The following is a 60,948-nucleotide window of genomic DNA, read 5'->3' as shown; positions in this document are numbered from 1 at the left end:
TGAAAAAATAAAAAATTCTAAGACTTGAGAATTCTGCTACATTATAGGTCAGTGAATCTTTACGACAATAAAAACATTACTTTTGACCATTATCAACACGTTTGCATCAAGGGATTCTGAAAAATAGTTAAGTTTTGCAGTAAAAGAATATGTGCAATAGGAATAACGGAAGTACAGAGTTATTATATATTACGTAACGTTTCTTTGAATACTTAGGCGTAATTTTTACAAAAATGATGTTACACAAAGGGCCGAGACTAAAGCACTTAAGTATAAGATGTCGTATGTCAAACAGCTCTAGCAAAAGTTGCTCTAAAATTATTTTGGTGCTTGCTTGCTTTCGGTCCAAAAGTTAGTAACCGCATAAAAACGCAAAAATTGTAAATACATAGCTATACTTGAGTTTTCCTGCTCTGTATTTGCGTCCCTTTATTTCTGGATGACGTCAACTTCACTGAATACGGAGGGCTAATTCCGCTGTTTCAAAAATTGAAGTTCATCCCTTTTGTTCCAGCCACAAAGCATAGACATGGTCATTACAAAAAAAAACGCCTTTTTTGTTCGAGGAGGATTGTCAAGATGTCCTGAGCTGTGTCGTGAGCACTGGCCTTACGGGATCTGCTGTACTTGGTGGAGTTGTCAGCGCACTGGCCTTTGCCATTATGTAGTAGCGGCTGAAAATACCATGTGAACTTCGAAGTGGATGGACTAGGCTTATAAATCCTAACGATGAGTGAGTGACCATACTACCAACATGCTGCCTGTGTGGTTGCCAGCTTTTGGAATTTTAATTGTTCCTGTTGCAAGGGGAGAATCTTCTTCAGGGGTGTTGCCTTACTTCCCCTTGGTAGACCTGCGGCAGGTTGGAACGAAACAAGTGTTTTCTATACTAGAATTTGGCATATCTAACCATGGGTTGAGAAGAGTTAGTCCTTGTGCGCAACGTGTGGCATTTGGGCAAAAATGCCCTACCAGATTTCAATGTGCAATGTCCATAAATATTAGAAGTATAGGTGGCGCACAGCGTTCAAAGGTGGCGCACAGCGTTCAGAAAAACGTCTTCGCAGAGCTCAGTGCTAGCATTGTTGTGATAGTAGTACAGTTTTTCTTGAGTATTCAGGAACAGCTGCTGTTTTTTTTGCTACGACTGTTCTTTTTATACGGATTTTAAGGAAAAGAAACTTAATTCGGATTGCGCTGGGAATGCCAAACAAAGTTAACTCTCAGCATTTAGCCACGGAACCTCGTATGAACGGGTATATTGACATGCCTAATTGTTTAAACTGTTTCCTTTCTTCCGAAAAAAAGAAAAAGATGTTCAGGTAGCCTATAGCACCCTGATTGATGAATATTTGTTTTGTTGCAGAAATAGGAACATTTCAAATTTTCTTGAAACGTCTATGTTCCCTTGAACTACCTGTATGCAGACACTAAACTATTTGTCAAACGCCGTTTCTTGGTGCTTTTTTATGACATTAAGAATGTTTGCTACGCTCTCTTATAAGGTACCCATGCTTCTTGATATTTTTGTTTTAATTTGATCAGTAATTCGGACGCTTGTGCCATCTCCGCATGGTCAGAAAAAGCATGTTAAACGGTTGCAGGAGAAGAAAGAAAAGGTCCTGGCTGGTTTGAGGAATACTGGATAAATTAGAGCTTTGGCGCCACTCTGCAAGCGAAACATTGTTTGGGGAGATAATACGCGTGTTCCTCTGGCTAGGGTCGGAATGAGCATCTGTGCGGTAAAGATTCATGGGTAAGCTAAAATGACGTAATTCCTAAATATTTGTGGGTCTTTGCAGTATTTTCTTATTTTCTTGTTCGAACTCTGTAAAGATGAGTTAAAAAACAAAACAAAAACATAATGAGTGAACCGAGAGAACCGTTTTAAACCTGAAACGTTATGGGTCACAACAATGACAAATGCACAATTTTTCGGATAATATATTGTGAACATTTTTCAGCGCTTTCAAAAAAAAAAAAGCGTACCACAATAACCCCCACCCCCCGCCCCTGCTGCCCATGTTATGTCCTGCGTCGGTTAGCAGGTTGTCAGGTTGTCGCATAGTGATACATCGTGCTATGCTGTATCCTCACGTTTCTGCAGTGAAAAATGCTTACTATTTTTGGGACAGATCTCGGAAATCACCTATCTCATACTGAGGATTTATTGACCGCCACTTAAGTATTCTTGACAGCAGTGGACTTGAAAAAGACTCTTCATTCTTGAAAAAAGTCGTTCCTTGACACTCATTATTTTTGACACTCCTTCTTTTTGAACTCACTCTCTTTAACAAAATAATGAGTTGAAGCGCGTTGAGGGTAAAGTGTTTGTTACTGAATGAATATTCGGAGTCGGCAAAGTAAAGTCTATACATATGCACACTGTCGTAAAAAATTGTTCCGGCTGCGCATAAAAAAAATCTTGGGCTAGATCGAAACCAGTTGGCTGAACTACAACACGAGACAAGGTTGTTTCTGAACTGGATAAGTCATAACGATATGCTCAAAATCATCGGGAGGCTGCTTAAGAATCTCAAGTAGAGGGGCTTTTTGGAAAAAATAAACGTGCAAACATGTGAGTGAGAAGAACTAACTCACTACAAGTGTCTAATTTGGACTGTACATTCATAAAAAAATTGTGCAGGTACTCCCGAGGCTGAAAAGAGCTCAAAGGGTCTTGAGAACAGGTGCTTCCAAAACTAGCGGCAGATGCACAAACAAAACTTATTTTGTAAACTTGCAATAATACATCCGCATATTTGGATAGAAAACTACCAGTGATACAGTGCGAAATATTTAAGGTGTCCAGGAACAAAATAATTCAGAAAAAAATAACAACAGGAACAAAATCCAGGAACAAATAACAAAGCAGCGCGGTGGGGCGTGGAAGGGCGCGCGCTGCTTGCACATGCGCGCTCTCCCCCCGTACTGCTCTTCCTCTACTGCGCGCGCTGCAAATATAGCGGCTAGCGGTCGCTCGTGTTTCAGTCACTGCGTTGCTCCTTCCTTCCTTGGTTGACGCTCGTGCCCACGTTTACTCGTGTCTGCTACTCCAGCATTACGGACGAAGCGATGGAAGCAACACTGCCTTCAATCAGTATTGAGGCCCCAATGCTCTGCATTTACTCGTGTTCCCCTCGCGGGAAGGCGCGGGAATTTCTTTAATTATTTGTTTACACCATGAGATTATACGTCGTAAAATAAGTCGCTATGTTCGCAGTAATTAACACGTTGTCTTTGTATAACCCATCAGTTTTACAACACGAGCCGGTACATTTGGACAATATCAACGACACTGCAGAATGTTTTCTGCAAGGTTGACAACCCGATGTACGAGACGCACAAAGAAGTTTACTTCTTAAGAAATACCACGGACACCGGGTAGGCGCTATCATTTTTCGTGGTGATGTGCGCACTGAATGCCTTTAAGTAACAGCAATTTTTGCCTTTAAGGTTGAACCAGAAACCAAGTGAGCCGCTTAGAGGATCTTTTTACGACTTAAACCCTTGGTTTGGGCCTACCATGATGCAAGTTAGTAATGAAGGTAAATCGACTTTTTTCCCATTTATATTTTGTTGCTTTGTGGGTGTGCTATGCACAGTTTTGGTTGCTCGTGAAAATGTCACACACCATTAAAATTTTCAACTCACATTCTAACTCAACTGATTATATAGCAAGCTGCGTGTTTGTTGCGTTTTGAAAAAAATTAGGATCTAGCTTCTTGTGAGGTATTTATGAGGTACACTGCTTTCATATTTGTGTTGAGTTTATGTGCTGTATTTTTAAACACGCCATCAGGCGGCAATTGACGATTGTCGCAATTCGCTTTTTCTTAGAATCGGGGTGACGGTACACCCATCTTGCCTGAGTAATTTTCGCATCTACAATCGCTTATCTTTTGTAACTCCTGCATATATTGCACCTGAGATAAAGACCTGACGTTAAATATGGTTCTGATGGCCCTCCATCTGCCTCTTTCCTACTTTTTCAACCAATTTCGTGATCGCTTTCTTCAGTGAATATTGTTCACTGCCTTTGATCACTGTGACGTGTTGTTGTTGATAGTGTTGCTCTATCAGTGTTAAAATGTTAGTGATAATGTGACAATGATGATGACAGTAAGGAATATGCTGTTGATGTCGTTGGCAATGTGCTATCATTTGAAATGATTCCATGAATCTGTTCACTGCCTTATATAATAACTGCAAACCAGTTATTACTTCCCTCATCGGTAAAAGCCAGTGCTGCAAGAGGAAATACACTTTCCTTGTGAATAAATTCTCACGCATTCTCTTACTATCTAGACAATGGTTTCCGTACATTTTGCACAGGTTACACGCGCCTCATTGTGGGGCCTTTGTGTTCAAGAAGGCAGCTAAGACCAAAATAAGCAACGAACCACCTTTAGAGTTATCAGAAAAATAATCCTTTGTTTACCGGCTTTGTGGGCTCCTAATGACTTTCTTTTACATACTTTCAGCCCCCATAACCGGATCCGCTTCCTTCCCCATTTTCTTACCGGCCCTTGCTTGGTTGTTAGTTTGCCCCGTTGAGTTTTTACTTTCGGTTTTCTTCTCATTCTAAAGTGAAGCAATGTCGAAGAGGAGAATCAAAATGGCGCGCCAAGCTTTTTTTTGGCGCTACTTCGGTGACATAACATGAAACCCTTCGTCGTACGGGGACACCCGGCATATAAACTTCTCGTGTATATAGAGGTCCCACACTCAGACCAGACATTTAAAACAGGATACAGGCTTAAGGAACCCTAAAAAATGCGCATATTTTCAATAAGAATTAAAAATCCTGGAAAAGCTTTGTGGAATATACCTAATATCGTTGCGGAGTAAATATAAGCGGATATAGAAGAATAGAATAGAAGAGCCTAATATTATGGCAAGATGCGTCGTAGTATTCCAGAGTAGTTTACCTCATGAAAAGGGTTTGCCAACCGTCGTATCAATTCTTTACAGATTTCGTAATGAAAATAGTAGCGCAAAACCGACAAAATTACTTCCTGTGCGCGGTGTGCGTGCGTGTGTGCGTGTCCGTGTGCGTGTGTGTGTGTGTGCGTGTGTGTGTGGGTGTGTGTGTGTGGGTGGGTGTGTGTGTGTGTGTGTGTGTGTGTGTGTGTGTGTGTGTGTGTGTGGGTGTGTGTGGGAATTGTGGGTGTTGCGTTAGAATTCCAACTCGCACATACGTTTCTATTCTATTTGATTCTTTGCAAAAGGCTTTGTAGTTCGAACTCTTTGGTGTGGAAATAGTAATGTTCGAAGTTGAGTAAAGCGAAAATCTGTTGACTCTTGGCGACCCGAAACCATCGAGTAACTGACAACTCCCTCCCCACCCATAAACGCACACCTACCCATACGCACGGCCACACGCGCGCGCTAACACTCTGTCTCTGTATCACACGCACACACATTCACAAACACACAAGCAGACACACGTATGCACAGTTTAATATAATGAAGGTAAGCGTAGCTATTAGGGCGCGGCCCTCTGGCATCCGTTACCTGGGTTTCGCTGCGTTGGCGTTTATGTCCGCGTAACCAAGTGAGCGAGTGCAGTAGCGACGGCAGAAAGAAAACGAAGTGGAGCGTCTGGCGAAGGGGGAAAAAGGAAGGGGTGACATGCGCGGCTATGGCGTCATCTCTCACTGCCTCCCCTGCACTCTTGTTTCATGCATGTCTCGCCGTCAAGGAGCGCGCTCCCTTTCCTGCTTTCCCAGACGCTGTTGCGTTCGCCGCTAATTCAAACCACGTGACATTTGCGCGGGAGGTTCAAACGCGATTTACAACAACACTTTGGAGGGCGCAGGCGACGCTATGCGAGATAACAGTAAAGTAGCGCGCGCCGCCCTGCGTTGAATGATCACGCGATGACTTCCTGACATCCAGCAGATATGGGCCGTATCCGAGAAGGCTGCAGCTCGCGCTGCGCCCAAATTTTTCATTAGGGAGTAATCTTCTGGGCATTTTTCTCATACCCTCATTTTTCAAGGGGTGACGCGTCAGTGCTTTTTTTACGGAGTACTGTCACTGATCGGGGTGTTTAGGTGGTCCAGGTCCATTCAGTGGCACTGCTTCCAGGCGGTGAGAAAGTAGAGTCGAGGAAATTATTCTTGGTGTGTTGTGGGCATTTGGTCTGGAGCTAACAAAATAACTTTATTATGTTTTCTTTTACAGTAAAAAGTGACTATACGGAGCAATTGGTGTACAGAGATAAGAGGAACATGTGTGGGGTTTTTCTGACGCTTCAAATCACCCCAATAGATGATCAACATTTCCGAAGTAAGAGCAATTTTTAAAGTCTCTTTAGTTAGAAAGTATAAAAGCACCTCTAGGCATAAATGTTACTACATGAACTCTTTTGCACCCATAGAGAACTCGGCGGTGGTCATCTTTTAGCTGGAAATGTATTTCTTGACAATTACACAGTGTAGCGTAACAGGTTTCCCTTACTGGATTGTGTAAGCTTCGCTTTCATCGTAAAACCGGGACTATAAATTATGGCTGTGCAGTGCTGGAAGACCTCGTAAGCGATATCTGTAGTTTGAATATCCGTGGATCAATACTTTACGCTGGGTATTTGTCATTCCAACACTCTGGCCAACTCTATGTCGTCGTCGTCTCCTGTCGTGGTATTCTCATGTGACCACGGTACTAAAACACCGGGACACTGGTTTTTCAACTCCTGGCGGTAGAGTGTAGCACGTACTAAAAGAACACACCCGGACACTCGTTTTCGAAGGCCTCGCGCTAGAACGTTTCATATCCATGGGCAAAAGCGCGTACTAAAGAACACACCGGGACACTCCTTTTTCGTTTGCGCTTGCTTGCTTCTGTTTCGCTGCATACTCACTCTAACTTAAAATTTTGCATTTCTAAGTTCCTAATTTTAGATTGGCCTTCGAATTGGACTTCGAATTCGTCTCGAAATTGGGATGTCGCATATCAGTGCGCCCTCCCAATGTTATTCACAGCATGTTTACAAAAAGTATTCAGAAGGTTGAATTGGGAACAGGTTGGAGTAAGGGTTAATGGAGAATACCTCACTAACCTAAGATTTGCTGATGACTTTGCCTTGCTAAGTAACTCGGGGGACGAATTGCCAAGCATGCTTTCCGCACTGGGCGAACAGAGTAGAACCGTGGGCCTGAAAATTATTATGCAGAAAACTAAAGTAATGATCAATAACCTCGGGACAGCACAGCGGTAGCGGTTTGAGGTAGGTGGCGAGGCAGTGGAAGTGGTAAGCGAATATATCCACTTAGGCTAAGCTATGACCCCAGATCCCAACCATGAGGCAGCGATAATTAGAAGGATCAGAATGGGGTGGGGTGCATATGGCAGACATTATCAGATAATGAATAACAGCCTACCATTGTCGCTGAAGAAGAAAGTGTATGACAGCTGCATCTTATGGTACTGACCTACGGGGCAGAAACTTGGAGGCTCACTAAGAGGGTTCAACTTAAATTGATGACGACTCAGCAGGCAATGGAGCGGAAAATGACAGGTGTAACATTAAGGGACAAAAAGAGAGCGGAGTGAGTCAGGGAACAAACGCGTGTTAAGGACATATTAGTAGAAATTAAGAAGAAGAAATGGACGTGGGCAGGGCATGTAATGCGAAGGCGAGATAACCGTTGGTCATTAAGGGTAACAGAGTGGATCCCTAGAGAAGACAAGCGTTGCAGGGGGCGGCAGAAAGTTAGATGGGCAGAGGAGATTAAGAAGTTTGGGGGGATAAATTCGTCACACTTGGCACAGGATCGGGGTGAGTGCAGAATAATGGGAGAGGCCTTTGCCCTGCAGTGGGTGTAGATAGCCTGGGGATGAATATGATGATATCAGTGCGCGCCAAGTACAATCGTTGAATTCACTTTTACTCTGCATGCTTCGCTCCTCCTCAGGTTTCACGTTAGTGGAGATGGCCCAGTTTTGTCAAACCTTTCTTCACTACTAACCGCACACGCATTGCTGAAAGATGCATGTGAGGCGCTATATAAGCGCTATATGAGCACTCTGATAACACCCTGGGCGTATTAAAAAGCCCTCCGTAATACGCGTTGCAATCCAACAGAGATCTATACAGCGAGCCGCTTTAAAGTCGGCTTCAGTAGTATACACAATTTTTTGTCAATTTCGTCCCTGTGTCATATTAATGGTCTTGTTCTACTTTCCTCTGTCTCAGTGGCCAGTCTGTTACCTTGAAATGTTAGCGGTTTTTATTTTTTTGCAAATTTTGACCGGCCCAAGTTCATCTCTTTGTCTTTATTGGAGTTATGAGGTCCTTTATTGGAGGTTTCTCTTGATCTAAGAAGCCCGTTTTCTGCCCGTAAGCGTTAGGCCTATCATCCTTTGTCGCGTGTCATGTTAGCTTTTCTAATTTTTCTTTCCAGGTGTACAGTAACACGTGACGTTTCAGCCCCAGAACTCATCACCTGCACTAGGCATTTGCTGTGCGCTATTTTTTTTACAGTGTTCATTATTCATGTTCACTCTTCATTATTAGAGATCTCGGACAGAGTGCACCTTAGTCTATACTGATTATTGAGAGGATTTATCTCTCAAGGTTGGCACGAGCACCGGCAACGTGTATACCAGGGTTAGTCAACTTCCTCGAGGATTTTATAACATACGCTGAAAACGATGCTTTTTAGAGGGAAGGTTGTTCGACGTTACAATTTTCAAAGTCATTTATCGCGTAGCAATGACCTTCAAGGGATTTTCCAGCACTGCAGATAAACGTTTTCCCTCTTTCCTTCGCGTCTGGAAGCACTGCGAAAGCTACAATTATCGCCAACCCTGAGCGGCAGCGCGTGATTTGCTCGTCGCAGCCGATGGTGCTTCCGTTTCTGCTTTGCTTTTGTGGCATTCTTTAAAAATGGCTACCGAATGTGAATATTGCTGAAAAAAAAAGAAAGCCACGCAATAGCCGCTACACCTTTCTAATGACGTACTTTGAACCCTCGAACAACGCCTTGACAGAGAAACAGAGCATTTTTTTAGAAGACTTCTAAGTGAACTGATGCGCATATAGGAGTAATTATTTAAATTAAATATAGTTCATTTTTACTCTTCATGTTAGGCCGACTGAATGTACATTTCTTCTCTTACTACAAGGTTATTTATCTATGAAAATTCAACTAGAGTATCACCTCAGGTATTTTGATCCGCACTGAACGTTTCCCACTACATTAGTGCCTATAGTTGCTACCCATATACCCGTGCCTCAAATTCTCCCAGCGCCATCGTGTGCTGTGCTATGTAAATTCTAATTGCGGAATAAATATCCTCGTACAAACTGTCCATGGTCTTAACCTCTAAGCTACTGATTTGTTCTTACGCCTGGACTACATCCAGTACATGTTGTTTACTTTAATCAGAAGTGTTGCAAGTTTTTCAAATACTGAAAAATCTCTTCAAATTATCTGCTGTCTCTCTTTGCACCAAGAACAGAATCCCACACTTTCTCTTTTCTTGATGTTCTCGACACCACAGAACGTTCCCGTGGTACAACTCTTTGAAGACTTTTTCTGCTCTTTCAACCTGAGAGATTCACGCCTAAGAGATCGTTTAACTCCTCCCCATTGCTTTTCGCAATAAACACGTTTACTCTCTCTCTCTCTCTCTCTCTTAACTGTACACATATGCTGCTCTCGCCAGACAAGCATTTCCGCTGGCTGTTAAACATAGTAAAACATACCAGCATGCGTCACTATTGTGGGGGCGCACCGTATATTTATTGCTGCTTCAGGCAGAACCATCAGGGGGAGGGTATTAGACGAAAATTCTGTAACTTCACATAGCTGAGCTTTCCGTGCGTCTCGAATTGTGAGCGGCAGAAGTTACTGTGTGATAAAGAATGTCGAGCCATTGCCATTGTGTGGACAAAAATTAGGGCGTTTGCTTTGTAGAAAACCCAAGATATTACCTGCGTTGTGCTGCTGAGCACGAGGTCACGGGTTCAATTCCCGGCCGCGGCGGCTGCTTTTCTGATGGAGGCGAAAAGCAAAAAGACCCGTGTGTACGAGATTTCGGCGCACGTTAAAGGTTCCCCGGTGGTCAAAATTAATCCGGAGCCCTCCACTACGGCGCCCCTCATCGCCAGCGTTGCGTCGGCGCGTGAAACCCTACAATCAATCATCAAGATATTACCAGAGTACCTAATAGACTTTATGCGATCTTTTGTATTGTTACTATTAACTTGGCCTCAGTTTTTGTAAGTTCCATTTTGTGTAGCTTTACCTTCAACAGATGACTTAAATTTCTTTATCAGTCTCATTTGTTTCGTTACGCAAACTCCAATGTGCTTTTTGAAGAGCAGTTTGTATATTATCATCAGTAAACTTTCCAATGTTAGCTTTTGCGACAACAGCCTGCTAAATGCGGGAAGGTTCCTGCTGTCCATCTGCTCTTCTTTTAATTTCCCAGTGGTGTTGTAGGGTGGAATCAGTGGGCGCGGAAATTCCCATGTTTTCTATGTTGACGGGGCTGTTTGTTAATTCCCGAAGTTTTGCGTTATCCTCAAGATCTTTTCAGCATGTCTTATTCCCTCATCTGTTTAGTTAAGTGCAAATGGCCTAAAAGAAAGTAACTTAATAAAAAAATACGCGAATATCCATGCCAAATTTTGCAGCAAATGCTATACATAAGAAAGTTTCGACAGTGAATAATAATCACGCGCTTTTAGGTTGCACATAACAGGGCTAATTATTGGTATGGACTGACGCACTGTCTGTTAAAGTCCATTGCGGTTCACAATAATTTATTGCAGGGTTTAACGCGCCGACGTAACGCAGGCGATGAGGCGCGCCGTAGTGGAGGGCTCCGGATTAATTTTAACCACCTGGGGATCTTTAAACTTGCGCCGAAATCTTGTACACACGGGCGTTTTTTGCTTTTCGCCTCCATCAGAAAAGCGGCTGCCGCTGCCGGGAATCGAACCCGCGACCTCATGCTTAGAAGCGCAACGCCTTAGCCACTGAGCTACAGCAGTGGGTACGGTTCATAATAAGCTAATTAGGAGGCACCACATCCAGTAACGTATGCGCATGGGTCACCTAGATTAAAGGCACCAGATTATGGACGGCCTTTTGATTCTGCCGTCATATGCACTGTAGTATTTCTTCAGTGGCATTTGGGCTTCTCTCGATGGCCACTTAGCATTTAATTATGAAATATTCATTGCCTGCGTCATCAGTGGATGTCTCACAATTGATAGTGACAATGGTGCTTTAAAACCGCACGCCTTGAAGATGCTTTTGCCGTCTTCTCAACAGTAAGCTACCACGGACACTTACTCAAGGAAAAAGATTGCATTATCCCTAAGGTTATGGCCGCGTTATTAGCTTTTTCAGCGAAACGAAAAAGGTGTGCCATGATCATTCTTCCCAAAGCCGCACAACAGAAGAGAAGAGTTTGTTTTCTGTGCCCTGTTTATATTTAGCGTAAGGTTGATGCATTCATAGATTAGGGTAAAGCAGGAAAAGATTCTGTACTCATGTTTTGCTTTTGGTATTCTTCCTCAATTGTGGTGTATACGTGTATTGTTTTTTTTCTTGCAGGAAATGATTCTGTACTCGTACCAAAGATTCGCGTTTTCTTCTCCCCACGACCACTCTGTATCCTGGTAGAGTATTCGAGATCGCACTGTACCGTCGTCAAAACTGTTAACAACAACAAAGAAGCAGGTACCAGTCAACGCACAGAGTGGAAGCTTATGATAGCCACCGGCACATCTTTTGCGGCTGATACTCGGTGCTGACGAGGCTGATCTTCACTCGGCTGCTCTAGCACATGCGGAGAACCTCTGGGGCTAGACAAGCGCTATCGTAAGCTGCCACTTTCTGCATAGGCTCACACCTCATTCTTTATTGTAGGTAACATTTTTCAGGAGTGTCCGTTTCTCGACAATATCAGGGCTTGAAGGAATTATCGTCCGCCAAAACGCTGCGTCATTTTACTGGCCGACTTTATAAGGACATCAGCCAATTGTCCTGTTTCCTCGCCTCCTTTTTGTGTGTTTCGGAGCGAAATTATACTTTCAGAAACGTGGCTTAGCTTTAGAGGCTCACATGAACGATTGTAAAAACAAAGAAAACTAACGAAAGTAGCCTTTTTGTTCCAGTTAGCTCTCCCGTTGTGGCACTCTTCAGTCATAGTCGTCCGAGGGGCAAGGGTAGAGCCATTCACTATGCATTTCGTCGTAGACTAACAGCGAACATTTTGGTTAGGTTTCCTATCCTCTTTCTTCATAATCAAAAATGCCATAATTTCTATTTTTTTTTTCGTTTCAGACACCTACTACAGCTACTATTCATGCGAGCTCCGCGTGAAAGGTACAATATGCGGTCCTAAGAACACCACAACTGCCTGCGACGCAGCGTTTCAAGATCTTTGTGGACGCAATAACAACACGTATACAGCCTACAACAGCTCCTGTTTAATTAAAAAAAGCTAGAAAGTCATCAGATTTGATCTATCATGGAATTAAACGGGGAGTGATTCCGGTGTACAAAATGAATGTGAATAAACCTAGTAAATTTATGCAAGTTGAGTATTCTTGTACACAATAAAATTTTACACTGGCACCCACTAAACTGTCAAAAACGCGCTAAGATTGCAAGTATATGTCGTGTTCTGCCAAGATAGCGCATGCGCGAGGCTCGGTCCAGATGCTGACCGATGAACCCGGCCGGAAGCACGTTTATTTCAAAGGTTGTGAACGCGATGCCGCATGGCGCTGCAGCAGATTTCATAGGCCGATGAAAACGTAACAGTTTTGTCAATGCCCTATGAGCATAAACCTTGGAACTGTTAGAAGAGGTCAGGGGAATAAGGCCAACCAGAACACTTACAAACGACTGGCCAAATGCCTATTTTGTTCCTTGCGCTCCTATCACCCCAATGTAATAAATAAGTATGGATTAGAGGTGAAGAAGTGCTTTTATGGTGTTTTTATAGTACCTAGAAGTCTGTTTTGGAGTTCGTGCCCAAATTCCTGTGTATGTCTATAAATGCGTAATACAACAGTCTGCGCCTATATGAACACTATTTAGCCTGACGTTTTGCTTTCGAGGCAAGTTTGAGACCGTTATTCATTCAGTATTCATGGTTATAATCTCTATGAGGTTCTAGTTTAACCAAATACCGGCAAACAATCCCTAGCAGCAGTGAAGTTGGAGCCGCGCCGGCCAGAATACGCCGCCGTGCTGACAAGGCGCTAGCAGTTGGGGAACGCAAAACGGTGAAGCCGTGGAGAGCCGACAGGAGAAAGGAGTGAAGAGTAAAATAAAGAAAAATGTCATGTACCAGTGTACACCAGATTTCATTTCATTTCAGTGTACATGGCTTTCATTTTTGTGATTTACTTATTATGGTGTTCACCACCAGGCCAGAAATCGGCTCTACGCGATTCGACCTGGCCAATAGTCGTGCTTTTTAACAGCCTATCTGTTTAGGCGTGAGCTTAATCCGATGGCGTCCCCCAAGAAATACCGACACAAAATTGAACTAGAACTGCCACTAGCGTTCCGACTAGACAGAGAAAATTAAGCGCTTTTAAGTTACGTCCCAATAGAACTGATAAAGGTATATTGGCCCTGCTTGTAGAAAAAAAAAGTCTGACGATTACAATACTCCGTAATACGAAATGTTAGCGCAGCGAGAAGTGCAGGATTCTCGGTCACATCGTATAGCTGCTGCGTCTCTGAAAGCGATCGCGTGATCAGCGAACGCCCAACGGCGTTATCTCCTAGCGTTACCTCCGAGCGCGTCGCCGCCACCGAGCTATGCTGTTGTAAATCATGCTTGCGCCTCCCGTGGAAATGTCAGGTGGTTTGGATGAGCCACGGAACAAAGAGGATGACAAAGGACCGATGCACGCGCAGCAGGCAGCGCGTGCAGGCAGCGCGTGCTGGACACTACCTGAGGATTAAAATGTTGGATGTTCACCAATCTGTGGTTAGTTATATGCATATTTATTTTAGAGGACAGTAATTACATTGTAACTCACCCTCATTGAGTCAAGTTGCCCACATCGGACATGCCATTACATCGTATGACCAAACTAGGGAAAGCAAAAAAGAAGTTTTGAGTTGCATTTCTTCTAAAAATGCTTTTATTTTGACCGGAAAACCTACGAGTATTAGCAAGGCATGGATTCGCCAGAATAAACATAGCTTTGCTTCAACTCAAATAGGCTTTGCAGCTATTCCTTTTTATGTAACCATCTAAATTTCCACAGCTTGCATGAGTAAGCCCAGAAAATGTCCATGTTTGCGTTCATTTCATTTCATTCATTTCATTTGTTATACCTTCAAGGCCTGAAGGCGTTACAGAAGGGAGTGGAGGGAATACATAATACAAATACAAGAAAGGGATACCGGAAACAGGAAAATAGAAAAAAAACAAGAACGGGGATTAACGAAAGTGTTTTCTGTAGCATTTCTAAATGAAGAAAAATCGGTTATGCTTGTGATTGAGCGGGGAGGTGGTTTCATTCATTGGTGATTTTTGGAATAAAAGAGTAAAAAACAAATTTGAGCGGCACTGTGGAGCGACAACTTTATGGCGGTGATCAGTGTGATACGATATGCATGAAGGTGCAGAGAAAAGCTGACTTCCTAATTCCGAATTGTGATAGTAAATTTTGTGCAGTAGTACTAATCGCTCTAGTTTCGGTCTAATTTCGTGCTAGGTTCGTGATAATCGTGCTATTTTGATATAAAATTCTTTGAAACAGTGACTGAAGCCTGCAGTAGTATAGGTTTACCCTTGTAATAACGATATTTCTGAAGAGAAGCCATAATCTTTATGCTTCCTGCATTTAAACTGAAGTTATGAATATATTCTGCACTCGTAAGCACCAATGCTTTTTTTCTCATAGCTGGAAAAGGGCCTGTTACTGCAACACCATTTCTGAGTAGGGGTATCTAAAGTTTGCGGCTTTCACTGCGCACATATTCATGAGCGCATGATTATCCGTGTAATGCAAAGCACATTTGGACAGTAATCTTGCAGAAAGTGCGTATATGGGCTATTACTCCATTCAAGAATTTCTTGTTGGTCTGGACAACTTGCCCATAACTTCAATTTGTAAATTAATTTGTTCCAAAGCTTCAACAGGAAGCCCCCAAGTTTGCATGGTTGGTAGGGTGACTGTCTTAAATAACAGATGGTTTCGTGTTCGATCTCTGAAGGAGAAATAATGTTTTGACAACTGGAATAATTTTTTTAGGAATCTGAATAGCTCTTGGCTGCATTTAAGTTGCATGATAACTTTTTGTTATGGTAAAAAGGGGCAGAGAAACTTATTATATAGCAAACACGAGATGTATCAGATTTACTGCGGAATTCTTGTTCACAGTAGATTGTGAAGAAGGCCGCTGTTGAGCATCCGTAGTGGCTCTTGTTTGCTTCAGAATACAAAGCTTTTGAAGTTTCAGTTATTCGGTGCCTCTTCTTTGCATTGAAATGTTTTATACCCACCACACGGGCTTCGTGAAACCCTCGATTTCACCTGATTTTCGTCTGCACAATCTCACTTTGTTTGACGACTTTGCATAAACTGCTCTTGTGAGCTCAACCTTGTGCGTCCTGCTTTCTACGCACCGCTATTGGAAAATTTCTACACTTTTATGCGGTGGCTGCTGAAGTTCGAGAAGTGTCGGCAACGCGTGGTTCACAGACGCGTGATCACCTCGAGAGGCATTGTGTGCATACGTAAATTGGGTATTTGACGTGGTATTAAAAATAAAACGTGCACTTTTTAGTGTTTGCGTTTGAAAAAAAACCGACTATGCCTTGTATGACGTGATTACTTTACTCACCATTTTTAGTTCCACCGCCCAGTACGTTGATGTCGGGGTTGGCACGAAAAAAAAACTATTGGCCTCATACATGCATAATACCTGTCCTGCCGTAAGGCCTTGCCAAATTGCGCCGAATACCTTCTTCGTGCTAAAATGCTGTCAGGTATTACCGATGTCTTAACTCCGAAGATGCAATTGGGGGCTTTGGTCATATATATTAAATATAGTTTCTGGGCACTGTTTTATGGATTCTGTTGCAGTATCCGGCAACTAGTTTGTCCCACTGAGAAAAAATCAAAGTTTTTTTTACAAACAAGGGTGTTTATTCCGGCGGAAAAAGTTGCGAGCTCTATTGTAGTCATCCTTGAAGAGTGTGCAGCGCTAAGGCAGCATATTGACGTCAGTGATGAAGACTTCGTTGAAGCGAATGGCAATCTCTCCTGAAGCGGCGCTGCGACTGCCGCGCCAATTTTTCGGGCAGTGGGCCCTGGCTCTAATCATGTTGAAGAAAGGCTCAGATATTAAGTCATCACGTGTTACAGTTCACCATCGCTTTTAATCAGCACTGATAATGTCCAATTTCCTGGCTGCTGACCAATTTTGAAAAGTCAAAATGTGCCACTGTGCATTTCTTCTGTTTGGTTTTTGAGTTTTGCGGCTTTCGCGAGAAAGTCCCCAAGCTCTGAATACCTCATAATGTTTTCCTTGGGATAAGCGCCTATCAAGCAGGAGTGCCTCCCAAGTGGACAAGGCTTCACAAAACATTAGACTATGTCTTGGTCAGCGCTGATGGAAAAAGCTCACGACATTCACAGGTACTTTTAAAACCCTGTGTGAAGGATCAGCCCTTGCCTGGTTGTAATGTAGTTCTGGGAAACCCAGACATTAAAAAGTGCATCTGAAAGAGTGATGTGTAATTTCTTAGTAATCTTGTATAAATAATACTTTTAGGCGGTTGATCGATGACTATATTCAGGTCACTAGTACAGGAGCTTTGTATCTTGAAAGGGAAAAAATGCGTACCTTTGATATGAGTTCCCAACATGGTCCTTTTATGCCGGTACAAATTATTGCCGAATAAGGTGATTTTTGAAAATTTAGAAAATAAGTAACTTTAAAAACGAAGGACCGAAATATCTAATCTTGGCGAAACCATATGTAGAGCTTTAAGGTGGCACAAGGTGAACGGGTTATTATTGAACCTTCATTGAGCTGTGGCATTGGGAATGCACGCCCAACAAAAAAGTTTATAGCCTGCTATCTTCATTGCTTTTAGGACGTGAACACATGCCTTGATAAATATCATAAATTATGTCACGACCACAAAGCTTGAAAAAGGCCTTGTGGCATGCAGTCGTATTGTCAGGGCCAGTTTCGCTCCCTTTTATGCGGAGCTCACACACATGATACTTTGAAAATGCACCTGAAAAATAAAGTTCAGTTTGAAATACTAGATAAAAAGTTGAACCACAGTATAAACAAATGAACAAATAACAAAGAATGTATGTTTCGTTAAAACAATTAACGACTGATTTAGTAGCGTTTTATTTGAGTGCGCGCTCTACTTTTGTGAGCATGGTTACTATGAAACTGCTGTATGCAATAAATCGCGCACAATAAAACTGTTCTATGCAATAAATCATAGCGAAAAAAGCAACCTGTCCGCCCTTTTTCTGAAGAATGAACTGTTTATTTTGTAATATTGTGACGTTGCAACGAAGGGGATGTTTTTAGAGACTGTAATTACGAAAATAGACGGTAAGGCAGCTGCGATGTCCCATGTACTGCACGCACACCAACATTCGCGAGCGTCTTCTTCTCCAGCCTATGGTTTCACTTATCCCAGAGGGCGCATACCCGCATAGCGAGGGTTGGACACTGGTTCCGTTTATAGTAAGGAGCCAAGGGACCGAGCCCGTGACAATATTGTCAGTACTAAGCAAAGTACAATAAAAATAACTACACATTTAATGAACCCACCCGGTTTCTCAAATACAAGCTTTATTGATTGATTGACTTTATTCAATGGGGAGGCTCGTATCTCAAGTGTGGGGTTAAGGTTTTTACGAAGGTAATAGTTGCGTTGCGCGTTTTAATCCCGTTTTTACATAGTGAGAGTTGCTTGGGGAGCACAAATTCGCAACGCTAAAAGTAACGCTAACTGGACTCGTTGCAAATGGCTCGAAAAGACTACAGCCGTCTACCTCCGTACCACGCAACATTCCTTCTCACTCCCCAGCCTTTCGTCCGCCTTTTAAGTGCCCTTCACGCTGGACTCCAGGCTTTATTACGCAACCTCTTCACATCCCTACTGAATCTGCTTCCCTTTTCTTTAAGTTGTAAAAGACGAAGCAATTATCTGGAATGTTGGCTTCTATGTTGGTATACTTGTTATTATCATTATCGTCAGTGTTTTACAAAATGGCTATACACATTGTGTGGTTCGCGAATGTTGGCTCAGTTTTTCATTGTTCTTCGAAAGTGCGCCCTTCCGCATTTATCCGCCGCCTAATTCTTTTCCTTCGCTCTCGCAAGACCTTCAATATTCCCTATTCTCCCCAATCTCTCTCCACTTCCTTTCTACCCCAGTACCCTCTCTCTCTCTCTCTCTTTCCCGTCCTTATAACTTCTCCGGTACCAGCCTCTTCTCTGTTACCACTACCGTTCCGTTTCCCACTTCCGTCTGTACTGCTCTCCGTGGTCCTATTTTTCCTCACGCTATACCGGTTGTGCTATCTCCCCAATCTTTCTCCCCGTCTCTGTTCCACTTCAGCTTCCTGTCCCACCCCGGGTCTCTTTATTCTTCAAGGTCATGTACAAGGTGCGGACTAATGACTGACCCTTGGGTATTGTATACTTGGTCACCACTGGTGTAGACAGTGACTCACGAATGCTGACTGAGTCAGTGACCCACTAATGAGCAGTCCCATAAGTAACATTTCTGATTCGGGAGCCCCAGGTACAAAAACTGTACATCTTAACTGGGCTAAGAAATGCTATGGTTATTCAGGAATGATATAAGTCATTTGGTGGATCTTAAAAAATGTGTCAGCACTGATGCCTTTGTCGACCGAAGTAAAGCAGGAATTGCCTTGTTATGTGCCGAGCTACCGAATATAAATTGCAAGAGAAGGGTCTTCTCGGACGCGCAGAGCGTCGAAAAAGAAGCCGAAGTCTTCGTACTGTTTGGCACCTTGTAACATTTGCTACGAATTGACGTTAATGACAATACGAAATTTCGGCTCAATCAGGACTTGCGCGCTGTTTAAAAGAGCTACGCAAAACACCCACTGCAGCAGAACGCTCGGCTGTGCTGTTGGTAGCTGCTCATCTCTGTGTGTAAAGCGCTCACAACACAGGAACGAAGAAAGAAACAGCCGAGCTTTTTGTCTTTGTTCCTTCGTGCCTTTGTTGTGAATGCTTTGAACACAAGACGAAGGCATACACTATTGTTATGACCACAAAGATCATAAACCTATTCCACGTTGTGTAAAATGCCAGTCAGAGTTTGCTAATAACCAGAGCTCGGGGAGATCGGTAAAAACAAGTCCACGAGACTGCCAGGCAGTGTTGAGCCATCCCATCTTCTCGAGCTCCAACTCCCAAACCTCCCTCAGGTCCACTGACATAGAACCTATATCGAGGGAAATTACCACATGAAAGTCGTGAATTTCTTGAAGAGACCACACCCTCAGTGAACGGGCCGGATCACAAAACATAAAGGGACACGAACTGGTCTTTATAGATAGGACTTATGCAAACGCATAGTACACACGACACGTCATAAAAAATCCGAGTACACCTAAGCCTTTCTTGCGGGTTCTGAACGTGAAGCATGAAAGTCCATCTGAACGTCTAAGGTGCCTTGATTTGCCTGGCATTATCGAAGTGTTTTTAAATCTAGCCGCTGGAGGTGTTTTGCTTTGCAATGCACCTTAAGGCCTTCGAATGGCTTCGATTTGTCTCCTACGTGTTGCGCCGCTGCTCGTACTAGCCGCCGCATAATGGAAGAGTTGACGAGGATGATGAATTACTCAGCTTGTTCTTCCCGTCTTTGCATCTGCAGCATAGTGGCAGAAATGACCACCTCTGGCCATTGCCGCATTTATGCTCTGTCTGTGGAGCTCCTAGTGAACGGAAGGGAAAAGGCTTGGGCGTGTTGGTTCATAGTCACACAGAAAACAAGCTTTGTAAAAAATCAAAGCCTTTGTCCTGTCCATGCCTCGCCGTAGGTTTGGTTTTTTACAGCGCTTGTTTTCGCTGTTCCTAGTGAACTGTCTCGCCCCAATGTGACACGTGGAAAAGCGCTGACGCGAGCCTCAGTCCTTGCGTCTATCGCGTTCCGTGCGCGTAGGGTTGATGTCGTCTTCGCCTCAGCGATTGAGGCCTTTAACGTTCTGTGTTAAATTTTTTATCTCCGGATGCACTCGCCACATCTCTCTTTATAAAGAACAGCAACTGCTTTTTAGGCTTGCGTGGTGAAATGTCTCGTGCCAAGCCTCGTGATACAAATGACATGCACGTGCCGACGGCACTGCTATTTTCGGCGTACTGCTCTCAGCTTTCTTAGCGTTGGTCGAGTTAAGAGTGAGAAAAAAGTACAAGGCCTTCCACCGTGCGCTCAGTGCACCAGCACGCCATAGAGTGACTACAGTTGAAGCAATCACGGATACGTGGGGAACGTTTTATGTTACAGACTCCGGACGGCCGTTTTATTTCTTTTAAAACTGTTTAAGGCTTTCGCGTAACACATGGTGCGATGCGTTCGCATCCTTTAAATCAGCACCAACGTGCGCCCTCAGCAGGCCGCAGAAAGATCCCGGTCTCCAGCAATTAATTAGACACTGCACAAGCTTCAGCAGGGGCAGGGCTGGCTTGCTCGATAAAGGGCGAGGTCCTGCTGACCTAAATGCCCACGTTGAACTGATCCGCAGGGAACTATGTTTGCACTGGAAAACTGACCACGATAGAACAGTCATAAGCGGGACTGACAGAACCCAAGAAGACATCCATGAGTAAGACCAGGAGGATATGTCATCCAATCATGCCCTTCCTATAATCTTTCCCCCGGTAAACTACGAGCCCCCCTTTTGAATAAGGACAATCAATAAATCTATAAGGTGATTGAAGCAACAGAAGATAAGGCCACATGTTGTACTTACGATGGCTATATTGGTTGTCCAATAGAGAACCTTTAAACGTCCAAAATACTCCGCAGGTGTTGCTAGCATCTCGATATACCAGCTTTTCAATGTGTTCTTGCCGTATACCTGCACACATAACAAATGTTAGTCAAGATCACAAAAACATTCAAACTTGAAATACATGCGTTCACAGCTAGGAACGGGTTCGGTATATGTCAACACATCTGGCAAGAATTCGATGGAACAATATCATAAGGGAACGGCCAAAGAGTAGGGTTATGTTTTGGTTTTGGTTTTGGCATTTGAATGGGTGATTTTAAACCGTTCATGCAACGAGGGCTGTACTGTATTTTCTGTCATTTATCGCCTCTTGTAGGTCTAAGATAACGTATACCCAGAAAAACGTTGCGACAAACAATGCTTTCTGCATTCATTGCGATGAACGTTTATGGTAACTGCTTGGTTCGCACTTGCCTATTACTTCAAAAACTTACCGTAATGTATCGTGGTTTTAAGGCTATTGTCTTTTTGGCTACTTATACACATAAAGTTTCACTTAGCTGTCCCTAAATTCAGCCGCCCGGCGGAAAGGTTATAAATTTCTTGAAAGAGGCGTTTATACAGGTAAAACATTTACAAACAACTATATATGGTTCCAATTGGCATACTTTTCAGCATTGTTCAGCAAAAAGAAGACATTAGACATATTTCTGGCAAAACATCAATGCATTAGTCATAATAGCACAGTTATTTTAAATAAAAATGTACGGCGGCTTGATTATTACGATTGCAAATAAAAATACGCCTTGAAAAACTGTTTTCATCCAAAAATGCAAAGAACGCTCCTGCGCGACCCCAGCCCGCCTGGTGGCATTTTAAGACGTCTAACTCTAACGAAAGGTTCGAGTAGATGGCGGGCGGGCAGTGGAACGCGGTAAAATTGAATTGAACTGAGCGAACTTCCGCCATGTTTATTGTGGGGGCAGTTCTGCCAACCCGCGAAGACACTTTTTTCCTAGCTCGGATAAAGAAATTCCCTAGATTTTCCTATATTTTTGCTGCATGAGGTTATTAGATGTTTTCGCTCAGATATTGTGTTCGTGTTGTGCGATACGACTGAAGTTTACATTTATGATATAATTATGAATTAGTTTGAAATCATTTTTGAAGTAATGGTGATGAAGCTAAAAAAAAACTGTCGGAGCACAATTTGTGAAGCTTTAAACGTTTTATTTCATCGAACCACAAATGCAATAGTGTTCATCACGTGGGGGATATGTAATAGTATATAATACACATAAAATTATCAAGCAAAGAAAAGCAATTGTCTGCGCACAAATCGATACAACATTCTAAGAAACAGCACGTGTTACAGTGCATTTCACATGAGCAGGAGACGTTAAAATATAAAAATGCCATAATCGAGAACACCGCAGTTCAATGCAAAACACAAAAATCTTTCACTAGGACACTGTGCGCTTGTAATAGCATGCAAGTATATAAAAAAGGAGAATAACAGGACCGAGCACAGACGATGCGCATTGTAAGAGATATTCGAGCGAGAAAGTTTATGAAATTCATCAATCCTGTTGTTTTGCAATGGACACCAGCTATGTCAAACGTAGGAGCGATGGCTTCGCTCGATGCACATTTATGGCGAGTAGATATCTGTGTTTCGTCGCGAAACTGAAATGCACAGGTATATAAAAAATAATGAATCCTGAACTTAACAAAGGGCACCATTACACGACTGAAGGCATAAGACCACGTGGACGCAAAAAATTCCCTAAATATTGACAAATTTCCCTCTTTCTCTAAAGACGACATAAATCCCCGAGATCTAGGGAAATTTCCGTTGGCAGCGCTGCGTGGGGGCGGGGGAGCGAGACCAGAGAGGCAGAGCGGGAGAGGTTAGTGAGAAAGAGGAGATAGGTATGTAGGGGGAGGGGCGGAAGGCGGTTATTGTCTTTGGACGACATATTTACTTGAACATATTTGCTTCGGACACCGTATTTACTTAGAAGGACGTATACAAAATAACCTATTATACCTGGACCACCGATTTGCAATGTGGTAGGGCCATACCGTTGCATTACAGGAGACCAACTCGATTCTAAGTCGCAATATGCCCCTCTCAGAAGTTGCGATTTGCTTCTGTGAAAAAAAAAGAACGGTGAAAAATTGTTAGAATACGGGAGTGAGTACACATGAGGGAGGAATCTCTTACCCGTCATTCCTGGAGTAGTTCCTTAGGAAGCAGACTTCTCCGTATGTTGCGTATATAACCTTGTCCAACTTGCAGAAATCTTTTTTCTTAGTAGACAAGACGCTCCAAACAAATTGCGTAGTATTTAGATACTGCAAAGAGCTAGGCGTCAGTGCAAGGTTCGATATATTCTGCGGCAGCATAAAGAATTTTCGTTTCGGCGATTGTGGTACCTTACATGTCATAAAACGGAAGGTTGGGAGCAAAAATTGTGGTTGTCTTTAAGTTGTAAACAACAAAATGGGTGATGTGGAATGTTTCACTGTAACCACTTTTGACTGCTCTTATTTAATGCAGATAACTTCGGGGAGAATTATTAGAATAGCAGGAGCAAACAATTTGGTGCCTGCCGCAGCTTTGAATAATGAAAAGAACTTACCTCAGAAAGCTGATACGACCCTTAACTAAATGCTTTTGTCCTTGTTTTTTTTATCTTTAGGACGCGATATAAAAGATCTGTTTATTATTGCTAATAACAGAAGATAGACGAAGTCTAACACCGTGAGTTTTCCCTAATTTGTAACCGTTATTTGAAAATACTGGAATGAGTATTCATCACTTCCAGCTTCCTCGCTAAAAGCAGGAATGCTCAGGAACCTTCTAATATTGTTGGATAAAAGTGATATTTAGCATAGAGTGAAGAGTTGACGTGAATGCAACGACTTGAAACGTACTTTGCAGAGCTCAAAACGTTTTTCTGTGATTCGTCGCCAAAAAAGTTTGTCCACAGGTTGAAAGTGAATAGTCTTCATTGCTGAATAATCTGGTAGAGCAAACTGCTAACCTTTGAGCTGCACGGAATGCAAGTTTTAACCCTCATAATTTGCGTAGCGCGAACACTTGGCATCACAACGCGTGACTCTAAACAAATCACTTCTCAAAGAACTGCGTTGAGGTGCAAAGCAGGACCAGTAAGCACGGCTGTCTTGCGGGTGGGGTTATACTTGTACATATCCGAACTCTAACTTCTGGACAGTATATCTTCACTGTTGTCAGATAGATAATAAAATACTGCGCATTACATTCACTTCAAATAATCTGTGACTCTCCTTGCTCGGAGCAAGATGCTGCCAGCACTGACGAGGCAGGCAGAACGGGGTGTTTGTGAGTACAAGGTAAAATAACAATCTCGGAACACAGTCCAAAGAAAATTTGGGACATATCGAGTTTGTACAAAACAGTTTGATCTCCAGTTTTGAATTTCAACGAAGGCGTCTGTGTGCTCTGTGATGTAGTCTGGATTACCCGAAACTTGTCATCAAAGAAATTCAGAAAAGCTTCCACTCACGCGCAAGCCTTGAATGGCGAAGCTGTTGCAGGTGATCACTGACTGACAGAAAGTTGAGTTTTAGTATCGTTGTATCAATAGAATCTGAACCTGGCAACGTTTAACGCGCGAACGTTATCTAGCGAAGCAAGTCTCGAGGTGTTGTTCGAGGAATTAGAGGGCATTAAATGGGATGTAATAGGGCTTAGCGAGGTTAGGAGGGCAGGCGAAGCCTTTACGGTGCTGAAAAATGGACACGTCCTATGTTACCGTGGTCTAGAGTACAGAAGAGAGCTGGGAGTGGGATTTCTAGTCAATAAAAGCATAGCTGGCAACATAGAAGAATACTATAGCATTAACGGAAGGGCAGCAGGTCTTGCAATTAGGCTCAATAAGAGGTACAAGCTCAAGGTGGTGCAGGGCTACGCGCCCACATCCAGCCACGACGACCAAGTAGTGGAACGCCTCCATGAAGATGTGGAATCGGCAATGGCTAAAGTAAAAACACAGTATACCGTAGTTATGGGGGACTTCAATGCTAAAGTAGGCAAGAATCAGGCTGGAGACAAGGCAGTTGGGAACCATGGTCTGGGCTGTAGAAATAGCAGGGGGGACCTATAGTTGAGTTGGCAGAACGAAATAACCTACGCATAATGAATACCTTCTTCTGTAAACGGGAGAGTCGGAAGTGGACCTGGAGGAGCTGCTTACGACACAGGAAGCCAGTGACAACCTTACACGCATTATCACGGAGTGTGCAGTAGAAGTCGTAGGCGCTATGGCTAGACAGGATACTGGTAATCTTTCACAGGAGACGAAAGATCTAATCAGGAAACGGCAAACCATAACAATCTCTACAGCAGCTGACAGAATAGAACTAGCGGCGCTCTCGAAGTTAATCAATAAGTGTAAGACAGCTCACATACGGAAGTATAATATGGAGAGGATCGAATAAGCTGTAAAGAACGGAGGTGGCCTGAAAGCAGTGAAGAGACGTCTTGGCGTGGGGATCTGTACAGTAGCCGGGACATCCAAAATAATGCCGAACGAGACAGTAGTTCAGAGGAGATAGACATCCCACCAGTAACGACCGAAGAAGTAAGGAAGGCTTTGAAAGAAATGAAAGGGGGCAAAGCACCTGGTGAGGATCAGATAACAGCAGACCTCTTGAAGGATGACGGAGAAATTGTACTTGAAAAACTGGCAAACCTGTATACGCAATGCCTAATGACCGCAATGGTACCGGAATCTTGGAAGAACGCGAATATCATCCTAATCCATAAGGAAGGTGGCATGAAGGACCTGAAAAATTACAGGCCCATCAGCTTACTGTCAGTCGTCTACAAGGTACTTACCAGGGTTATCGCTTACCGAATTTCTGCAACCTTAGATTTCAGTCAACCTAAAGAACAAGCAGGGTTCCGTAAAGGTTATTCAACAATGGACCATATTCACACGATCAATCAGGTGATAGAGAAGTGCGCTCAGTATACTGAACCCCTATATATAGCCTTCATAGATTATGAGAAGGCATTTGACTCGGTCGAAACCCTAGAAGTCATTCAGGCATTACGGAACCAGGGGGTAGATGAGCATTATGTAAGAATACTAGAGGATATCTACAATGGGTCTACAGCTACCATCATCCTCCATAGGGAGAGCAGTAAAATACCTATAAGGAAGGGTGTCAGACAAGGAGACACAATCTCTCCAATGTTACTTACAGCATGTTTACAAGAAGTATTTAGAACGTTGGATTGGGAACAGGTGGGAGTAAGGGTTAATGGAGAATACCTCAGTAACCTCAGATTTGCTGATGACGTTGCCTTGCTAAGTAACTCGGGTGACGAATTGGAATTTCAAAGCATGCTTTCCGCACTGGGCAAACAGAGTAGAACGGTGGGCCTGAAATTAATATGAAGAAAACTAAAGTAATGACCAATAACCTCGGGGCAGCACAGCGATTTGAGATAGGTGGCGAGGCAGTGCAAGTGGTAAGCGAATATATCTACTTAGGCCAAGTTGTGGCCCCAGATCCCAACCATGAGGGAGAAATAATTAGAAGGATCAGAATGGGGTGGGGTGCATATGACAGACATTCTCAGATAATGAATAGCAGCCTACCATTGTCGCTGAAGAAAAAAGCGTATGACAGCTGCATCTTACCGGTACTCACCTACGGGGCAGAAACTTGGAAGCTCACTAAGAGGGTTCAACTTAAATTGAGAACGACTCAGCGGGCAATGGAGCGGAAAATGATAGGTCTAACATTAAGGGACAAGAAGAGAGCGGAGTGGGTCAGGGAGAAAACTGGTGTTAAAGACATATTAGTAGAAATTAAGAAGAAGTAATGGACGTGGGCAGGGCATGTAATGCGAAGGCAAGATAACGGCTGGTCATTAAGGGTAACAGAGTGGATCCCTAGAGAAGGCAAGCGTTGCAGCGGGCGGCAGGAAGTTAGATGGGCAGATGAGATCAAGAAGTTTGCGGGGATAAATTCGTCACAGTTGGCACAGGACCGAGGTAATTGGAGAATAATGGGAGAGGCCTTTGCCCTGCAGTGGGCATAGATAGGCTGGTGATGATGATGATGATCGTTGTGGTGTCGTGGTTGACGTCGGCGGTAGGCCATTTCAATGACCTTATGTTGAGCAAGGCAGAGTGAGCTCGCCGTTTCGGTAGGCGTGTTGGTAGGCCACTCTGCGAGCGCGAGTTATTGTCTCTAGCGGATGCTTTGCACGCCGAGCCTCCCGAAGGGCGGCCTCTTCCGTGGCCGGGCGAATTATCCGCGGCTGGGCCATGTGGAGTGAAGGATAATGTACAGCAGCTTCGACATTCAAGTCGCGGCTCTTCTACGGTACAGAGCGCATGCACACGACGACACGAGTATGAACGAATGAAAGGCTCACGCTATGACGCGTCTTAACTTTCTCGCTTGGAGCACGTTTTGCCACAATACGGCGAACGCTGGAGTGTTTTTGCGGCCAGTGTTGGCCAATCACCCTAAGTGGGTATGCTTAGCTGGACGAACATGCGCTAGATGTACGCCTCACGAGAGCTCGGCCTTCACCCGAGTTTTCGACGCGCACGAACACCGAACTTGCGGCCAGTAACAACAACTCCTCTGTTAAAAGTTCCGAAAATCTCCGCCACTTCTGGGGGAGTATGGGAATTCAGTAATGAGTAACTGCAAGCCTAAATAGGCCCCTGAGACCCTTCATAAGCAGCCCACCGCAGTGCTTGCTGGCTCCTTGCTTGCGTTACCCTTGTGAATTTATTAAAAAGTTGAGCCACAATTTTGACACGAAAGTTGTTCTACGCCGGGGTACAGCAAGATCTCAGCTACGATATATACGTCACGGAAGTGAGAGTGCAAGAAACAGTTTCACTGACGCTGCGGCGCTAGGATTCGAGCACACGATCACTCTGACCGCCACGGGAGGTGTGAGATGCTCTGCAAACCGTGGTACGAACTCAAGCCTGCAAAGCTTTACGAACGTGCCTTATACCATTTCCTATAATATTCTCCATTCAGGTGGTGCTGCCATCTAGGAGAGGTAAATCGAAGTAGAGCGTCACGACACTAATGAGCGCTTATAATGGGCGCATCGATAGGGCTGCGTGTTTACCTGCCGCCAACGGTGCGGGTGTGATGGCGCCATGCAACTTATTCCTCCACCGTGGCACCGCGTAAAAAACTGTTGCAACGACGCCGACTGGCGACTTTTGCTCTTCTGGCGGCTTTGGTGTGACGAGAGACACGTTAGCGGGCAGCGGAACGCATTAACGCATTCGAGGCACAAGTTACGAACTCTGCCTCTCACGTTCTACAAGCTGAGATCGTCGCAACGCAAGCGTCTGCCATACACGCCATGGAACGTGACCGAAGTGCTCGCACCTTTGCCGAAGCGACCCGCCAGCAGGACATCGCAAGCAGAGCACACCCACAAGACTTCTGCCGACCCGAAAATCATGCTCCCTTCGCAGTAGCGGACCGTTACTTCACCATGAGATTCACTGACAACCCGTTCGGTTTCGTTCACACGATTTGCGAGCGCCCGCGGTTTCAATCGCATTTACGCACTACTCTGGCGCGTGTAATACAGTGTCTTATTTTGATACGCGTAACTGTTTCATACCGACCAAATACAAATAGCGTAGCGATATGCAAGTTCATATCGATGCAGAATAAACATTCAACGGCTCCTGTGCAGGCACATTTCACTTTCATGTTTTACCGATTCGTATGAAAGGGGGATAAACCGCATTTTTTATTCCTTACTACGTTCAAAACAATCCTCTTCAGACCCTGCCTATATCTGATGTCAAATTTCTCTACCGCACATCACGTTGCATTATTTATTGCAGTTGTATACCGCAATTGGATGCATTACGCTTTCCTAAAATGATTTTTGTTTGGATTTTGTATGGAGCTTATAACACCAGGCGTAAAAAAGGAATGGGAAAAATATGGCACGGAAGGAAAGAACGGCAAATGGAAGTACAATAAAAGATAGTAAGAGAAGCGGAGAGTGCTACACTAGGATGGTTGGTCTATCAGAAAGCATTTAGACAGGTTTTGAGAAGATATTGCAGGAGGAACTCCTACAGTGAACAGCCATTCTAGCATATAAAGGCGAAATGATGCTTTGCTTTTCACAAATATTGTCGCAGAAAGCGTAAAACTCATGCATTCCTATGATAGAAGAACCCACGGTGCAATTTTAATATTACTATTTCCATGAAGCGAACTCGGTATTTTTGTTTGAGCCAGACAAAAAATCTATTCATTGTGCAGTTTTATGATGTGCTAAAAATTTCCGATAAGTGATTCTGGGCTTGAATTGTTCAAGCAGTAGTACAGATATATCGACGCAGCGCTAAACAACTGTTACACACATTTTGGAATTCACTAAAATTTGGTTTTAGGGAAATTAGAAAGGCAAAAGCAATGACGACCTGCTAGTAGTTCGTGAACAAAAGACGCATAAAAAGGTATTCCAAAAATAAATTTAGTGCACAGCAAGAAATATTTTACTCCTACCTTCCTCAGGTCGATTGTAGAGAAATGCTCTTGTTGGTTCCAGAGTGATAACTCGCCAGTCACAACTTTGATACAAAGACAGAAAAGCAGGTGCACAAACATTACCTATGCGGAGGCAATCGGAAGAACGGCACTGTTATAAAGCCTCTCAAATGTATGTGCTAAGCGTAAGGCAAAAGAATATCTCGCGTGCTGTGCACGTTTTAAGGCTCTCCAAGGGGCCCGGATTTCTAATTTTGGAACATTAAAAAAAACCTGGTTTAGCAAGAAAACTGACCTTTCTCTCCTTTTTCAAAACAAACCATTAGTTATACCGTCGTTTTTTGTGTCGGTTTGAAGAAGCACAAACTCAAATCTCCGGTCTTCCTCCCCCTTCAAACACTATAAACTTTCTTAACGAAGAAAAAACAATTAACTATGCTTATATTGATGAAAAAAAAGCCTTCTGCCCGGCGAAACGACGACACAGATTAACCCTCAGCCTAGAAAATAAAGGTTCACTTTAGAGTTAGGTAATGATGTAACTAGAAATAAACCTTTTTGTAAGATGTGCTGAGTCATCGTGTCACTGGAACTGGTATTATTAGTGATTTCGGCGTGAACAACTATTACAGGCGCTGAACTACATCAAACAAGTGACATTGCCCGCATCAAGAACGAGTTTTCTGCGTCTATTGCAACCTTTACTCGGAAACGCCCCTTTCTTGCAGCGTTACCCCTCTTTCACAACAACAAGATTCGTCGATCGTTCGTACAGTGGGGCTGTATGACCACAACAGGAAGATAGCATTTGGCCAGGCAGGAAATTTTTCAGAGGCTATGAATCGCTGGTTTAAGTTTATTAAGTGTATATCCTACACAGAATTGAAACATAAGCAAATAATGGCGATTGGTACCCCATAGAGTAACTTGGACCCGACTATCACCAATAAGGGTGAGTAGGCGAGAACACGTACGGAGTGTCTACACAGACAACCAAATTGTGTTGTCAATGACGTGAGGGCAATGAACGCTAAAAAGAGAGGGAAGGCGCAGATTTTTTTTTTTGCTTTTTTATTAACGTGCAAAGCCAGCGATGGTGCGCTCACGGAGTCGTCATTCTCCTTGTTAATAGGAAACGCCTAGACGATTTCTCATTGCTGTTGCGTCCTAAACCTGCGCAGGACACGTGTTCCCTGAAAGTTAGGCGGGCAAGACCACTGCGGGCGTGATTCGCCAAATGTCCTCCCCGCCAGTGAATTTGCGGCTGCGACTTTCAGAGAACACGCGTGCTGCGCAGATGTTCGACGCAACAGCAAAGAAAAATCTTCGAAGCGTTTCGTTTTTACAATGAAAACGACGATTACATGAGCACACTCTCCCGGGCTTTGCACGCAAAATAAACAAAATTGATGCGGTTTAGCTTTGGTTAACCCTAGTTCATAGCGAAAACGTTACTGCCATGGCTAGGCCCATTTTTAAGGTGTGGTTTCGCAATGATATACATACATGTTTGCAATGAATACACTGCTTATTCATCTTTTATTGCCTCACGGCGTTGTTTGAGCCTCGCCGCTGTACTAGCGACCACAGCTGGATGCTCGTCTAGTTACATCCCAGACGGCTCTGCACCGCACGTGGCCTCCTGGCCTTCCTTCGTGGCGCGCGCTGGTCGCTTCGGCGGCGGCCTCCTCGCCTTCCTCCGCCAGGTGGCGATATGGGTCCCGTGCACGTATTTATTCCCTCCACGCCTACCACTCCACTGCTACCATCGGTACCCTGCTCCGTGCCGGGTGCTCCGCCGGGTGGCGACACGGGTCCCACGCACGTCTTCGTTCCCTCCTCGCCTATCTATCGGCAGAAGTGTTGCAAGCTGGGCTAGTTGGAAAGAAATATTCTTGGATGAAACCAGCTCGAACTTAAACAAAGACAAAATAAGAAGAACACAAGTTGTATCAACGTGCGTTTGAGAGAGCATGAAACGACAATAAACGGCACCCGGTCATCCCATCTTTCTTGATATTGTACTGAGTGCTGCGGATGTATACCTAATTTTTCTGCCACTGACATTTTATTTACGCACCCTGAACAGACGCCCCGCTAAATTATGGAAGCGTTCCACATAGCACAAAGGCGAGACAAGTGTGTCAAGCGAGCAAGCGTGGGTTTTAACCCAAATAGGTTGCATGTCATCGTGGGCCTTGACAGTATCCGGTGCCTACCTAGTGGCCTTATCACCGTGGCTTTTGTAACCATGTTTCGCGTATGCAGTGTTTTTTATTGTTTTGTGTTAAGTGTTTATATTCACTCTTCTTGATGTTAAACTTTACTTGTTAGACCAGCGCTGCCCGGGTGCTCCACTTCCTTTGTCTTTGTTTAAGTTCGCGTTTGAATCAGCCAAGAATAAGCCTATCTCTCCCCGCCATTGGGCTGCTGCCCTGTGCTGGGCACTTGTGGAAGGGGGTGTGGTTTGACCTCTAGCTGTCAAGGTCAAAACTGGTCCCCCCGCGAAGGCTGCGCGAGGTAGCGTAGTGTAGCTTTCGCTACATAAATGAAAAGCCATTTTACACCGTCACGATGGATGGCCAGCAAACACACATTGCACACAGAGAATGTACATTCATGGACAGGTGAAATACGAACCACGGAACGCACGGCCGAAGATACCGATGCCGTCATTTGGCAACGGCCGTGTAGAGGACACGGTCATGCGCAGTTGAGATGTCGGGAACGACGGTGCGTGTGTCACTGCGATATATTGCACCCTCTTCGCTTGCATGGCTGCCTTGTCACCATGCCGCAAAAGCGCTGTAAGCACTGGAAGTACTATCGATGCCGCATCTTAGGGTGTTGGTCGTGCTGAGAGCAATGCGGCGCATAATTTCTTGGAACTGCGGCCAGTGCTTGGTGGGAAGGCATGCTGTAGAGTTAATTATGATTCCTTGAGGAAAAACACCGCACTGAAATGGATGATGATGAATAAACTTTATTGCAGACCAGGTGCTGATGTTAGGGCACCCGCCCAGTGGGAGGCTTCCTTAGTCTGGGATGCCTTGGGCTATGCTGGCCATCCGTGCCCTCTCCACCAATCGTCGCTGGTGTGGAAGGTCGGAGCTGGTCAGCAGCTCCACCCACTGCTCATAGGTAGGGTTGGGGTTAGGGGTGAGGGAAGGGGATTGCTGGCACTCCCATACAATATGGTACAGGGTGCCTGGGTGGGGGCAGGATTTGCATGTGGTAGGGTATTGGGTGGGATTAATGGCATGTAGCAGGGTGTTGGGTAGGAGTTTGTCTGTAGTCGCCGGAAGGTAGTAGCTTCATCGCGAGAGAGGTTCGGGTGGGGGAATGGGTATTTGCGACGCTCGTTCCTGTAGTGGGCGAGTATTTCGGCGTATGTTTGCAGCGGGGTGGGCTTAACTGTTGCTTCCGATGGGAGTTCGTGGCCCTCGTGGGAAAAGGCCCGGTGTGAATGAGCGCGGGCAGCGGCGTGTGCCGCTTCGTTACCCCCGAGGGAATCGTGACCTGGAGTCCAAATTATTTGCAGTTCTGGGAGTAGTTTCGCTTGTTGCAGAATTTTCAAGGCCGGTTGTGATATGCGTCCTTTTAGGTAGTTCCTGCAAGCGGCTTGGCAGTCAGTAACAATGGTTAAAAAGTCTTGGCCTGTTGTGGCGGCAAGGGCAATGGCAACCTCTTCAGCTGTTTCGGTGGAGTTGGGGAAAACAGACACTGCAGCGAGCTCGGTTCCTCTGGCATTAACCGCGCTGGTGGCTTGTGCATATTTGTGGGGGTATGGCGATGCATCCGTATATCGGGTGCAGGGGAGGTGGTGGTATTGATTATAAATGGTGCGGGATCTTGCTGCTCGGCGTGCTTTGTTGTAGGTGGGGTGCATATTTCTTGGGATTGGGGGAACGCGAATGTTTTGTCGTATAGCCAGAGTGATGCAAATTTTCTGGTCGTGGTTGGGCGGTATAGAGTATTGAAGTTTCAAGAGCGTTGCCCTACCCGTTGGAGTTAGTTTAAGCCGCTTTGAAGTTAGTTTAAGCCGCTGTATTGGAGAAGTGTGGTGTGCCTCTTCGATTTCTTCCCACGTGTTGTGGACGCCAAGCTGCAAGAGTTTAGTAGTCGCTGTCTTGGGAGGGAGACCCAGGGCTGTCTTGTATGCTTGGCGGATCGCTCAGTTACGTTTAAGGATCTCGGCTGATTTGAGGGTTAGGTGTGGAACACCATATGCTATCCGGCTGATGAGGATGGCTTGTATTAGGCGAAGCGTGTCGGTTTCTTTGAGGCCGAAGCGACGATTGGAGACGCGATGTATGAGGGGCATGAGCTGTGCGAGGGTCCGCTGTAGGGGGAGGATCGTTTGGGAACCTGAGCCATCCTTTGGAATGGTTAGTCCCAATATACGGAGGTAGGGGGCGTTGGGGACTGGCTGGTTGTTGGTCTTGAGTTCCGGGTCGGGTATATCTTGCGCGTTTCTCCTGGTTGGTCTTTTGCTGAGTGTTAAAAGGGCCGATTTTTCTGGAGCACATTCAAGAACGCGGGCTTGGAGGTATTGCTGTGTCACATGTATTGAAGTTTGGAGGGCCTCTTCTTGGGCACCGATGGATCCTGTAGGGGTCCATAGGGAGAAAAAAAAGCATCCCGCCTAACATCTGATGGCACTGTGTTCTTTTTATTTCGTGGTGCATGGGCTCTAGAAGTAAACAATGAGCTGCCCACCAAGAACACGCCTTTGAGCGCAGTCAAGGTGAGTCATTTCGGGGATTCGGTGCTTGTAGGAAACGATACATATACCAGCAGCAGAGCCCGTATACAAAGATATATATTAAGGGCAAGCATCCTTGGGGCTGGGATAATTACTGGCAGAATTTTAATAATTACAAAAATTAAGAAGTTAGGCAGCTCCAACCATTTCACAGGCCAGTTGCCCTTGCCCCACAATGCTGGCGTCTCGAGTTTTGCGGTTTTTTTCGCAGGCACCTCATGGTTTTGGGCGTGACCCAGGTATCGTTATTTGCTCAAGTTGCTACACCACACATGCAAAATGCTGACAATATGACGCCGGCCCAGTCGGGGAGCGGACGCTCGTGTGCGGCGAGCATGCAGTGTCCGTAGCATTTCTTTCCTCCATGGTCCGCAGCGATTTTAGCTGACCGTTTCTGACGGTCTGCTCCTCGATAGCAAGCGGGAGCGGCATTGCGTATGCGTGCCGCGGTAGGGCGCTAGCGGCGATACCGGAGCGGGGCCCCGCTCAGCAACCCCTCGGCCGTCGCGGCAGCTTACGCTACCGCGTGGAGTTCCAGCATGGCTGCCCTCCGCGAGGTGAGCGCGCTATTGCGAACTCCGTTTCTTCAGTTGAAGCACGAGCGACGAAACCGCGAAAACGCCTTTGAATAGGCAAATGTGCCACACACCTCAACGAGCTTTAGAACGGAATGGGAAAATTGGTTGTGGCTTAACTCAGTTATGCCTGGGTGTGCGTAGCGAGATGTACGGTTAATGTTATTATTTAGCTTGGTTCGCAGTGCGGTTACATCTTTATGGTATAGCTTCTTACGTCTGAGTGTTTAGGTTTGGTGGTTACCTCTCATTAGGTTATGGTTACATTAAACACTAGACATTTTTATAACATCGAACAGTTCCGGACCTCTTTGCCGTGCGCATCGAGGGTCACTACTTGTAGATTCTCAGAGCAGGAATGAGTCGGGGAGCGAGTTCGAGTCCTCAATACCACCAAGGAGCTCGAAGAAATTCCTCCTAGGTAAGGCCACAAGCTTTGGTGTTTCGGTTGACTGATTGATTGTAGGATTTAACGTGCCGACGCAACGCAGGGGATGAGGTGCACCGTATTGGGGGGCTCCGGAATAATTTCGACCACCTGGGGATCCTTAACGTGCGCCAAAATCTCGTACACACGGGCGTTTTTGCTTTCCCCCTCCATCAGAAAAGCGGTCGCCGCGGCCGGGAATCGAAACCGCGACCTCGTGCTCAGAAGCACAACGCCTTAGCCACTGAGCCACCGCGGAGGGTACTTTGGTGTTTCTCCTGCCTTACACCACCAGTGCAAGCTCCTCCATACTTAGGGGCGAAGCCCCTTAGAGGCTCAAGCTGTCAGCGTCTCCTGTCGTTGTCGTCGTTACATATAGACACGGTACTAAAACACCTGGACAATCGTTTTCTCCCGCTTCGCGCTAGAATCTAACGCGTACTAAAGAAAAACACCGGGACACTCGTTTTCCGACGGCTCGTGCTATTGATTGATTGAAGAACTTTTATTTGCCCATATTTGTCGCTTAGCCGTCGGTCAGGAGCCCTTGGCCCCTGGCCGTGGTCGTGGCCATCTGTACGAGCCGGGTCTGGATACCTGGGTCGGAGCTGAGTAGCGCGGTCTCCTACTGGTCCTTCCAAGGTATGTTGAAGGTTTTGCGGGTCATTTCTCCGGAGAGGGCATGACCATATCATGTGATGTAGGTCAGTCGTGTCACCGCACGCCTTTCATTTATCTGAATAGAGCCCTGGGTAGCATCAGCTGTAAGCCACTGGATTGGGGAAGCAAGCAATCTGCAGCCGTCGCCACGCCACTGACTGCCATTTGCTCAGTGTCTTGTCTGGGGCTGGGAATTTTGTCTTTTCTAACCTGTTAGTACACCAGCCTGTCCTTGCCCGACCGTCGTAACGAGTGAACGTCCGAGTCAGGAGGTTCGACATTGGCTTGGTCAACGAAACTTCGAGTCTCGTCGTGCGTACACTCATTCCCGGCCATGCCAGAGTGGGCCGGTGCCCATATCAGTTATATCCTGCCGTCTCGCTCCGTAGTCAAGCCGGATTTTATAATTCAAAACGTCTCGGGTGAGATGGAGCCCCTCGCGTAGTTTAGTATGGCCGACTTGGAGTCGCTTACTATATATAACTGTGGTCTTGGGGGAGGCGACCATTGCCATGGCAACGGCCCCCTCCTCGCCAACCTCCGGTTCCGCCGTCCAGACCAAGCCGAAGGTGATGCAATTGCCCTGTCGATTCCCTACCGGTAAAACCTTAGCGTCGCGGTTAGTATATTCGGTGGCATCCAAGTACATCATGTCCTCGGATTTTGAGAACCTTTTGTGCAGAGTCCTGGCTCTGGCCTGTCGTCGCTCCTCGTTATATACCAGATGCATGTTTTTGGCGAGTGGCGGGTTATGTACGCGGGCCCGTATCGCCGCTGGTATTGAGGCTTTTGTGCCCTGCGTGCGTCTGTAATTTATTTTAATAGAATTCAAAATTTTCCTCCCTGTCCGACTCTTAGAAAGGCGTTTCTTTTGTGCTGTTTGCTGGGCTTCTGTGAACTCACTGAGGGGGTTATGAAAGCCCAGTGCTTCAAAGCGTTCGTTCGATGCTGTTATACGTATACCGGCGGCTTGTTTCTGCGCTCTTCTTATCATTGCGTTTATTTTATTCTCTTCATCCGGTTTGAGTATCAGGTAAGGAGTAACGTATGTAATCCTACTTAATACGAAAGCCTGTGCCAGTCTCACTAGGTTGTGCTCTTTCATTTCGTGGTGCCACTTCGAAATGCGCGAGTTGAGCCGAATTGTTTGATGGACGTTTTTTTTCTCAGCGCTCGTATAGTTTCTATGTTGTGCCCGTTGGCCTTTTATGCTGAGGCCCTGAACTCTAGAAATTTTCGTCTCCGCAGGAAAAACGCGTACAAAAAGAACACACCGGGACATTCGTTTCCAACGTCTCACGCTAAAACACTTCGTGCTTCAACGACACGAGGCTTGTACACCGAAGCTGTGTACTTCTACCGCCGAACGGTTCCATTTTCGGGGGAAAAGGCCTTGGCGCTGAGAATACACTGAGGCACTCCACGCTTCGCCCCTCGCTAAGTTTCTTATTAGTGGACATGGCCCACAATGTTTTCTTTTCCTTCTCTCGTGTTTGTATGCGGTGGTTTTGCAATTAACCAATCGTTGACAGTTAGCGCTTGTCCTTTCCTCGATTCGTTCTCTGTTTTTTACTTCGCTTGCTTTCTGTGTGACGTAGTGAGGTGGCCTGGGAAGGAGAGATGGAATTGCGTTTGCATCCTGTGGGCGCCCAACTCGTTGTTAGGTTTGTTTATTTTTTCTGCTTCAAACTATATCGTTGGACCCTAGCACTTGTGTAAACTCCTATCTGGCCTTTTTTTCCTGCTAGGTGTTGCGCACTGCGAGCCAACACAATTTTTTTCCTTTTGGGTGCCCATGTTATTGTGCTCCGCTACAGCTAACCCCGTGCAGCTCGGGCCTTTGGGGTAGCCCAGTAGTTCGGTTACCTCTAATACCGCATAAAGATCCTAGGTTCGATTCCCGTGACCTCTCTAACCACATTTGTTTCTTCAGTCGCGCACTTCGAAACCTCAGGTCGTGGGCTCCTTGCCTACTCGCAGTTCTGACACTTCTTGGCCTACCATTTTCCCCCTCTCCACTTTGTAGATCATAATAGTTCTCTGTTAACGCACCGCACGGACAGAGCTCAAGCCTAAACAGCTACGCCGTTCAAAATCATTTTCTCGCGCAGTTTATCAGGTACCCTTGGTAGCTTGTAAATATGCATATATTTGCGAATCAGACAGCTTTTGGCAGATTGAGACTGCATCAGAATGATGTCGAAAACGAACGAGCAGCGTCAAATGCCATCGGCGAGAAGGCGGATGCAGCGCGCTACAAGATCGACTTGGTTAACGCAAGAATTATTCTTCGAGAAAGAAACTTGAAATTTGGGCTTTTATTGTAGTCGTTAGAGATACAGATACACGTCCCACGCTAATTCGCAATGAGGGGGGTCTCCCCCGTCGTACACGCGCCGCTTACGTCACGCACTGAAGAATACATACGTTTCCATGAACTCTCCTTCACCACCTCGTGAAGAAGGCTTGAATATTTGTTGTTTTTTAGGTTTCAGCAGTTTTTTCTGGTCGGTGTCTGTCGTTTTTATTTGAACATGTTTTATGCCGACCAAACACGCTTCTTTGGAACCGTCGACTCCTTGTCAAATCTTTGCGCAGGGACTCCGAAACTGTGAAGAATCTGTAAGCTTGAAAGTTTATTCAATTCACAAAAGGTGACAGCCTTGTGGCCTTGTTGCAAAACGAGAGGACAACTAAAAATGCAACTGGAATGTTTTTGTGGTTGATGTGCGCAGAGTTACATAGACATGATGGAACACGCGCTCGCGTCTTCAGTCTTTTTAATGCTATTCGGGCTGCAGTTTTCCGCGAAGACTGTTTACCAATTCGCTCTTCTCACTATATTTTATAGAACGATAGAAGACAGAAGATTGAGATGTCCTTAATGATGATGTAGTTAACGGGCGACATGGTTGGCCGGCTTATTCATCGCTTTATCCGGAACATGCCCACCCGGAAAGCCTGCTAGCTGAGGTAGTTCGCAGATAATGCTTCACATTGAAGGTATAAGTGGTTGCCCTCTTGTCACGCATGAAAGGCTTTGGAAATAAGGTCTCCCTGCTGTTATTGCACAAGATCAACAACATAGTGGCGCATTCTTTTTGTTGATTGTTGCCTCTGTGTGCGCGGTTTGCGGTTTTCTTATCAAATTTGTTTACTAAGACGGGAGAGGAAGTGGAGAGAACCAATTTGATTGCGAAACTTCTAGATAACGTTGTCGGTCTCTGAAACAAATACGCATGATAAGGCGGTGGCATTACTTTCTGTTCTGCACCACTGCCTCCTCCCCCCTTCCGTTGTCTGTCTCCCCCTATGGTTAACAGCGTATGCTATAAGCTCTTAGTTTGGTGGTTATTAGGTGTCTTTTTTTAATAGATTTGGGTGCTGTTTGGCTTTTTTCACTCTTTGTTGCTTCTTTGTTTGCGCATGTACGCTGCTGCCTCCAACTGTAAAGGATTGTAGGACCTTGCAAGTTGCTTGATTGCAACTTTTTCCCTATTGTCGCCCTTAAACTTTTTTATAAAAATAAACATTCCTTCAGTTGGACAGTGTTTGGCCATAGTAAACTCGCTGCTGAAGCTGCCTTAAAACGGAAGATATTTTTTCAGGCTATTAAGAAATACCGGGGTTGTATCACTGAACCTCGGGAATGTTGAATGGTAATAAATATCTTAATTTGCACAGTAAAAACACAACGGACTAAATAGTACGTACACTTCTTTGCTATATATAAAGGTGGAGTTCAAATTTTTAATCTGTGTAGCTTTATATAGCACTAGTTTGTAAAATTCTTGATTCATAGTTTGCGTGTAAACCTCGGAAGAGGGAATGCCCTGTACTTTTATTACTGCATCGCTGGCTGCTGTAGTGATGTCACAATAGTTTGAAGCGTGCATTTAAACTATTTGATTTTTAAAACAGCTGTCGTTCCTGCTAATCTCGCTCGTTATTGACCTTTTGTGTGTATCGGAAAGTTTATCGAAGATACCCAAGCTTGCAATCCTATACCCTAGAAATCCTTGTTAGAAGGTGCGTCACAAAAATGTCCGAAAGAAAACACTGATTTGAGTTTCGTTTTATCGCAACAAATGCGTCAATGCCTAATGTGCTGCCTTCACAAAATTCACAAATTATTAATTAGGAAAGTAAAAATTGTAAAACAATGCGGGCCGCGCTACCCGTGAACGTGGTGGCCCGTGAGTAGAGCACGTGCACACCAGCCAAGCATAACCCTGACTCTCTGCCAGCTGTGGCGTTGGACAGCCCGTTTCCTTTCTTTCAAACCACCACCAGCACCACCAGCACCAACACCACCACAAACAACAGCAGCAACAGCAACAACGACAACGTAATTCGGGCCGTAAGACGAAGAAACGAAAGCGTAAAAACAGACGTAATCATGTTGTAGCGGAAAATAATCCGGCCGAAGTAATGCGCCAAAAGACAAAAAGAAACGAAAGTGTTGAAAGAGACGCAAACGCAATGTTGCAGTAATGTGTTTGTTAACTAGTATCGCCAGGCATTTTTATCCGAAGCACGTAGGCAGACTTGTGTGCACGAAAATTTTTTTAGCAAGTGTATGGTTAGAGTGAGACGAAATTGAGATTTCCTCCCAAACACGGTGTTAATCCCTTGGAGAAAAAGTTGAAGCTCCTGCATGGCGTTTACACTATATACGCACATTTCGCTCAACCTACGGTCGTCAGTGTCAAAGACTTTGTCGACACTGGTCGCAGGGTTCTTACTACTTTCCCCACAACTATAGTTTTATTAAAGTGTGCCGTAAAGCTATCAGCTTACTTTATCGGAGATTAGCAATGTTCTTCCAAAGAAGTATTTTTTGATGCGCTTGACCTTCGATGCGTGCAGTCAACATCATTGCGACACGATTTTGTTAATGCTGTTAAAAAGATCTTTTCATCCGGTTAATCCTTGACAGCTATTCGTAGTGTTCACCTCACTGCCACGTGATTTAGGTACCTCGTACGGCTATAAATTGTCAGTTTTATTTGGGGTTGACAACGCAACTGCTTTATTAAGGTGACAATTTTTTCACGTGTAACATGGTTTCTTAAACGTCGGTGCATTACGTTTCGAATGGAAGAATAAACGGACACAACTATTAGATCTTTGCAACATGTAACGTAAGTTTTATTACTGCGTAATACGTTATTTGGCCTTCGCTCGGCTGCTGCATTGCGAATCATAATCTAATAATAAACTTTGATCTAGCCTATTCTTTATTGTACATAAGAAGCTAACACGAGTTTCTGTAATAAAAGGTCTTATCCCTACGACAAAGTTTGTAAAAGGTCTCGTTGCATGCGGTCGTAAGGTATGGGCCGGCTTCGTTTCCTTTTATGCGGATCTCACAAGCATGGTATTTCGAGAAAGCACCTGAAAAAAATAAGTGTTGTTTTGAAACATATTTCCACAGCTTACATGCTGCACTAATAGAACAACAAAATATTGTTTTGTAAGGAACTTTTATTACTGCGCTCATTCATACTTACTGCGATGCATTCCCTAGCTTTGGGAAAGTCTCTCTGATCAGCTCGTTTTTTGCCACAAATCGTTAAACAAACCACCGACAATTACAATACTGTATTATACCAAGTTTAGGTACTTTTCTCAGTGTTCTGATTTTGCGATGTATTTACGCATACAAATTAGAGACATACGGAACATTGCGGCAGTACCTCTGTAACAGCACATCTCACAGACCTCCGCTCGTGCGGCGATGCGTTTGTAAGTATGGTGCTGGTGGCCGCGTTCACAGCTTAGCTTACCCGTGAAGTCATCCACAAAGGTACGGTGCGTTATTCTCGCTCTATCTCGTAGCGCATCGCAGCTGTGAATGGATTCTCGTCCGGTTCTTTGCTATTCACATGAAGGGAAGAATAATGATAAAAGGCCCCCAGCTTTTACAATCAATTCCTGAAAGCGTGAAGGAAGTTATGTGACGTTAACGTCCACAGACGATGTTACGTAGTTTTCAAAGAAGCTCAGTGCTCAGCGCTCTATTGCCGTGCCATCACTGGCTGTCCGAACGAAACTTTGCAGCCAGGCCGGCGACCGAAGCTGTGTGTGTTGTGGACGCGTTCGCTTCACGATGAAATGCGACGTTGTGCTTCTGCGAGCAGACTGTGCTCACCATGCTCGGTATTATCTCTCCCTAGCAAAGTACGTATCAACCTCGCATCGGGTATGCGGCACAGTTTGCGTGGTTAAGAGCCTTTTCGGCTTGCGCGCCAGAGTTAGTTGACGTGTTCGTCCACGCAAACCGCGAGAGGTGAGTGCCGAATGTACGACTGGCAGGAGGCAACCGATCGCGTGTTATTGCGTTTACGACTTGCAACGCATGTCTGGACAACGTGCAACATACGTTGCCTTCGTTCAAAACGCATCTCTGGATGGTTTTAATGCTGAATGAAATGTATGCGTGAAACCCGGGTTTTCCTTCAGGGCGTTGTGGCGATTGCAGAAAAGAAGTTCCGCGGTGCTTCAACGCTTCCTTTATGGAGCGTACCTAGGTAAAGGAACATTCTTTTGTTATTAGCGTTCTGCCTTTAATACTAACTGGCAAGCGTTTGCTTACACTGGTTTGGATAGTCGTAAGAAGTTCAGGCACCCCGGTGCTCCCCTGGCAGATCGATCGGTTGATGGGCGGGTTGTTTCGCAATCCATGCAAGAGATGGCGCCGTAAGCGTTAGACTGCTGATACGCCAAACTTTCCTCACGGCGTTGAAGTAGCGTGGCGAAAAAATTAGCGTTTAGCGTACACAAAGGTAACAAATGCAATACTAAAACAAGCGAGTTCCGACATCGCTGATTCTGCAATGGGTGCGTAAGAGCTGCACTCTCCCAATCCTGCTTACTACTTCATAATTATGCTGTTTTCCTCTTTATCGTTTTGAGGACTACGAAAGGAACCTTAAGGAAACAACGGTGTACCGTTTGTGTAAAATAACTTTCATAAATACAGGCGGCAGCGCCTTCTTGATAACGTGAGTAGCTTAGAGGCTCAGGACATTTGGCAAAGAAAAACGCTATTAATATTGTGCGAGAGTAATAAAGATGCTATACTGAGTGTCTCGTCAACGATGGGGCGCTCGAAGATGGACTAAAGCGACAAGATTTTAATGTTTTGAATACCCCCCCCCCCGAAGAAATGTTTAACGATTTCTTCGACCAAGGTTTCTTGTAAACATTCCCCTAAGAAACGGTTAGCCTGATAAGTAACAACGAGCCAGCAACAGGGGATGCCTCAGACCTGGCATTCAAGTGAAGGAGTAACCAACCGAGCTTTAAAAAGAAAGGTAAGCTCATATACAATAAGCCACATCTGGCATGTCGCAGAGTCCGACACAGGGCTTAAAGTACGTTTGTGACATAGGTAACCGGGGAATTACGGTCAAAATATATGCAGGCCTTTTATTAGGAGGACATAACTGAGTTCGAACTGTGCATAAATATTAGGGTTATTTCGCTGCAAATGGTGGAATAAAATAATACTTGAGGACGAAGGTAAACGGAATTCATATTGTCGCTTCATACGGGAAGGGAAGTATTTTTATTGGAAGTTGTGTCAATAACTATGTGTCGAAACCGACGCTGGCGCACCGAAAGGCCCGTGTAAAGAAGGACCGGGTTAATAGAACCCGCACTCAGGCTCTAGTCGACAAAAAGTGCCTCTTAATTATTAATACACAAAAAAAATGTAAAAAATGCTACTAGGCTGGCTGTCAGCGAATGTGGGAAGCGTCGTTGTAAGACTCGCGACGTTCCTTACAACGATACGGCAGGTTTTGTTGTGATGCCATCTTGCCATAGTACAACTCACGTCACCCTTGAAATATTGTCTACCACATACACAGTGAACGAAGGTTTGAACATGTCGTCTTTCTTGAAGAGCTTCGCGAAGTAGGCAACGGCTCTGGGGGTTGATGTTTTTTCAGGCCCATAACTCTCAACATAACGGCAACACAATGGAACCACACGGAACCCCCATGATGCTTCGCATCCTCATCAGGGTTCCCTACGGGAAGATGGTGTAATTTTTTTTCTTGGTGTTTTGTTCTGGTAAGGCTCGACGGCGGAAATAAAAGCTTAACCAGCTCTGCTGTTAAAAAATTGCGTTTTACAACTGCCACAATCAATAGGGGCGATTTCCCGTAAAAACCAGGTCAACTTCCCCAGCGTTGTTTTCCCGCACAAGGGCCAAGCGTCACGCCGGGGAGTCACTTGTACCTATGTTAGCGGTAGGAGCGCGTCTCCAACAGGGCAAACGAACGCACATGGTGACTTCCGCAGCCGCGGTGGACGCTGAACTCGGTTACTACTTGCGGCAGGGCATGCTGTGAGACGTCACTCTTCAGACTTCAGACAGAAAGGCTATAACATTATATCACCCAGCAAAATGTACCGGTTATTCTTATGTAGCCATGTCAGTTTTTTTATCTCCCGACAACAATGAATTACACTTACACAGCACGCCACCACTGGCTTTTCTCCAGTTCTTATCGAAGAACGCCATTGCGTCCATTGCAAAAGATTCAGCATTCAGAGCTTGATTATTCTCTAAAATTTGATAATGCATGCAGGTGAACTGTAAGTTGGATTTGTTAATGGAGTACTGACACGAAATTTCAAAGCTGAGATAACTATGTAAAACGCTTCCTTTTTATCAGGAGATATCTCACAGCAAGTTTCAACAGCAACCGTTCAGCGAAACATATTTAAAATCCATTTTAATCTTCGCCCGCACGAGAAAGCCCAGAGCGGGCCGACGTGACATCATCTGCTACGTGCCCCAAACTGCCGACGTCGGGGCTCCCGTGACGAAGCCGACGCGCTGGCTGTGGTTGGCGCGCGCTGCTCGGGAGTGTGTACACGTCATGGTTTTGGGACTGACGTCATGCTGCCCGGGCCTGTGGGGACGGCGAAAACCTCGGCCGGTCTGGGCGCGCGCGTGCGCTCGCTCGCGCGCGCTTCCAGAGAGGCAGCGATACGGCAAGAATGGTGACGTCATGTTATACATGCTGTCATGGCGGCCGCTCGGCGTTTTTCAGTCGAAACCGAAACTGGCACGAATAAACGACGCCGTAAATGAATGTTTACGCTGCGCTCGACCGTCTAATCTGTCATTCTATGATTAGTGGGCTGGTAGGCACGCATACAGCGAAAAAAACGTAACATAAAAATTTCGTGTCAGTACTCCTTTAAGAGAAATACGCCGAAAGAAATTAGCGTTTCTGCTGCAATAAGCAAGTGTGACACATAAGACGTCAGAGAATTTTTTCCGTGGTCTGCTTTGCAGTGACAAGAAGGAAGCTTGGGCTGGTATGGGCTGGTACACCGGTTAAATGCTGGATTTGCGTCAGTCAAACATATATTGATAATACTCGTATGTGTCGCTCTCAGCTAAAACGTCAATCAACCTTCATTTAGACTTACGGTGGGTATATATATTGTCCAGTGTCGCACTTTTATAAGTCCAAAATATTCCGCAGGTGTTCTTTTTATCTCTGTATACCAATTTTTCTATAAACTCTTCACTTACGGCTGCAAAATAAAATAAAATAATTTCGTGAACATTATGAATCAAAGAAACATGACGGTAACTTGAAAAGCGGGTATTTCTAGCAAGGATATACAAAAATTAGGCCCGTTTCACTGAATTAACGTTGCGAACACTCATGTAACAGCGAAGTTGCCTGGCGTACCCTAGTCTGAAGACTAAGAAGCTTCATAAAACTTTTCAATACCAGAAGACGGATTCCAATCCTCGCCAATACAAAATACGTGTTACACTGCTCGCGCCATCCATTGGAACCGTTTGCTACTTTTGAACTTGAAACATGTCCACGAGGTGTCGCTGCGAGCGCTTCTTTGTTTTTCGCGGCCTATTTTTTATTTGCTCCAGCACTGAAGCAGTGATGCATTCTTAACTGAAATTACAATTGAAATGTCACTTTTGTATGCCAAAGTCACTGCCTTACGTCAAATACGGCCAATGTGTTATTTTTTCTCAACCATTTTGAAACGCATCCACATTCCCACCAAATTTGTGAGCTTAGGCAAGCTTTGACAATATAAGCGCGTCGTTCAACCTTATAACTTGCTACATGAGTGCTTGCCGCTTGCTTTCCTCCTCACTAGACCATGCCTTCTCCACATCGCTGCACCCGCGTTACCACATTTTGTCCCATGAAAGCTTCGACCAAGAACAACTTCCTGTTACTATATGAAGAATAAGGGATAAAGTACATGTATGGGACAGGCGATGAACCGCTAGTATTTAGTAATGTCTAGCGAAGTGCGCGGTTTTTAGTGGCAAGGGTGATGGTACACGAATGAAGAAACGAAGGCTACCGTATATTTCAGGAAATGTGGTTGTCTTGACAAGTGCCAAGGCAACTCACAAGGCCACTGAAATTCCCCTTAGCATGGGATGATGGTGCTGAATGCTGAAGCAGCCATTTGGATATCTATCCATCTACGTATCTATCTATCTATCTATATATATATATATATATATATATATATAGTCGTGAAGTGGAGTCCTTAGTTGCTGCAGGAATTACGCACAAAGTAGAAGTACGCTCTTCGGAGACTTTATTTCCAACGTTTCGACCTGAGACAGGTCTTCATCAGGTCGAAACGTTGGAAATAAAGTCTCCGAAGAGCGTACTTCTACTTTGTGTATATATATATATATATATATATATATATATATATATATATATATATATATATATATATATATATATATATATATATATATATATATATATATATATATATATATGTATATATGAAATGGGGGGCTCGTTGAGGAAATACAGAAAGGTAGGTCGGCAGTCTAGAACGCCAAAGGAGGCATAGGGGTGTGGTTAGGCTCTTTTTTTTACTACGGTTAGTGAAGTTAACATTTTTTTTAAATATGCGGAAGACAGAAAAGCATGCGCCAAGAGTGTGGACCGAAGCCACGCCTTTCGATTAGAACTCGAATGCCTTACCAATTCGGCTGTCTGGGCGACTTTGTTCTCCTTCACTTTCTGGGCTATTTATATTTACTAGAAGTGTATCTGACGCTTGAGGGTGCTACCCAGCGCCACTCTGACTATACGGGGAGAAGGGGACCTTCTTTTGTTAACTTGGTTAACAATGTTAACTTCATTAACCGTAGTAAAAAAAAAGCATAACCACACCCCTATGCCTCCTTTGGCGTTGTAGACTGCCGACCTATCTTTCTGTATTTCCTCAAGGAGACACTCATTTCCTTACTATATTTTTCTGCGAAAGCCTAGCGAGGGTCTCTATTCTGGCAGCCTTGATGCCTAGGTAGCATAAGAGGGCTTCGCGCCAGTTACCCGCTCATGACAATCTGTAGACGTTCGAGTCACGCCACGGGGGTTGCAAAGAAGGTCCCCTTCTCCCCGTGTAGTCAGAGTGGCGCTGGCTACCACCCTCAAGCGTCAGATACACTTCTGGTAAAAATAAATAGCCCAGAAAGTGAAGGAGAACAGTTGCCCAGATAGCCGAATTGGTAAGGCATTCGAGATCTAATCGAAAGGCGTGGGTTCGGTCCCCACTCTGGGCGTGTGTTTCTCTTTCTTTCTTTCTTCCGCATATTTAAAAATGTTAACTTCATTAACCGTAGTAAAAAAAAGAAAGCCTAACCACACCCATATGCCTCCTTTGGCATTGTAGACGGCCGACCTATCTTTCTGTATAGTGCTTGTCTGTTGCATTACCTTGTCTGCAAGGCAATGCAACAGACAAGCACTGCTCAAAGCTCCAACTCAGAGTACTCTTTAAAAATTCGCGGGAACATGACGTGCGACACTTCCAATGTGATTTATTTGATTGAATGCAATGTGTGTCGAATGCAGTATATAGGGCAAACAGGGACCTCTTTCAGGCTCCGGTTCAATAATCACAAAGCGCACGCCAAAACGCGCCCGACCCTGCCCCTCTCCAGACACCTCAGCCTTCCAGATCATTCTTTCGATAAACTAAGCGTCACGCTCTTAGAGACGGGGTTCAAGTCAAACCGGGAACGGGAACAACGTGAATCATACCTCATATACCGATTCAATACAATCATAAAAGGTATAAATGAGGACCCAGGCACACTTGCAGCGATTAAAACATTGTCATCTACCTAACCGTATCAGTGGCGCTGTGGGTGTAGCCGGAGCCGGACTCTCGAACTCACATGCACGTGAGCGTTTGTTCAGTGGATTTTTCCCACATTGCTGATGTCTTTCCGTTTTTGTTTTCATTTTTATTCCTTCTCTCCTTTTCCGCTCTTCGCGTTAACTCCTATCCTTTTTTTTATAATATTGTGTTATTACGTGTGTTATTACTTGTGTTATTATTGTGTTATTATTGTGTTATTATTGTGTTATTACTTAATCTTACAATTAAGTCATGTTGCTTAGTGTCGGTGCTGTTTCAGCAATAACTTCTGTTTACCTTCTCCCCAAAACACGTGTTCGAAAATTGGTTGGGGGATTTACACGTTTGGATATGGCGCATAACCCGGAAGATAAGCAATACAATTCTGGGGTCTGCGTTATTACTCGAGCGCACATATCTTTGCCGCTGTTATCACTATTCGCCCCCGCGGACTGGTTACATTTTTGACTGCTTGCAAATCTATTTTTCCCTCCCTTGCACCAACAATCGTCCTCGAAGCCCGGCTACCGAACCATCGGGGTTTATTTTCTCCGTTCCCCCCCCCCCCCCCCATCTCGTTGAGCAGCTTGCGTTCTGGTTTGGCTGTTTCCCCCCCCCCCCATCCCCCACTCAGCGGAGGAGAGACACCGACGACGCACGGGTTGTCGCTGAACTGCAAAGTGGCAGCTCTTAACAAAGACCTGAAAACTCGGCCTAGCGCCCCGTTCTCGGAGGGCGTCCGTCCGGCGAGGGAACCGTGGAATGGTGGCGGACCGTTTCCTTCTGCACGACTACAAAACGTCCTTTAATTGTCTCAGCTCCGGGAACGGGCCCATAAACGGGCTGTAAAATGCCTTGTTCGCACTTTCCGAACATATGGCGGGACACTCGCTTTCAATCAACGGAAACGCGATCCGTCGGAGCGTCTGGGCGTTAGCATGGTGACGGCTAGCGGCGGAAGATATATTGCCTTCTCTCCTTTGTTCTACAACCCCACTTTCGGACGCTGTTGAGCTTTTCGCGTTTCCGCCACCACTCGAATTCCTGTTCAGTGCTCTTTCATCTCCCTTTCTGCCCTTTTTTTTTCAACTATCTTGGCGTCTCTCTTCGTTGATCATTTTTTGTTCATTCTTCCAATAAGGAAGATTCCCGCTTCGTGTTTGTGTTGTTCACGTATGTTTGTGTGTGGTATCGTTGGCCATTCGTAAGCCCGCTTTCCACTTTCGACATATATGCTCCCTTCCGAAACGACCGAAGCCATCATTCCTGTAGAAGACTTGTCTCGAAGTCGAAACGTCGAAATAAACCCTCCGCTGTTGGTGCGTGTGTGTGTTCCTGTGTGCATTGCAGCCTGCCTTGTTGAGGAATATTGCAGTTCTCGCAGCTAAATTTGAATTGAATTTGTTGATAATAATTCATCAATAAGTGTAACTATTTTTTAACACAAGCAAAAGCCTTGAAAGACGACCGAAGCCGAGGTGAGCCAATAAAGCGCCTGTGTAGTCCATGAAATCAAAACTTTATGAGGGGGTTGTGCGGTGAAAGTCACATTTTCTCAAAAAGGCGTACCCTTGTGTGTCGCGATTGTTATTACTGACATGCCTTTAATGCTTATATCTAAAAACCGTACAACTTCGCTAGATAACCCTCGGTACTGAGGCCATGGGTGCATTTTTTATTGTTAACCACTGAACTATGTGCAAAGAAGCAATCGCGTTCATTGTTACTCGTAGCAAGATAACAGATTGAGAACCCTTAAATTTTTGTGCTTGTGTGGTTTCAGAAAGAGTACGTCGTGATGTACTGTACATATACAAATTAAAGCACGATACCTGGACCACTTATTTGCATGATGGTTGGGCCGTACGGTTGCATTACCGCTGACCAAGTCGATTCCAAGTCAGAAAATGCTCCTCTCAAAAGTTCCGGATTTCTTCTGTGGAAAGACAAAAAACAGAATGAAAAAAAGCTCTCAGAGGGTTACACTTAGCATGCACAGGACAGAGAAGTCATACCTGTCTCTGTTAGAGAAAGTTCTTGCAAAAAATATTTCTCGGTACGTTTCATATATTGCCTTGTCCACCTTGCAGACACTGTCTTTATCAGTTGAAACAATAGTCCACACAAACTGCGTGGTGTTTAGATACTGCAAAGAGCGAGGCGGCAGTGTAAGCTTTGCTGTATCAGGTGGCGCTATAAGAAAATAGAGTGTTCGCGTTGTGAACATCATACGAACCGTAAGCCGGAAAGACTGACAGGCAATACGCTCGTTGATATAGGAAGTTGACCAGTTTATGATAAAAATATAGAATTAATGATCAATGAGGTGCACAGTTCGGTGGCCCATCGTCTATTGTAGCGCGAAGTTCTTTAAGCAGAATTATAGATGTAAGCAGACCCTTGCAACAATGACCACCTTTTTTTGAAATGGACGGGACGCTCAAATAAGAGACATTTTTTGATGATTGTGTAAACGGAAACGTTACACCGCCAAACCGTTTCCTTGATATTGTCAAGACTTCCTTGATATTGTTCTTTGACTTCCTTGACTTCCTTGTTCCTTGATATTGTCTTGATAATGTGTTTTTTGATGCCTGCTTTATAACATTTCATTGCTCAAATATAAGGTGTTTTATAAATAAACAAGGTGATTTAAATATAAAAGGTGGTGTTGTTATTTCTTCTTGATTGAAACATTTATTACCGAATAATGCTTGAAGATTGAAAACTTCTCCCAAAAAATATTTTCCTATTGGCTCTCCAGAATGTTCTAAGGAATGAATAAATTCTGGTTGGGTGAGTGTTCCGTAGCCGTCCTATAGTAACCGGAGCTACAAGAGTGCAAAGGAATGACAAAAGTTATTACGGTAATTTCCGCTTGTATTTGCCTGCGCCTTTTGCCTGCAGTTATTTATTGATAACTATGCAGCGAAATGTTTTGCATTCTTTTCTAGCTACTCAAACTGTGGCTGTGAAATGGTTTTATCACCGGCAATAAAGCCAGAACGCGACTTTAAAGAGGTTTAGGAGAACAGGATAGTCTTGAACTCTCCTAACGCTAAATTTGAGATATGGCGAAGGTTTTGTGTTCACCGTAGCCTTTTTTCTACTTGTACTGTACGGTATATCATCAACGCAGCCCTCGTCCCTTTTAATAGAGAAGTTTGACGAAGTGTACTACAGATAATCTGGAGCATCCTCAGCAAAGGTTATGAGAATCACTGCCGTTAAGACGACTACTGGAAGTAATACTCGAACCGCGAGTTTTCTTTCCTTTGCTTCTGCATATGTAGTATACCGCCTTCTGGAAAGTTTACTAGCGTACGATATGCAAACATCTTCCCTGAGAAATTTTGTACACCTGGGTAATTGTTGCTCACCAACCGATTTTCGTAAGCCCCCAACAATATCTGGAATCAGGCTTCTCTGTCATCGCCTTTCATTTTAGAATCTATTAAAGATACACGCGTTGGGCCATTAAAGTTTTTACTGAACCAAACTTGATGCCGAGAAAAACGATTACCGCTTTTCAAAGCCAACTGGAGAAATTGGTTAGTAAAATCTCCGGTGCTTTAAAAAGAAGACCTAGACCTGGTTACACCTTTGGTGAGATTGGATGTTATTTCTACTTTGTCCTTTGAAGGTGGGGCTTAGTTCTTTTACAAAGTTCCTTGTACATGCAGATGATTTATGTGGTAAGTATAACGGATATATAAACGATTGTTTCATACTTTAGATAAAATATTTGAATTCAACTGACATCTAAAGAATACTTTCTCAAGCTTTAGTACACACAATAAACAATTTTCGCTAAAAAATAAAGCAGTGCAGGATGATGAAATGGCGGAAAATCACCCATGAAACACGCACATAAATGTGGGGAAAAGGGAAGCAAATGAACAGAAAAAAATTGATTAATCCTACCTGCCTCAAGTCAACTGTAGGGAAACACGCTCTTTGGCTCTGTAGCAACAATTCGCCTGTGACTAAAGATAATGAAAGAGATAAAAGCGGGTACAGAAGCATTAGCAATATCATGATAATTCGAACTATTGAAACTTGATCCGGGGTATAAGAAGTCTGTGCGTGCCGTAGAAGGAAAGACGCTGCCATTGTAAACTACACAGGATATTTGAAGGCTGGGTAAGTGGTGCCATTTCTTATTTTAACGTGCCCTGAAAAAACAAATGACCACGAAAATTCACCTGTTTTTTTCTTCTTGCAAAATGCAAACCATTGTCGCGTGCAGCTAGCATTTTTCTTGAGGGCATTGACATGCATATACGAGTCAGGAAGAATTCAGTGCATTAAACTCTTCACGGCGTCATAACAGTCCCATCTTCGCAGGAACAAACAGTACAATTAATTATTCACACACCACGCAAAAGAGAAGCGCTTCGTGCTCTTTAAAGACGTCAGAGACGTACCGAAAGTATTGAGAAACTGTGTATTAGAGTTGATAACGAGCATACAGGAAAAACGTTTTTGTAACGTCCGCCCTTTGACGTCAGTAAACTAGGTATCTTCGGCATCTTTGGAGGTGAAAAGTCTTGACCCAGCTCAAATTTAACAAAGAAAGGATGTTCCCAACTAGAAATTAATTTGGTTCTTCGCTGTAGGCAGGCTTCGCCCGGAATAGTCTTTTTCCGCAGCTTCACAGGTCAGCAACTGTCAGGGCGTTTTAAGCACTCGTTCACCAATGATGTCTATTGAATATTGAAATATGAAGCTACTTTGATTTGACCTGTACCAACATTTTGCAGATACTGTGTTTGTGGCTTCGAAATATACCCTATTACGTTTACACTTGGTTAAGACTACACACGACACTTCCAGAATCTTTCTACCTCAAATTTCAAAAGAACAGTAACTTAAAACAATTCCTTATTAGAAGTGAAGAATTTATTTGGGCAAAAAAAAAGTTGAACTTGAATCTGTGTACAGTTTTGTTGACATTCTAAAAGGCTAAATACATTCGAGAAATGTTCACTGTAATCCTCGATGTATCTAGTGGAAAAGAAATAATGCAAATACGGTACTTAATTATGTAAACACTGTTAAACATTTCGGCGCACAAATACAACGTAGCAGCATAATTGCCACTGAATGTGCCACAAGCGCGTGAAAAACATAAATTTAGGGATTTATAGGCTTTAGTACAAAAGAGGTAGGACTCCTTGTTGCGGAAAGGTACAAATAAGGCAATAAAATGAGGTGGGGAACAGCATTTGAAATGTGGAAGTATCATATTCAATTCTTGTGGATGGCACTGAGTTCTTAAACACGCTCGGGGGCTGCGGTCCAGTTCGTGCAGAGTCAATCAGAGTTCCTCCATATGAAAAAGTAAGAAACGGGTCATCGTTCACATATTAGATAACCCTGAAGAGAAAAAAAGTTTTAAAGAATGGTACCTATTCATAAATCTGGCGACAAACGTAGGGTCGAGAACTACAGACCCATATAGATCACCTGTACATGCTGCAAAATTCTGGAGTATATTTTATTTCAGAGTTTGACTATTTCGACAGCTTTAATATTTTAAGCACGTTTCAGCATGGATTTAGAAAGCGTCTGTCTACGGTCACCCAACTCACAAAAACAATTCACGATCTGGCTTCGGCAATAGACGTACGATCCCAAATAACGCCATATGTCTAGACCTATCAACAGCTTTCGTCCCCGTCTCACGCTCACAAATCCTGACGAAATTATTCAGCTAGGGGGCTTATAATAACATGGTGAAGTGGGGAAAAGCCTATCTCTCTAATAGAAAGCAATTTGTGGAATTCAATAGATCAAGATCAGGAATATTACTTGTAACTTCAGGCATGCCACAGGGCTCGGTCCTGAGCCCTGTTTTGTTCTTATGTTACATCAACGAAATAACCGGAGGACTGGAGAGGAGTGTTACGCTGCGTTTATTCGCAGATGTCTGCCTAATGTATTCTAATGTTTCATGTTAGGAGGCTCAAATCGCCCTAAACTCAGCCGTAAAAACTGTTAGTGATTGGTGTGAAAAGTGTAAAATCAGAATAAACTACGATAAAACAGTATACGCAACAATAACCCAAAAATTAAAAAAAACGCAATTGCTTTCAACTACCAGCTCAACAAAAAACTTCTTTCAAAAAGCAGTTACTTTAAATACCCTGGCGTAACTATATCGCATGGTTTAAACTGGAAACTTCACATTAACAATCTGTGTAGCTCGGCAGAAAAAGAGCTTTGGTTTTTCACCCGCAAACTAAAAGGCACTCTATCAAATGTGAAATTGACAGCCTACCGATCTCTTGTACGTCCTGTTAGAAAATGCTGGTGTGTTAAGGTCTCCCTTCAAAAAGAACCAAATCAAGCATCTTGAAAGAATCCAGGCAATAGCCACGCGGTTTATTCTTTCGAAATACGGTCGAACAGATTCTGTCACTGCTATGCTAACTCAATTGAACTTGCCGACGCTCTCCGAACGGCGAGCCATTGCAAGACTAAAATTCCTGCGCCTGTTTTACACGAACTCCTTTAATATTAAAACTGAAGGTTACATCCAGAAAAGATCACCACGGCCAGTAAGACACAGCAGTCCCGACCAGATCATGACTATGACAGCAAGAACAGCCATATTTAAATACTCTTTTTTTCCGCATACCACTGAAGCGTGGAACAGACTGCCACCGGAGATAACACAGCTGAACTCCGTTGGTGCATTTGAGAGGGCCATGTGGAGGTGTGTTTTCGGCGTGCGGTAGCACGAAAGCGTGCAACTTTACATGTTTTATTTTGACAATCCTGTGTCGAAACACTGTCCACATCTTGATTCTTGGCAATACTATAGGCCTGTATTTTCATGTACAGTATGTGACATTTGTTTTTTGTTTTTATGTAGCGCGTTTTAAGGGCGTTATACTGTGAAAATGAAAAACGTGTTACCCCATCCTATAGAATGTACCACGTACTATTTCGACCATCCACCCTGTAACGGCCTAAGGTCTAACAGTATAAATAAATGAAACGAATTCGTTGACGCCGGAGTCGGTACGTGAAATTGGGACTTGCCACAAAACCCAGCTTGAAAAAAGTTCTTAACCAAAACCCACCCAAGCACGGATGAAAGCTTATTAATGCCCAGAAATATTCCTTAAGATGAGCCGAATCCGACATAAAAGGAACCGAATCACTGGAAAGTAGCAAACAAGACCTGGGACTGATTTAAAGTTAGAAAACCATGCGAGATTTTGGTCCTTTTTTATAATTCACTGATGAGCCATAAATAGATTTGAAGCGTCATGATACGAAGTTTATTATAAGTAACAAACGATTAAAAAGAAAGTCTGTTGCTGCGGGTTTTCAGCCTGGTTTATGCAATTGCTAGGCATAAACACCGCCCATGCACCACAAGATCTTATTTATTTCTTGCCTATCTTCGACAGTAGCAACACAACATACTAGGTACAGTGAGAAAGAAAAATAAGCAGTAATGCCGCCATGCCACCAATGGCCGGTTTTGTCTTTTAAAATTCTGTAAGCCCATGCAGTTCAACCCTTGACAGCCGCAACAGTGCAGAGGTCTTCGCTCTATGAACTTCAATGAAGTGCGTAAGACTGATGAAAATACTGTCGCGTCGCCAGTGCGTCTGAAAATCACAATGACGCCAGGCCTTGCCCGAAAGACAAATACTGCTGGCCAACCAACATGACAATGTCAAAAGGCACCTCGTTTTGTCTGCCAGTGCAGAAAAAGCGTATGCCGTGTAGGTTTATTGAACTTTCCGATTGGTCCTGTGGAGGACATCCCGAAAAATTACTGCTGCCCAGCAATACAGAACAAAAGGCTCCCCAGTTTTTAGTTGTTTGCAAGCGGAACTGCCGGTTCCGTATGACGCCGGCAGCTCTTATTCTCTGTATATGTTGCGTCTGAAGGCGAACCAGTGTGTATTTTAATGAAGAAACACTTTGCTCCTAGGGACATCGCAATTCTCTTCATTCTGTTAACAGATCTTCTCCTGAACTAGCACAGTATACAGCTTTATACAGTAGAAGAGAGAAAGTACATTTCGTGCAGAGCTGCATAATTTTTTCCGTGTTATATTAGCCGCATATTCATAAAAAACGGGCTACCAGAAAGCGGAGTGATAAAACAGTATGTTTAAAGTATCTTTAACTGCCGCCGGCCATGCAACTTGAAGGGAGTACAAGCTGTGGGAATGTACGCGTTAGATGAGCTTGCATTATATAGTGCACAAAAAATGCCCCTGGAAATTGGGTTACTAGCTGTCCCGCCAACAAAAATTTGTTTACGAAACAAAAACAAACTTGTTTTATGACTTGTCGCGCAAACAGGTGCGCCAGCCTAATCCGCCTTCAGAGATTTTCCCCCAAAAAACGGTTCTACTGCTCACCTGCCAAGTGACACCCAGATAAAACAGTGATGTAGCTTCTGGGCATTCAAACATGAACAATTCAGTACTTGCATCACAAAGCAAAGCATCCCTGCGAAAAGTTTACAAGTTGTGGCTCTGGTGAACCATGACAGAGCAGTTCCTTTTAATTTTTCTGCCCTCTTTTCAAGTGCTTGCACCTGCCTGCGCCAGTAAGGCTCATTGTCACGATAATATTCCAGTGGGGTTCCGAAGTACTGACTCAGGCTACATTATCAAAAGTAGCTGGCGTTGCAGGCGATTCACCGTTAGAAAACCTCTTGCGATTTCCTGAATCCACAACATTCCCTGTGACCTTTCCAAATTCACTGTTTCGACAGTGAGATCGCGCTTTCTTCGTTCGAACAAAGAACGGTAATATCATCAGCATAATCGAGCAGCTTGACCCCTTTCTGCAGCACTTTAAATCCGCTAATACTACTATTATGAATAATACGCAGGAAGGGAGCCTCAATGTGCACACAAAACATAGAGGTATCAGAAGGGCAGCCCTGGCGTACAAACTGTTGCAAGTTGATGACCGCTCCGAAGCTTTTACTATCAGCCGTGTAGTGCAATTCGGGTATTACCCAGCTACTAGCTATTTAATAACACAGCGGATGGACGTTAATATGCTGTGAAAGACAAAAAAGAGTCTTGTGAGTGTGGCAGACGTAGTCAAAGGCATTTTCTAGTTCCAGCTGGGGAATCGCCACTTCCGCGTGCATTGCATCGCAACATTCGATTCACTCACATTGACTGGTGTATGTTCGTAAATACGTCACGACCACTGATGCAACACGTCTGATGCGAGCCAACATGTTTTTTGGATTATCTTTAGTAACCTTTCCCGAAAGACCTGGATGAAAAATTGATAATCAACATTTGTTAGAGTAGTTGGGCGGTATGCTATAACATTCGAAATTTTAATGTACGTTTTCAGAATTGGTACCGTGTGAGAATTTGAAGAAAAATGGTGGAAGTATTTTATTTGCGTAGGCTCCGTTGTACATGTCTATAACATAGGAGACATCAAAAGTTCCAGCTGTTTATAAAACGCCGCATCAAGTCCGTGAAATCCCAGGGACGTGCCCGTATTCAAGGTTTTGATGGCACCTTTTAATTTTTCATCCGAGCAACGTTGTTAGAGCAATTTCTTTGCATCTTCATTCAAGCTAGGCGACGCACCAGCAGAGTATAGCCAGAACCAGCACTTGTTCGTTTTAGCAGAGTATAATAAGCACGTCGATAGATGTTCAAATGTTCCCATAGATGGCGCCATCCGCCACACGCCACTGCGGGATATGGTAGGTAAAACGAACACGGTGTAGGGGCAGAAGTGTTTAGTGTTGAAATCCTGCGTTATTACACCTGAAGCCTGCTCACCTCAACCCCTTTCGCACCACCTCAAGTGATGAGGCGCAAAAAACGCAATCCGTAAAGGATTTCAGGAAGGGAGTGGTGACTTGGTGTGAGCAGCAGCCGCAAGAGTGCGCTTGAGCATTTTAGCGCAAAGTGCCTATTTCAAAGAAATTGATGCGGCTTAGCTCAGATAATCATGGATACGCAAAGCGAAAGCTTGGTTTAGCCTGCTTAAGTTTTGCTTTCCCTTGGTTAACCTTTGATTTAGCTGTAATTGTTATACTTAGGTACGCACTCATAGTTAGGCCAGGCATGACGGCTGCGCCTCAGTTGGTGGCTAGAAATGACTTCGATTAGGCTTGAGCAGACGCGTATTCGCCCAAAAGCATCCCGCTCCCTCGCAATGCTCAGAGAAGATGGCCCGGCCTCGCTCTCATCCATGACCAAGCTGGCACTGACTAGGCCAGCGCGGTGCATCTTTTACCCAGGCGCACGGCGAGTGACGTCGTCAGGCGGCGACCAAGCTGGGGAGAACGCATGTACCAAGCCGGCAGCGGAGCTTGGCGTGGCGAGTCACGTGACGCACTAACAAGACTGCGGCGCAGCTACGGTCAAATGAAGGTCAAATGGCTGGCAGTGGCACAACTCGTGTCCACTACGTTAGTACAGGTTAGCTTTAAAATGATCTCGTGTGTGTGATAGTCCTGGTGGCAAGAGGTCCACATTTGCGGGCCCCATGGTTTGGAACTCTAGGCGGCGACCATTACGATGGCGCCTGCCATCTTCGCCCGTATCAAGGCAGGAAATCCTGCGTGGCTGGTCTCCATTCTGATGGTGGCACCAAGAAGCAGCCTCGCTCGTCAGAGCGTAGGAACGCTCATGACCGGCATGTCGGAATGGGCGGGTATCCAACGGATGATGACAATAGTGCTGGTGGTCGTCAGGATCGATTGACATGCTCGCGTGTCTCGGTGGGCCACAGAGGGACGGCATGGTGGTCCAATAAGAGCGCACAGTGCATCGGCGCTGTCTGAACAAGTGGGCATTACTATAGCCTGCACCTAAGGTTTCCACCACAGCCGCGTACACCATTCGGATCCCCCCGAAAACTACGGAGGTTGACGTCTGTTCCGTCAGGTGTGCGATCAAAACAGAAGTTTGGCACTATATGTTCGGCACTATGGCTTCTCACAGTGGCGACAGGGATGGCGCCGGTGTTTCGCAACCAAGAGGCTCTGACCGAGGCATATACCATGAGTCGGTCGTCCGGAGTACGAGTATCCGGGCTATGGGTCTGTCTGCACCGTCGTGTAGTATCCGGCGCGTGTTGTCTCTTCCCGCGTGCCGGATGCTGCTTTGTTTGAAGTACTGTCGGCGTCAAAAAAAACGCGAAGACGAAACAATGAACCCGAATACACAAATAGCGCGATTTCTTTCCATGCAAGCCAAAATTACTGGTGGCTTATTTAAGAAAACAAAGTTAGGAAATGTGGATTTCCAAACGTAACAATAGCATGCCATTATATGAACTCTACGAACAGTATTTTTCAATTTTTCACGTTCTGGCTCATATTTCCGTGTTCGCGTTTTATTTGACGCCGATAGTACATACATCCTCTTAGGGTGGGATCCGGTGGTCACTCACTGGCGTGGCGTAGCAGTTGCCGGCCCGGGACTGTTGGCTTCGACGATCCAATATGACTTCAGAATCTGCTTGCATGGTGTCCGTAAGCGTGAACAGGTTAGCGAACTGATACAGCTCCTTGACGCGAGAGGGGCGGGGGAGACCAGCAATTTTAATAAAAGCATCGCGATACATGACCTCAAGCCAGTAGCAGTGACGCTAGGCCAAAGTGTAGCATATTGCGTCGCATACAGCTCGTGGAATGATGAACGCCTATACAAACACAGTGGGCCTTATCCCGTAAGGCGCTTTCAAACGTGCCGGAGTATGCTGCGGATCAAATGGAGAAGTCGGCGCCATGTAAGCTTGAGTTCCTTTAGCCACTCATGGGCACCCCCGTTCTCACTAATGACACACCCAGGATGCGGAACGAGCCCTCCGGAGAATGCTGAAAAGTTACCCCCTAATGGAAAGGTGTACTCGCGGGCACTACTGGTAGAAACTCCTCAGCAAGCACAGCTTGAATGCGCGCACGAGAAGGATGCGCAAATCCAGAAGGGTGGGTTAAACTACGGTAAGGAGGGTGTAATGGGTGTGCGTATTAGCCTGCAGCGTCCGAAGGTGGGTGGCTTCGTCCCGTGTTGCTAAAGAAAATCAGCTATTTAAACACTAATGGCAAGCATGCTGCGACGTGGAACACCACCTTGGTGTATATTTTATGTTCCTTTTGCGCGTTGCTTTTTTATTAATGGGTACGCGATTTGTTCGTGTCCTTTCAGAATAAAGAGCCTATGTATCCCTGTGTTGGGAAGTAGATTATAGAAGTCCAGCTCTAACGGCTTCTGTGTTGGGTGCTTTTTTTTCTTTATTTTGGGCACACTTGTTGTTTACTAGGTCAGCGTTTCTTTTGTATAATGTTGATTGCTTGCGTCAACAGTGAGAAAATTGCTCTGAAAATGAAAATGTTATTTTAAGGCTGCAAGAGGCGAAGCGTTATTTTTCCTTCCTTTCTTGACAGGCAATGCACGCAAGCGCTCTGTTATTGGCGAATAACAAGGTCGGCAGGATGGTCTTATATTTTAAAGGAAGTTTAGTCAACCGCTTGTGACGCGTGAGATTACCGATTTATGGGCTGTGGTACATGGCCTTGACAGAGCGTTTTGCACTAAAGGTCACTATGTCAAACCATGACGTTGAAGAGTCACATGCCCTGCCACTGGGTCTCCTGTCGTTAAATAGCAGCATTTGCGCTGAATAGCCGTTGGGATGACGCAGGTTTTGTAGCATGTCTCAGGACGTCTCTCCGGAATCTTGTGGCAACGTACCGTGAAGCGCCTCACAATTCAGCACTTAAAATAAATACCAGGACTGCTTAACCTTTGCAACGGGCAGTATGCCATTCAGTACAATA

General features: G+C 44.6%; 2 long non-coding RNA genes across 2 annotated transcripts; one reads left to right on the top strand and one right to left on the bottom strand.

Moving 5' to 3' along the window:
* Nucleotides 1–729: 729 nt before the first annotated feature.
* LOC144141626 (uncharacterized) lies at nucleotides 730–6,294 on the top strand. The gene is made up of 4 exons (XR_013316655.1): nucleotides 730–862; nucleotides 3,257–3,384; nucleotides 3,457–3,548; nucleotides 6,190–6,294. It is a non-coding gene; the product is annotated as an uncharacterized LOC144141626 (long non-coding RNA).
* Nucleotides 6,295–16,148: 9,854 nt separating this feature from the next.
* LOC144142878 (uncharacterized) lies at nucleotides 16,149–29,720 on the bottom strand. The gene is made up of 5 exons (XR_013317063.1): nucleotides 29,546–29,720; nucleotides 23,196–23,326; nucleotides 23,019–23,122; nucleotides 20,987–21,094; nucleotides 16,149–17,247 (listed from the first exon to the last, which is right to left on the bottom strand). It is a non-coding gene; the product is annotated as an uncharacterized LOC144142878 (long non-coding RNA).
* Between the last annotated feature and the right edge of the window lie 31,228 nt (nucleotides 29,721–60,948).

The sequence above is a fragment of the Haemaphysalis longicornis genome, unplaced genomic scaffold (genome assembly GCF_048455015.1).
Source record: "Haemaphysalis longicornis isolate Haplotype H1 unplaced genomic scaffold, Haemaphysalis longicornis Haplotype H1 scaffold_6, whole genome shotgun sequence".
Lineage (NCBI taxonomy): Eukaryota > Metazoa > Arthropoda > Arachnida > Ixodida > Ixodidae > Haemaphysalis > Haemaphysalis longicornis.
The sequence above is the reverse complement of the archived record's forward strand: the minus strand, read 5'-3'. Positions and strand labels throughout refer to the sequence as shown.